The sequence below is a fragment of the Sebastes fasciatus genome, chromosome 24 (assembly GCF_043250625.1).
Source record: "Sebastes fasciatus isolate fSebFas1 chromosome 24, fSebFas1.pri, whole genome shotgun sequence".
NCBI classification, from domain to species: domain Eukaryota; kingdom Metazoa; phylum Chordata; class Actinopteri; order Perciformes; family Sebastidae; genus Sebastes; species Sebastes fasciatus.
The window spans coordinates 10,530,972-10,591,919 of NC_133818.1; the positions used below are offsets into that span (position 1 = coordinate 10,530,972).

General features: G+C 43.9%; 1 long non-coding RNA gene across 1 annotated transcript; it reads right to left on the minus strand.

Annotated features, from left to right (window-relative positions):
- Nucleotides 1–48,003: 48,003 nt before the first annotated feature.
- Nucleotides 48,004–49,681, minus strand: LOC141763153 (uncharacterized). The gene is made up of 3 exons (XR_012593033.1): nucleotides 49,542–49,681; nucleotides 48,622–48,712; nucleotides 48,004–48,367 (listed from the first exon to the last, which is right to left on the minus strand). It is a non-coding gene; the product is annotated as an uncharacterized LOC141763153 (long non-coding RNA).
- Between the last annotated feature and the right edge of the window lie 11,267 nt (nucleotides 49,682–60,948).

Below are 60,948 nucleotides of genomic sequence, written 5' to 3' on the forward strand. Positions count from 1 at the left end.
AACAGGAAGAGAGGAAGTTGTTTATCAAACACAAATAAAAGCCCTTACACTTAAGAGGGCTAGTTTGACATTCGGGAAATACGCTTATTCTCTTTCTTGTTTCCGCTGTTTGTATCCCGTGTAAAACCTGAAGTCAACGTTGATTTGTTGGTAACTTCCGCACTTCAGTAACGGCACTTCTGTAGTTATTTTAACCCCAAACCACGATCTTTTCCTAAACCTAACCAAGTAGTTTTGTTGCCTAAACCTAACCAAGTTGTTTCCTGTGAAGACGGAACTTTATTTTGGAAAAGACTGTATGCATGTATCAAGCGGAAATTGACAAGTGTTGCTGGACATTCGTAGTAAAATACATACTTTTTGTAAGATATCATACGAGCCGTCGTATGAGGATACGTTTAGCGGGATGGTCTTTGTAGGATTGACTCAAAATAGATTACAGTCTGTGTGTTCATGGCAATGAAGGAACATGTAACTCAGTGCAAGGCGTGGTTCAATGATGTGTTTTTTGGAGCTCTGGACAGACAATAGCCAGCAGTCTGAAAAACTGCATTTTATTCAGCGACTGAAGTATTGTAAAGCTCTCTTGAACTACTTTAGCAGGAACAGCAATAATGTCTATAGCATCCAAGGTCATTCTCCTAAAACTGTAACTAGTAAAACAGACTCAGGGTTATTGGATAAACTTCCTGAGAGGTTGTGTCATCAATCTAATAAGTCACCATTTCCGACATTTACAGTTTACTGCGGTTATAGAGCACTAACATAGGTTTTTTTTTTTCTCTGGTTCTCTCAAGAGTGTACAAGTGACGGAGCTGCTTAGGTAATGAATGACACCATCTGTAAATAAAAGAAAGCAGAAGAAATAAGTTAATAAATCCAATGTTCTATAGTAACGAAGCAACAGCATGATGATGTCATTTCACAGAGGCCAAATGTCATGATGATGTGGCCAACGGGCAATCCATCTGGGTTACCTCTGGGTAAACACAAGGGTTAATGGTTTAGTGGCCACACATTCTTGTACACACACTCCTTTGGTCAATGGGGCACCACATCTCAAACTGTGATGATAAGACAACCACTGCTGCCCAATGGTCCATTTATCTAACCGTATCATTGCTTTGTGGCACCAGAGACGGTTCAAAGAAAGAGTTTAGAAGATCTAAAGTGGGTTACATCAGATAAGCTTGTTAATGAGGCCTGTCTGAAGTAGAATCCAGCAAAACAGCCACCAAGACTACAAGTGGGAGAAGAGTTTAAGAAAGTAACCCCTCAGATTTGAATAACCTGCTCTTCATGTAAAACTAAAATTACAGGACATAGACAGCAGAAACAATGGTAGCCATCAACCTACACACAGTCCATGACCAAACCTCTCCCATTCACCTCACTTCCCAGAAGTCTTGTAAAATGTAAACAGATGAGTGATGAGTCACTCCGTTGTCGTAGCAACTTGCCAACGTGACAGCAGCTACTCATAAAGATAGCCAAGAAGCAATGAAGGGACGATTAGTTAGTTAATACATTTATTCCACATACATTGATTTGTCTGCATTAATTACTGTTTAGTTTGTAATATAATGACATTAAATTAGTTTATTTAAACACTAAATGTACCTCTGGAAACTGCTTTAATGGTGCTCATGCTGTATACTTTTTGAACATTTGTTCAGGGAAAGTTGGCTGAACACTTGACAGATTGACACTGTGATCAAATATTTGCTTAGAGTTGGAAGAATTAGCCAAGTCATTGCCTGAATTACACGGATAATAAAAGATTATATGCATTTAAAACGGCTCCATACCGTAGGTGTATCCCACTCTGGGTGGCCTATAGCTTCAGTATCACTCTCCATTAGACACTCTGGTACTGCGAGCGCTCTGCTAGGCTAACATCAAAGCCTTCCATAAGTCAGCTGGTGTTTGGCTCGGCCGCTCATCACGCTGGCACGGGCCGAGCTTGAACTTCAGAAGCTCTGGCCTCGCTTTCACAAAGAAAGCAATGATGTCAAGATTTCTGGACGCGCTGCAACATCACACCACTCCGAGGCTCGAGAGGAGCTAAAAGCTCTGCTGAAATTTGGAGACGGAGGTGTGATCATAAATCAGAATTCCCTCACACTCCCTCACTCCTCCTCGCTTTACTCCTTGCCTTCTCTTGCCTCTCTCGGCCAGAGACGGCACATTTTAAACCCATTAGCGATCGGCCTGCCAGCTGTACATCAGCAGAAAACCATAAATTGTTTTATTGGATGAAGTTTCTGCAAAGTGATGAGCTCAGCGTTACCGATTCCCGGTATACCACCAGCTCATTGTGTGTGTGAAAGCGTGCCTCTTGTCAAATATTTGAGAAAAAAGAATTTCCAGGGCTTTTTCTGGCGTTTGCATAATACCCCTTGTGCATTTGTCGCGCCTTTCCCCAGATCTGTGTCAGTAGGCTAGGAGCTTTTAAATTGAATTTTCTATACAAATATTTGACTTCTTACTTATGTGCTTGCTATAGTCCATCCATTATTTCTCCAGGCATGTAAGCATGAATATCAGCAGAGTTTTCAGTAAATGTTTGTCGATACACTTAAGCTACCTTCTGTGCAAAAAATTGCTGATTTATGGCATCTCTCCGCCGCTGCAGTCTTCTCCTGCGACCGGTCGAAGAAGGAGCAGCTTGTGTGAAAGCTGTTGACATTAGTACCCATCTCCCACCCCAGCCCCTCCAAGTCACACAGCTGTGTGCAGTGCAAACACCCCCGGGCCCCCTCGGACCGCGTTGCCCAGAGCAACCGAGACCACAACCAGGTATACCCACCGTTCCTCCTGCTGCCCCGTTAGCCCCTCTTCGGTGAGTCAGGCGCTCCGTAAACGATGCCTCCTGGAGGTCACCATATGAACATGTGTTATCATCGACGAGGCTTTACAAAGCGATGTTCAGGGGAGGATGTGCGAGGTCACGGGTTAGGGGGATTTTAGGGGGTTTTGTTTGGTAGCGCATAGCATGTGTTAGTGTTTTCCCTCGTTGCCTTGGAAACGTGATTCCTCAAAGATGGGAAAGCCCCAGACCCATGCCCACCACCTCCCCCACCCCCCAATATACACACGCGTCCACTCCATGGAATAACATTTTGGAGCGTCAGCAGGATTGCGGGCTCCAGAGAGGAATGTTGTCTCGGAGGACAGGTGCGTCACACCTGCATGGCCTGCAGTGTGTACGGGAAATATTCATTCCATTTCCAGTGGCCGCTTTCCGTTACTAGAGGCCCTATATGATGAGGGTAGTGGGTGTGAACTGGAATATAAAATGAATGTTGCCATTAGAGGACTGTGTACTCCATTCATGCCTGTGGAAGAATACACACACAGACAGATGGAAATGCTTACAATTACTTACGCTCAATATAGCAGAACTAATATGTCAATGATCAAATTCAGTGCAGTACATATAATGGCAGTTTAAAGCGAGACTATGAAAGAGGAAATAACTTTCTCTTACAAAATAAAAAGTTCAATTTATAAGCAATAAAACGCACCATTGCTCAATTGAACACTCCGAGGGCTTTTGCAGCTACAGCCTTATTTGGTCTGGTATGACAAGTAGCTTATGGTGGCTAATAAGCAAAATATTGCTGACTCTATTACTCCACTTGTTCTCCTGTTATGCTGTTACATCAGCATTTTAAGATGATCCTGTAATTGTTTCTTGGGGCCACAGTTGTAGCTCAAATTAACGAATTCACTCACAAGTCTCCGTTGCTACCGCTTTTACGATGATTTACACTCATGAATTTTGAAGACCGAGTCCGAATTTGAACTGCATAGCACATACAATCCTTCATCTTTACATGGACTTTCACTTACGTCCAATTAAGGCTTTACATCTGGACCTACAGCTGCCTGTCTCCTGGAGTGTCTCCACGTAGCCGATTTGCATCATTTAAAATAACTAGGTGGGCGAAAGGTGAAGGTGTGTGTTGGGGGGTGGATTTCTGGGCCTGTTCTACCACTTTACCCGACCAGAACCTCGTCCAAGAAACACAAACTAAGCTGCACTTAAGAGACTCCATGAAACACATTACTCTCATCCCGGGATGACGTCTATTTCAAGGCAAATTCATGAAATATGAATACTATTGGGGGCTTTAAATCTGCACCTAAATGGCTGCTTAGGAATTTCTCTTTTAGTGTTATTGCTGAAGCGTGGACTATAAATCAGCTTTCCTTCTTATTTCACTACTTTAACACTTTAATCATTTAATTCAATAACCTGACCTCGTGAAAGAAAAGTGATACATCAAAGTAGATTCTTTTACAAGAGTACGGTATTCCTTTTGGATGCTTAAAAAGGCAGTGTTTCCCGGGTTCAGCGTGAGGTGAACCCGTCCTTTTAGGGCATGCAGACGTAGAGATGCTCCTTAAAAATCAAAACATGTTTGTGTGCCGCTGGGATGGACGCATACAGAGAGAGAGAGAGAGAGAGAGTAGGGGGTAGTGAATCAGCTGAGGTTTATGAGGAGCAAACGTACAGTCTGGAGCAGTTTGTGATTTAAGGAGGCAGAAAAGAGAATAACTTGTTCATCATCAATAAATGTTTACATCTTTTCCCACTCCACAAACAGCACATGTAGCCCCCTAAGCATTTCATAATCTTCCCCCACACACATGAATGTTTAGCCGGAGGACAGCGGAGGGGGCTGCGGGATGCCTGGAAGTGATAACTGCAAACCAGAACAAGATCAAGCTGTACTTGTACTCACAATGGAATAAAGCAGAGAGGGAAAAAAGAGGGCTAAATAAAGAGTAAAAGCGATAAAAGAGGGAGCTGTTTAGAGAGGAGGAGGGGGGATAACAAGGATGAAAAGGAGGGTAGAGCTTTGGGAAAAGAAGGCAGACGTAGAAGGAGACGCAGGCCATGTGGTGTTGAGCAAAAACTGACTGACGTACATTACATGTCCGAGAATACGGGGAACTCACCCGAGACATAACAACCACCGGACGTCAAAATTCTGCAGCGTCAAAACACACTGACACATGAACACAACCACATGTTGAAATCAAACGGGGGTTGGGGTGGTAGTGGGGGGGAAACGACGTGCCGCTGCCCACGAGATGGGATCAGGTAACCAGCAGATCAACCGCAGCTTTCAAGTCCGATTTGTCTCACGGTTAGTCATAATCCCACACGCATGTAAATGATTGCGGCGACATTAGGTGACGTCGGAGGCGTAATTTGGTGACGTGGACGTGCGAGGCTGCAGTCAGTCACTCAACGCTTGATGGCAAACGTCTGGGAAAAGTTAGATGGAGTTATGATGGTGTTTTCTTTTCCCCCCCGAGCTATTGAGGGCGGACTAATTAAAACAAGAAGTTTCCTGTTTTTGAGTGGAAGAATTAATTTGTAGACATTTTTTTTATTGTCATGTTGTTGTTGCTGATTGTGCAAGTCAGAGCGGCCTCGGAGGAATAATGTGATGCCTTCCGGTTTAAATGGATGACAGGAAAACAACCACAGGAGGACACCACGCGGGAGAACAAATGAGTAACAAAACGACTAGGACACAGTGCTCGTTTTTTGCACAAAAATGTGCCAATTACCTCTCAGACAGTGCGCCGAGGGCACACACTTAAACCCATAAACCACAGGACCGTGTGCCAGCGAAGGCCTCATCCCAACAGCGACGGCACACTCTGTTTTCCTGCCTGTTAGTGTTTTTTAAAGGGGCTCAGTGCCGCCGACTGTCAATGGTGCGTTAAACAAGAACAGTTATCGGGGTTAAATCTGAAAGTTGAAATGGAGTGGAAAAGAGTCCCTGCGATCCAAGAGAGTATAAACGACAGGGGAGAGAGGAGGAAATGGCGTTCCAAAATTTTCAACAGAGACGGCCACATTTTTGTCTTTTTACTGTCCTCATGCTTCTGATTATTAAATATGATTCGGGTTACTGGAAGGTAATGTGAGAGGTTGGCGCAGAGGGCATAAATTTGTCTTGTTTGTCACAGAATCTTGAATGTCACGGATATTGCTGAGTATGAATGACTGTCTGCAACATACTAAATAATTACCATGTGTAGAGCTAGTTTTGATTCATGGAAAATGGTAATGATAGTAATAATAAAATCACGCCCTTAAGTTGATTAGTCAGTTTTTAATGCTTTTTTCATGCTGAATGACTTATTTCCTCACATTTTCAGCACATCTCTGGTAAACACCAGATTTAAAGTGCTGCTTTTGCATGATTCTTGCCAAGAAAATGCAGGTTTATGCAAAAATACATGAAAAAAACAATAAATAAACATTAAAAACTAGAGCCACAGATTCATCAAAGTGTGGAAGTGAGAAAACACTAAACTTAAAAGGTCATTTTAAATAGATCTGAGGGATTGGTTGCAGTAAATGGGTAGAGTTCCAGTTCTCATTTTTATATAATAACTGATAAAGAGTTATGTAATATGTTTATCCTGTACTGTACGTTTACAGTATTCATTTAAAGTGCTATAGGTCGATTAACCTACAAATAAATAATCAACAGTCTCATGGATTTGAGAAAGCTCTGTAACATTTTCATTGTTGATTTACCCCCTGTCATACCCCGCTGCATTTATTTATAGTGGAGTGTGCCTAATCTAGCATGAAGACTTAATCCAGATGTAGGATTATGGGGGGGAAATGTGTCGTAATTCCCACAATCTCCACTTCCATCTCAAGGCAAACATTAGCTCCGAGCATACATTTTCCTCTTAGATCAGGTTCTGTGCTCCGTAAAGCTGCTGAGAAACGGACCGGTCTCGGGTCAGCGATCAGGTAACACGGCAGCAAATTTACACCGTAGCTGAAGGACAAATACCTGCAGTTCAAGTCTCACACCATGTGCGCGGATGTGAGATGCATGTTAGTTGTTAAAACGTCTTAACACTAGAGATTCGCTCGTGATTGAAGTGAATTCTGAATGTGATTCTGATTAGCAGAGGGCTTATTAACTAATTAGAAATACGAGACAGTTTGTCCCAGCTCCTAATCTCTGTGATGTAACTCTAATATACTGCAAAATGAATGCACATTTGGCGTGTTCTCAAAGGAAGCTGGATATGCCACCGGGCATATATTTCCCCCATTCTGCATAGCTATTAGAGTTATTATATCGGAGCCTATACACACAAAAAGAACCCAGTCAGACTTGCTGTATAATTAAACTGTGGGGTTCACACTTTAATCACTTACCTCCTCCGAGCGATTCATGTCAGCGCTGCACAGCAGAATCCAACCTACAGCTTGAGGACACCACCATGGCCCTCTTTCACCCCATGAAGCAGAGCCTTGATAATAATTCAACAAGTTCTTACTGGAAGCCGTAGTACAATAACAATCAAATCCCAGTGTTTGTCTCTTTTGGGCTCTCACACTCACCATTAAGCCTTTTTTAGAACACAACAAGTTTGATTTTAGTTTGAAGTCTTTGCCTATTTACAAATTCATCAAATCTCACTTCTTCATTCAGCCCGTTCACATCCTGCGTAATCTACAGAACATTATCTGAAATACATGGAATGCTTACGTCGTAAATGACCGGCTGGTAATTTACTGATCGGTGTTCTTAGGGAAATAGAGAGCCAAGGCACGCACAAGATCACACACATTTACAGTAATCATTATAAGAGCCGAGATGCTTAATGCCAAAATAAACTAATCACACCTCCCACTACAGCCGACGATGGGGTAGACTTAAAGGAAATGAAGGGGGCACAGTCACCCAAGATGAATGACTCATGTTCATTACGACACCGAGTCCTCCCAGTGACGTGGATTTGATGTAATTTGAGCTGTTGTTGATAGAAAAACTGACAGGATTTATGTCATCAAGATGTGGACCCCCAACTATATTCTGAGAAGTCTCGGCTATTAGACTAAATTACTTGATCAGATGATAGTATTTTCCTAGTGAACAACTTTTTTTCATTCAAATCCACATTTTGCAAGTCCAAAATGACTCATGCTCACCACCCACAGACCTATACACATTTTTAAACAGACAAAAGGCAGCATTGATTATAACACTATGTATTCTTTTACATTTTTCATCACCTGTGAAATCCAGATATATCTTGAAAATCCAGATGCCAGCAGTTTCTCTCTCTCTCTCTCTCTCTCTCCCGTCCTCTCTCTCCTGTCCTCTTTGATTTGCTGAGGGGTATTTGACAGCAGGTCGACAGGGTTGGCTTCAGACGCGGTCGGGGTGGCTCAGAGGGTCGTGATGATGTCCGTATAGACTTCCCAGCACTCGAGGAGGCCGCGTGGCGCCGCGTTCAAAGTGCTCGCTTGTTGGTGTGGAATGTTTGGCGGGTCGAGGTGCGTCCGTTTGAAGTGTGTGTGTGTGTGTGTGTGTGTGTGTGTGTTTCGCCTGAGTAAAAATAGCCGTTGCAGTCCAAGTGGGCGTGTCCGTTTGCCACCACAGTGGCCTGGGTTATGTGCACACTGGCCAGACATGCCAACCTTGCAGCCAGGTGCACCAGCCAGCTCGCAGGGGGGTTTCATGGGAAACCGTTTAGATACAGATGGCACATCCAGGGCAAAGCAACCTGCTGGAGACGCGTATCATTCTCACATCTGCTAATATCACGTTCATGTTGCAGCTGATAACGCCGTTCACTTATGTGTTTGCACAGTTCATGCATACAGTCTAAGACACTATAAGGTATGTGTATAATGTACTGTATATAGTTTTTGAATTTCAATTCCTTAATACTTCATTTAAAACCTCCTCTCTCTGTTTCTCACCTCGTTTGACTCTCTTGTCCTGCTGCGACATGTGAATTTCTCCTCGGTAAAGTTAAGATCGATATCTTTATGAGCTTATCTCTAGAGTTAGGAAATGACCAAAATAGCCTGCGCTCAGGTATGTAAGGTTGCACACAGGTACGATAAACTTAGCCTAACCAGAGGGGAGCAGTGATGGGAGAGGAGCAGCAGTGTTAGACAAACAGTAGCCTGGTATCCAGGTAACGCCAGAGGAAAGGGGTCGACGGGGACTGTGAGGCTCAGGATCATTTCAAGTGGAACCCCTTGTTCGGGAAGAACAGTTACCATGGGTTCACTCCTCACTTATACCACACATTACATCCCCACATACTGTGTTCATACACGTCCACATAAACATGCATGAACATGCGTGTTCATACAAAACGCACGTGCGAGCTCTGCTGACACAAATATGCTCGAAAGCCACAAAACACCCCGAGTCATATCTAGGTGCCTCGTTGAATATAAACACTCCGGGGCCGCTCAATTGGCAGATTGAAAATTTACCTTGGACGGCAGCCGTTCGAGCGGCGCCAACTTTAGCACTTTGTCATGAGAATCGTCAACATGGCTCAAAAAGAATACAAGAAGCAGCATTCTCTATCTGCCTCTTTCTTGTGTATGTGTCTGAACGCTGGTGTGTACGTGTGAACGGTCGGCAGGGCCGCCGCTTGATACACAGCAGTTTCTGGGAAGGGGTGGACCTGGAGTGTAGGCTCTGTATGTTTAGTGCATATAGCCACACAGGTACAGGCTAACTCACAGATACACGTCTTGTTAATCGGATAAATACATTGTTAGTTTTGCCCTCTTCATTGTATTGTTTTTGATAATAAGATAAGCCTCATCTTTTTAAGTTGCACATGAAAAAGTGGATCTGATAAAGTGTGTAGTTTAAACAAGACTATGAGTCTATAGCCATGCTGGTGGCTCTGTGAGGTTATGGCACAGTGGTGCTTTGAGCTAACGTCAGCAACATGCTCACAAGGACTTAAAGCGACACTATAGCCGTGTTTCCACCGCATGGTACGGCTCTGCTCTGCTCGACTTGACTCAATTTTTGTACCAGGTCCTTTTCTCTAGCCGGGTTTCCACTGCAGATAGTACCCCCTCAGTGTAGGTGGGATTCTCAGCTGATCGCTGTAGCAATGAGGCATGAAACTGCTGTGACATAATTTTCAACGGGACACTCGTTGAATCATTTCAACGGCAATCAAACAGAGGATCTGCACTTCGTCAATTGTACGGCTTAGTGTAGGTATAGTTTGTCTGTTGTTGTGTATGATGTAGTTTTGCAAGCTGCAATTTTTTTTTATATTTGTCCACTCCCATTTTAATAAGAGTATTAAATACTTGACAAATTTCCCTTTAAGGTACATTTTGAACAGATAAAAAAATGTGCAATTAATCGCGATTACATATTTTAATCAAGTGACAGCCCTACTAATATGTACTCCCATTGTTGTGCAGTATATATTCTGATTCCACTCACTACTAATGCTTGTGCTACCACCCCTCTTGTCCAGTCTGACTGCTCTAGATGATGCTATCACTTCTCATTTTTATACCAGTAAAGCACCATTTAGATTTTAAATACATATTCAGAGTGAAGCTTTCTAAACTGTAAATCAGCTTTGTAATCCCCGCAGAGAGCATTTGTGTGAGCCAGCGTTAACTGGGAACACTAAATCAGGTGCCACAGTTTGAGCTTATCTTTATTGTATAAACGTGTAGAAGCGCATCACTTGCTCGGCTGAACTCTTGGACAGATTTACTCTTTGACTTCAGATAGCGCGGAGCTCCGTGCTATTAATCCCAATGCCCAATTATGCTGTCTGAGTGAGACAGCACTATAGGAAGCTTATCACCATCTGCTAAGTAACTCTTACACTTCACAGAGCTTCACCTGGTGCGATGACATCACAGCCGCGCTCTGTGTCCGTCTGTGTATACAACCCCTCTGGGGTCAAAAGGTCAAACGGGACTTCCTTGCAATGCTGCTAAGTACCATGTGGCCCAGTCGCCAAAAGACAGGTTTCACTTTGTTTTGGTCAAGGGTTAAAGGTCAAACATCTTGATTACATCATCTCGGACATCTTCTTTCACCCACCAAAACACACGCACACACACACACACACAAAACATTTAGCAGTCACCATGGTGACGGTGCACACACCGCACAATCGCACATACTTTCCAAGTACCTTGTTAAAGCAGCAGTGCTACCCTATTCCAGCGATGCCACCGCCGCCCGCTCCGAAAACAATGAGGATGGGAAGGGGCCCGTCTCCACGGCGACGCCAGCACTCGTCCGCCAAGCACACCAAAACATTCTGCCGAGATTCCTGCCACATTCCTCCTGTCAGTCACAGAGGGCGAGAGATGGGGAGATGACAGAGGATGAAATATCTCCACTGGTTCATGTTCGACGTGCTCGGGCTTATTGGTGGAAAACGCCGCAGTTTCACAGATTTTACGGATTTATTTAGAAATTTATTATTCATCCTGTAAAATTTTTTGTTTATATATCTGGCCAGCAGGGTCACGGGTGAAGGTTAGATGAGTTTTAAACGTGCACGCTTTAAAATAAAACAAATGGTGTAAAAATAACACACAAAAATGAATGCGCAGGGAGAGGAAAAAAGTTATTTATTGCCTCTACCTAAATAATATAAAACTATATTCACACTGTCAAGGATATGCATCACATGCTCTACTCGTTTTTATCTTAAACAAAGTCACCTGCACCACCAAAAACTAAATCCAGTGTGTATCTCCTAATCTACGCCTCAATCCAAACACCTAAATCCAAGATCTTCCTCCTCCTCCTCATCTCCTGAGCACCTCTCTGAATCCCCTCCTACCTGAAGGTCATTCGTCAGTCTGCGATGAAAGCATGTCCCGTCAGAGGTGAGGTGAAAGGTCAGGGTGTTGCAGCCCGAGGGTCAGGAGCTGCCGGGAAATGGGGAAGCTGTAGGACATCTCGGTGTTACGACTCCACGCACATTCCTCACGTGCCACTTCCTGTCCATCACGGTACACGTCGGGAATGTGGAGAAGGGGAGGCGGCGCCGCGGTCTTCATGGCAACCGGGGTAAGCTGGCGTCAAAACACTGAAGCGTTTCAACTGGGGGCATTGTGTGAACTTCACATAAGCGGGACATTGTTTCAGCGTGACGGTGTTTTCTTTTTAAAGTTGGCCTTTTGCTTTATGATGGCTCAGCACTTTTGTGACACTGTCCAATCAGTGTCTCTATAGCAGCAGGAAAATGTGATTTATCACCTTGATACATCCTAGCTTTTCCATCTCCATTCTGCCACTCCCTGGTCGCTGCCCAGAGCCATCCGTGCTATAAATGTGCAATTTTTTTTTTTACATGGAAACCTCCTGTCAATGAGGGACTATAGGAGCTCAGAAAGACGAGGAGGAAGAGGGCTCCTTTTGAGCGGAGGAGATGAAAGAAGGGAGCGAGGAAGAAAAAGAGGGGCCACGCGTTCTTCAGCCTCAGCCTCCGTGATCACAGGGCCGCCGCGGCAAAGCCACCGAACAATGGCCCTCCTGTGTGCGCGCGTACGTGTGTGTGTGTGTGTGTGTGTGTGTGTGCATCATCTCCGATAAGGGCGTCCTTACTCTCCGCTTCTCCTCGTCTCCTCTCTCCTCTCATGCCCCCTTGTTGCTGCTCCTTCCTCCTCTGCTGTCTTTGTCTCCGGCCTCTCCCGAGATGAAAGGGAGGGGAGATAAGGTGCAGGTAGGAGAGTGCAGGAAGGGAAAAAACAGCAGAGAGGAAAGTGATAAGAGGGGGGGAACAATGAGGGCTTTGATAGCATGTGAGCTACCGTGTGTGCATGTGTGTATTTGGGCATGTATGGCCATGCGGAGATGTGTATAATCTTATTTTGTACACTTTGAGAGGAAAACTTCCTGTTGACCCCTCATTTGACCCCTATTAGCCTTTTTTTTATTAGCGCTCACTCATCCTTTAAAGCCTCTTCTCGCCAGTCATTACCTCGCACAAGAAGAATCCCGCTAACGCACGCACACACTCACCTGTTTCTCCCATTTGCAGCTGGCCGCGGCCTTCCCTCTCTCCTGTCCCCTTCTGGGTGTGGTTTTCCAATCTGTCCTGCTTTAGTCATTACAGCCTCACCCACCCAACGTCAGGCCCAAACATCCACCTGCCACCGCTCTGTGCAGTGTGTGCGAATATGCCCCGACTTTCCCAGAAGGGTCAATAAAATTTTATCTCATTCGAATACGAGTGAGAAAAGGGGCGAGCGTGGGCGTTTGCATGTACGAGAGGGAAGAATGCATGGGATTCGCGAAGCCGCAGCCGCTCGCCAAAAAGCTTGGAGGAAAAAAAAATCTGGAATTGAGCAAAACAAAACCGGAGGAGGCTTGTCACAAAAAGCATTTCCTTGACCAGTCCACGTGAAGATGTGTACATCCCAAAGTCTGGCTCGTATGAGAAAGACAATGGCATCTCTATTACATTAGTGTGTGTGTCACAGGTGGGATACACACTGCTAGACATTCCTGAGGATATGGAAGGGAGAGAGGCCTCGGGGTTGGAGCTGACTCTGGGAGATGTGTGCAGATATAGAATAAAGTGCTGATGTGGAGATATATATAACATCATAAAGAGTTTTTTCTTTAAAAACTTTGACTCCCTCTGGCTTTCTTTGTTATGCTAAACTTTGACTTCAGTGATAGAGGAATAAGAGGAGAGAAACACAGCAAAGTAAAGCAAGGCCTCTGGACAAAATTCTCAGTATTGGCTGGCCTACTTTCAGGCGGCGAGCTCCTTTTCGCCTCCTGGCGTTCGCTCGCCTGCACAGCAGCGTCGGTTCCCCTCAGATGCAGCCGGTCGCTGCGGTTCCTCTGTTGACCTGCAGGAGGCAGCCGGAGCAAAGAGACGCTGCCTGTTGCTGATGGTTGGAGTTTAGTGGCTGTTCAGCAGGTGGAGCTGTCTGCATGGAGGTGGATGTGGTAGTTTGTCTGCAGTGGGACTGGAGGAAGGAAATATATAGGAGGTGTTTTTATTTTATTCTGTGTCTACTATGCATATTTCTATGGCATTCATTTGTTCATCACCCCCTCAAATACCAGCTTTACTGCAATAAATATACATTAAACTTCCAATTTAACTTGATTACCTTTAAGTTTCCCTATAAGTTGTTTAAGTACCAATTCCCCCTGCTGTCTCTATGAAAAAGACTCTCTCCTAGTGCTTGAAGTGGAAAAAATTGAGTGCCAGTACTCTCTTATTCACATGTTGGCGTGCGTATCAGCCAATATCAGCAATCTCTTGCTACTTATTCCTATTTATTCATTATTTCTTTAAGCATGTTATACTGTGTCAGTCATAACCAGCTGTGGTTTTATTGCCGTTATGGGTTATGCATCTTGTGGTGGTGTGTTTAGTGTTAATAGTTACTGTGTTATTTGTAGCCTATAGTAGGGTATCATTCATTCACTCATTCATTCATTCATTCAGGAGCAGTGTCCCAGAAAACTTTTAAATAATGTTTCATTACACAGAGAAAAAAGTTAGGTTATGTTATAAATACGGGCCCACTTCGAGCTCTGCACTCTCCGTTTGTACACTTCCTATTCTTTTCCTGTCATTCCTATCACATCTATCATTCCTGGTCATTCTCAGTCTTCCTTCCATCCTCCCAAAGCCAGAGAGACTTGCTGTGTGGACTCTTATCGGCGCCTCTTCCTCTCTTCTTATCTTCTGAGATGTCTGCTTTTGCTCTGAACTTGACTTTCTGGAAGCTCTAAAGAGTTTTCTGTTCTGTAATTGAATTTCAATTAAGATTTTTGGCTTCCAACGATAATGAAAACAAGATAATCGTCAAAACAGTTACCGTGCCACGTTCTGTTTCGCAATGACGCTCTCGTTTGGTCTTGTGTTATAAATCTGGCGCATCCCTTTCCTTTCCCGCTCGGCGGGTTAGGAACGGCCGGCTCGGTGTGGGAGGATACCATCGTTGGAACACGCTAGGCCCCGACTCTTTTTGGCTTGGAAAAGGCCCACGGTGAAGGTGGCGCTTTACAGCACCCCTCGCCCCGGACCTCGCTGCTTAGCGCTCGCTGTGCACACTCTCTCGGCAGGGAGGGACGGGGGTCCCTGCTCCCGGCGTGACTGTCAACCGAGTAGGACTGTCCTCAGTCCAAACCAGCCCTTGAAACACAGACCCCACGTGTCGTTTGCCACGCTTTCTGGGTGTGACTTTTTTCGCTGTGTCATCACCATTCATACAACCAATGTGTTTATGATTAACTTGTTTACTAGAGCACAAGTTACTCATCGCCTTATAGGCTTTAATTTTGCTCTCAAAGTGCCCCAGATTGATGCATTTAACTGCAAAACTGTTAAAATGTATGATGGTTCCAAAGTCAATGACATAGTAGTCTTTCCGGCAAGTCACAATTAGACTACATAACAAATAACCTCACCAAATTCTAAAGCATCTGTTTGTTTCTGTCCTGCTGTGACCTGCCGTTTGAGTCACAATTTGGCAGCAGAATCCCATTTCCAGCCCAGTTTCTCATGTTTCTTCTTACAGACATCAAAATTCTCATTCGGCATTACTGTGTTCAGCAGTCTCTCACTGACTGCTCACATCGCGCACACACCCATCCTTGCATTGTTTCACTTTGTCAAGTGGGTTAAACTTTAAAAAATGAATCCTCCATGTGCAATGGGACGCATGCTGCAACTGTAGTCTGGTTTACGCAAACGTTAAGCAATGAAAGCAGCAATATTGTGCACTTATTTCACTGTCTGTCACTTCAGAATCTCTAAGGAGGACAAACTGATGGCAAAACGTGGTAAGCTACGTCTTTATGCGTCTTGTTTATTTCATTTTATGCAATTTTCTTACATGAAAGCGTGGCCCCCTCGTAGACGCGCGCCACATGAAGTACTGTGCAAATATGGTTAAGCGGGTGACTAAGCGCTGCTGATGAGCCAGGCCAACAACTCCCCGCAAAAATAGATCCTCCAGGATCTGCTGACAGCTGCAGTATGTGAAGGGTGCGCTGTTTGTAAGAGACACGCAGGCTCTTTTAGTGTGATTTATTTGAAGAATGAATGAGTTCATTGAGTGCTTTTGCATTAACAAAACTGTTGTCTCGGACTCGTCGGGGGGGGACAGAGGAGGAGAAGAAAGGAAGAAGAGAGAAGAAATTAGTTTGGGGCACAAACAGGGATTTTCTTAATCTCTTTGCGGAGCAAACAGAAGAGAAAGAGGAGCTTAATCTCACTTGTGACTGAACCCGTTGGACTTCCTGTGACTGTTGCCTCACTGGCCTACTGACAGACTTCCACTCCGCAGACCGTGCTGTGCATTTTCCACTGGTTCGCGTGCCAGTAAGCGCACACCAGCTGGAATAAAGCAGGATACAATTAGCGTGCATCAGAGGAACATTACTGCCTGCTGATTCCAAATATTTCTCTTCACCTGACACTATCACACCATCATTTTTGTGGTATGTCTGCAGTCTTAGAGGAGAGTGACAGCAACAACATATTTTTCCCCCCTGGCATGCTTAACTGATGGTTCTGCTTATCTGTTGTGGGACAGCACTGTTCAGATATGGCTTGTACGTTGCTAACTGACAGATGTTTACCACATTATCTCAGAAAAAAAGGCTGTTTTTCCATGTTAGGCCTATAGGGGGAGCTCTTAACATATACACATATAGAAACAATAATAGAGGTGTGAGGAAGACAGGAGGACAGAAAAGGATGTTACATACTTCCTTTGGTCCCTCACTCATCATCCACAAAACATCATCACAGCAGCCCATAGAGAAAGTCACATAGTGCCACGTTTTGTTTCTCGCCTACAATGGCCCAAAGAGTCATGAAAGCGCATCATTGTGCATGGTGACGACCGTCAGAAGACGCCACTCCGCTGAGCGCACCACTCAGGCCTCCGGCATAATGCTGGTCTCATAACCCGTCTCGCATTTCATCCCAGTGACGCAGCCTCGCAGCCTCGCAGCATCGGAGCGTTCCATGGCAGTAATGTAAGGAGCCAAACCATTCCTCACTGTCACCGTCTCACCGTGTGACAGCCGGCTCTGGGTGTCCATTATCTGTTGGGGGGGAACCGGGTGACGGCAGCGTCTCTCCCCTCCCCCCCAGGGGATCGGTGACATAATGGGAATCCCCCCGTCATGCCAGGACAGGATGACCCAAAAGCTGACATCAGACAGCAGGGAGGGAGCAGAGGAGGATGATTCCCTCTCGGTTATCATGGCGCTTGCAGCATATCGTGCAGTTTAGAAGACGTTTTCACTGCTTTGTCCCATCCTGAGTGTTAAAAAGTTTGGTAAAAGCTGTTATCTTTGACAAAAGAAGGGGAAACTGCCCAGTAAGATGCGTAATGTATGCGTTTTTAGCCCCATTACAGATTATTACTAGTAAAATCATAACATGCTAAACTGCAGCCCAACAGGCAACAACAGCTGTCAGTGTGTCAGTGTGCTGACTTGACTATGACTTGCCCCCAAACTGCATGTGATTATCATAAAGTGGGCATGTCTGTAAAGGGGAGACTCGTTGGTACCCATAGAACCCATTTTCGTTCACATATCTTGAGGTCAGAGGTCAAGGGACCCCTTTGAAAAAGGCTATGATCGTTTTTCCTCACGAAAATTTTGCGTACGTTTGGAGCGTTATTTAACCTCCTTCACAACAAGCCAGTATGACATGGTTGGTACCAATGGATTTCTTAGGTTTTCTAGTTTCATATCAAGAAAGATCGTTTGCGGTAAAGGTTTTAGCAAAGATGCATGTGTTTGGGAAGTAGTGAGCATACGACTGGATAGGCAAGACTTGGATTATACTGCACGAGTTGTGTGAGAGTTTGTAAACGGATATTTTGATATAGACTTGCTGCGGTTAAACGCGGCCCCCGTTTCCTTCAATTCATCAAGACTTTAATCCGCTTTTTGTATTCTCCGTTCACCGTGGAGGGGATGTGAGAAAGACAATGTTTTCTTCAAGAATTCAAGGTAACATGGGGGGAATAATTGATATACATTTTCAGGGTGAAGTATTCTTTCAAAGGTCATAGTTTGGTGTTGTGTTGGACTCTGCTGTTGTAAGCTGTAATTTCATCCATTCCTTTTAATATTTTGCAACATACTTCAAAGAAAGAGGAAGCGGATGAGATGTGGGGTTATGGAAGAGGAGCACCGCAGCCCCACTCACTTCTGCTTTTCGTGACGGAGATCACAACCTCGCCGTGAACCGCATCTTATTTCGAAGGGCATGTGAAGTCCTTCTGTTGCAGTGCCAACAAACACCTATCCATGCGACATGACCCTCAGACATAAACATTCCCCCCCCACACAGACACACACACACACACACACACACACACACACACACTGAGGCGGAAGAGAGCAGCAGTGTGAGGAGCGGGCTGCGTTGGCACCGAGAGCCGCAGCTGTGAAAACAGGCAGCAAGTGATGTCAGAGCAGCAAGGGACTCTGGGAGGCAAGGCCACTTTGAAGTGTTGTGTGGTTTTATGGCAGCCCTGAGAGAGGGCGGCGGATTTGAAGTTAGTGTGTGTGAGTGTGAGAGACACACACACACACAAAATGCCAACATGAAGAGTGAAGTGAGCCTAATCTCTCCAGAGAGACAGAGAGAGAAATATGGGAGGTGAAGAGAGCTATGTCCAGGTAAATTCCCCGCATTGCGATCGACGGTTTGGCCTCGAGACAGTTCCCAAGTTCTGCAGGTGCAAAGTTACAACCCTCCCTTCCTTTTCTCAATCCCTCCATCCCTTCATCCCTCCTCACCTCGCGCAGGGAAAACACAGCGGAGGCAGCAGGGGCACAATGCCAGATGTGCCAAGTCATACCAGCACACAGGCTCTGGATCAAAGAGCATGGGGTCCAGGAAGGGAAGTGAGTGTGTGTGCTACATAACAGCAGGTGGGAGGTTCGGAGGAAAGTCCCGAGCTGTTACGTTTCTTACTTTCTTTTTCTCAGCTAAAACTTCTCAACATTTCCCAAATTTACAATTAAAGGAGCCTCGAAGAGCCATTCTGGCTCACCGCGTCGTATTTTCCATTCCATTAGTCGATGTTAATGAATATCGGATTATTCCAGACTGAAGCTTGATCCCCGACTCCGACTGCTGACTGTGCATAGTTCAGAGGCTGGGCATTGCCCTAGTTGGCTGATACACCGGTGTGGAGTCAGTCTGCATGCTGGTGAGGTTTTGTATGGAGCCACGTCTGGACTCCTCCTCATCATGGAAAATAGACTTTGTTAAAGTTTGTAAAGGAAGGACAATGATAAATATGTCGCCAGAAACCCTAAGAAGAAGATTTAAGCGTGTTTTGTATAACTGATTTTATTTAAAGGAAACCTTAACTCAGACTTTAAGGACAATCTTAACTTGAGGTGCTTTGTGCAACCTGCCCCAGGGCCTTTAACTTGATCTTGACATTAACATTACACATGTTAAAATCACCTTCCCAAAGCATCTGTCTCACCCTTGTACCTGACATTGTCTGTTTTCCCATCACTGATCCCTGCTACCATTTTAGACTTCAATCCGAAATCTCCCCTAAGTCCTCTTGCTGTGGAATCTCCATCCTCAAAAACTGATAAGATGCCTGAGATTTCTGCATCCAGACTGAAACAGAGCCCTATAACAGCCCTTCACGAGCGCCCGTGCAGTTGACCCTGACCTTTACTAGAAGGTGGGCGGACGTTTTCCAGCAGTTTGACAGAAATACAACCCTGAAGTCACCTCGTTCCCACCCCCGCCGGCTATCAATAAACGTCAAAACAAATCACCCCACTTTCACTCTGCGTGACAGTCGAAAAATATGTCCGCTGCCGAATTGCTCGAGGTCTTTCAGCTTGAAATTTAAGAGCCTGCTGTAACTTGATGAAGACACTAAATGAGTAAAATGCTCTCCGAGGTATTTGCTTTATGTTCCTCGTTGAAGATATGGCAAACATGTGGTTTGACAGATCTGCCTCAGGCTGCAGGGTTTGTTTAGGTTTAGTTTCACACACTGATACATGCACTTATTTACAACACAGCTGACGGCGCTGAGGCATTCTTTATGAGGCAGATTAAGTGTGAAACAGGGAGCCAAAAAACGTCACTGAAGAATGTGCTATATGTACTTCGATGATACGGTGGATTATGTGTGTAAATTTTATAATGTAACAAGCAAAAGTACAACTAATAACACTCTGGTCATGGCTTTTAAAATGTAAACCAAAACATTTTAAAGGGTAAATAACATGTATAGTATAAAGTATAAGGGCCACTGTTTACAAAAAATGGGAGATTTGGGGTTTAATGTTGAAATGTTATGATAAAAAATAAGTCATAATTTCACCAAAAAGTCAAAATATTATGAGAAAGAAGTCGTAATAAAGTTGTAATGTTTAAAGAGTTGTAATTGTATGAGAAAAAAGTCGAGAAAAAAGTTTACATTTCAGAATAAAGTTTAATATTTTTAACAAGTCGTAATATAATGGAGAAACTAGAATTGTTTTATATCCATGTCTGTCCAAAATGTCATCACGTCATCATTTTATCCTGTTAGACATTTGTGTGAAATTGTCATAATTAGCATATGAATTCTTGAGTTATGGCCAAAAATGTGTTTTGTGAGGTCACAGTGACCATTGACAACCAAATTCTTCTCAGTTCATCCTTGAATCCAAGTGGATGTTTGTGCCAAATTTGAAGAAATTCACCCAAGCCGTTCCAGAGATATCACGAGAATGGGACGGACGTGAGGTCACTGTGACCTTGACCTTTGACACCAAAATCTAATCAGTTCATCCTTTGAGTTCAAGTGGATGTTTGTGCTAAATCATTTCTCAGTTTAGCAGTGGATGAAACAAAGCAGGTGAAGATCCGTTACTGTCAAATAGGAGTTGAGACCACACACCTGACTGAGAGCTTTGTCTTGGACATCCTGCGAGATTCAATGTTTTGCTGTCATTCACATTCCTTTTCTCTCACTTTGCCATCACCTTTTATTTCATCAACCGTATATCCGTCACTGCGCCGCTCCACTTTCCTCCCAAACTCATCTTTCAGGACTTCATTCCTACACATCCTTTCTCTCCCTATAGCTTCATATTATGCCCCATCTTCTACAAATCTTTCACCGCCGCACTGTTCTCCATTCTGAAAACCTCATGTGCTCCTATAGGAAGAGAGCAGCGTAGGTGTGTTTTCCTGGCCCCCGGCTTGTTAGAGAGCGAAAGAGAGCGAAAGAGAGCGAGCGCTCGTTGCTGTTTTTCTGTGTTTCCAGCTGCATGCTAAGAGGCCGTCTGGCACGTCAATCTGTCAGCACAGTACCCTCAAGACCTGATGGGAGCAGTTAGTCGTTTGGGGGATGGGACTTCACTCAATGACCCTAGATTATCCATTCCAGGCCTCCATTTTTAGCATTTCTACAGGCTGCTACTCAACTCTGGTACTGCAACATATCCTCATACAACAGTTCGTTCATGTGATATCTTCCGAAAAGTTATTCCTCATTTTTTTGTGTTTTCCTACGAATGTCCAGCAACACGTGTCAATTTACGCTCGTCGCATGCATGCAAACAACTTCGTTAGGTTTTGGCAGCAAAACTACTCAGTTAGGTTTAGGAAAAGATAGTGGTTTGAGTTAAAATAGCTACAAAAGAGGCATTACTAAAGTACAGAAGTTACATGACAAATAAGTCAACGCTGGGGTTAAAATAACTACTGAAGTGGTGTTACTTAAGAATGAAAGTTACGCAACAATTGAGTCAACATTTGGGTTAAAATAAGCACGGAAGTGAAGTTACTAAATCACGGAAGTTACGTAACAAACAAATCAACATTGACTTCTGGTTTCACACGGGAAAGGAACAGCAGTCTCCTGGGCGGGTTGTCCGATGTTTTTTGGCCCACCCATCCACCTCAGCCTCCTCCCTACACATCGTTTGTCACTCTTTATACTTCCAGTTTCACGATTACATTGATTACAATTGATTTAGTGGGATATACAGTATATATACGAATTACAGTGCATTACTTTTTCATAGCTACGAATGGTGTATGAGAACAGCCTGGATACTGTACAGTAGTCTTGGACTGGATTGAGAATGTGATAAATAAAAGGCAGAACCCATCAGTTAGTGCACTTTATACAGCAAACAATCATCATTTTTAAATCGTTTTTTAAGGAAAAACAGGACATTTTCAGTTGCTGGAAACCCAAAATGAGTGTTTGCAGATGCAGCTACTCTACATTATTATGCTGTCAATTTGACAACAACTATTTAAGTGGGACTATGGCATTACTCAAAGTCCCTAATTTGTGTCACACTGCGTTTGCTCCTGTAGGTGAGCCCTACGCGTTATCAGGCAGGAGAGGAAGGAAGGTGAGGGCGAGGTCAAGCATAATCCCTCTTCATCTCGGAGACAGACAGACAGAAGTAAAGTACGCTAGCTGTCTCTGCTGACAAAGCACGGGTTTGGAGAAAAGTCTCTGAACTGTACGGCTGACGGCTCAAATGACAGTAATGTCAATAATTACAGCTTTTAGCTTAGTTGGAGGTCACAAAGTGCGTCGACGATTGTGTCAGAGCAGGGAGAGTCCCCGGTGGCAACTCTGCATTATGTACACATTGGTGTGTGTGAGTGGGTGGCTTACTTCTGTATTGTTTCTGACTTCATGTCTGGTCTGTGGAGAAAAAGTGCATTATAATATTTAAGATGTGGCACTATGCCGCCAAAAACTGCCCATGCATTTTGTCACACAGGGTTGGTGTCGTACGTGTGTGAGACCAACGTGATCTTTCTCTCACACGCTTCCTTCGTCACACTTCTCAGGCCATCGTTTCACATTTTCAACTATCTCAGGATCAGATTCTGTTTGCGTGCCAAGTAGGCCATAGCATCGGGAGGGGAAACTGTGGTTAAAGTACATTATGATGCATGGGGAATTTTAAACAAGACCAAAAACCATGCTTTTTCTTTTTTTGCCATTATCCATCTTTCTTGTCCAGAAGGTTGTGATTACCGCAGATGACAGGCCAGTCATGCCCAATCAGCCTCGTGCTTCCATTGCCCTCGTACTTGTTGGGGAATACTGCTGCGAAAGCAAAAAAAAACGAGATTGATGTGGTCAGAAATGTTTCTGTGGAGAGTCATTTATCAAGACGCACGCAGGAACCACAATTCGTGCCCTCCGTCCAGATTTTTTGTTTAGATTTGCGCTCCGGCGTATCAATTTGTCAAGGCGAAGCTGGACGGAGTCCAAGCGCTGCAGCTGTGACGGACGGAGACGTAAGGACTTTATAATCGTAGAAAGTTTTCGTGTGAACGCTCAGGGGACGGAGGAGGAAATTTCACTTCTCTGGACTATGTAGTTTGACTCTCGCAGGCCTCTGTAGTGTTTGGATTCAAGCTTATTCTCATGTGCTCTGGATAAGAGCGTCATCTAAATGCTTCACCAGGTGATTCAGCTGACAGTCAGGATTACGAACCAAGTAACTATTCTGAGAAACTGCCCCCTCTGAGCTCATGCAGACTCACTCGTACACAAAAACATATCCACAAGTACACACCCAGACAGGCATCGTCTGGCTGCTCACGGGTCAGAGCCGGGCCAAAGCCTGTTTTGATGCGAAGCTTTCTGGGAATTTCTTTCCTCTAATTGCCTTGTTTACTTTTCCAGGTTGACTTGGAGTGGTTTTTGTGACTAAAAGCTTTCCCGCGATGATGACTGATGTATTGGACAGGACATGAGTGGGATTACTAGACACTTTGGCCACCGCAGAAAGGATGAATAAATTCCTGTAAAGATTTGTAAAGAGAAAAACATGACTGTCTTCCCATGAAGTCTCTTAGATCACCGAAAAAGTGGACATAAAGTGTCAGAATCCTGTTGTTCCAACATGACTAAAAATAATCCACAGGATTATGTTTTCATCTGGATTACAGTTTGTGTTTGTGTAGAGAACCAGGTGGGTAATGACATACACGAATGGGTTGGTATGAAAAAAACAACACACCTTTGAGCTGGTTTATGTCATCGGAAAAAATATGGAAAGTATGCTGAGGGGAAAATATGACTGCTAGGTGGTGTTTATGTGTGTGTGTGTGTGGACTCACTAGGTGTTTGCATGTGTATGCATATACATAAATCTGCGTGCTTGTGTGTGTTTTCTCGCTATTTACGCCAAAGGGTGAAATATGTCTCTTTCAAGACCAAGGCAGCAGGTAGTTTGTCTTAGTTCTTACAGAACACGTAAACACACATAAATCCAAAACCTAAAGATGATGTGTATGTGTGTGTGTGTGTGTGTTTTCACCGCATTTATGCGTCCTCTCTCGTCACTCCGGTCTTTTCCCACTCCGTTGAAGGACTTGTTTCCAGAGGACACTACTATTGGTTTTGGAACGATCCCCAGCTCTTCTCAACGGCTGTTAATGAGAAGCCGTAAAACAAATGGAAAGAAAGTGCAGCAGAGTGAGAATGTGAATGTTTTTCTTTACTGAAAAGGTTGTCACTTTTTCTCTGTTGCCGTGCAGAAGTTTTCGTTAGCGTCAGTTATTGCAGGCCGAGGCAGGGTTTCTCAATTTTACTAGTGCTTGTAAGAAATAAATTAATAAGTGTTTTCTACTGATACTTCCAAGTTCAGTATGTACTGGTGCGTAGTGTTTCCAGGAAATAGCCACAGCCTGACCTTCTCTTACTCTGCTTTTATATAATACTATTAGTAATAGCTGTCAGCAATTGAAATGGAAGCATCACAAACTTTCAGCAAGGATCCTGGAGGGGGCCTGGGAGTATGCCCATCCAGTCTACATGTGTTTTGTGGACTTGGAGAAGGCATATGACCGGGTCCCCCGGGAGATACTGTGGGGGGTGCTGCGGGAGTATGGGGTGAGGGGGGCACTTCTCAGGGCCATCCAATCCCTGTACGCCCAAAGCGAGAGCTGTGTTCGGATCCTCGGCAATAAGTCGGACTCGTTTCCGGTGGGGGTTGGCCTCCGCCAGGGCTGCGCTTTGTCACCAATCCTGTTCGTGATATTCATGGACAGGATATCGAGGCGTAGTCGGGTGGAGGAGGGTTTGCAGATCGGTGTGCTGAGGATCTCATCGCTGCTTTTTGCAGATGATGTGGTCCTGTTGGCATCATCGGTCTGCGACCTCCAGCACTCACTGGATCGGTTCGCAGCCGAGTGTGACGCAGTCGGGATGAGAATCAGCACCTCTAAATCTGAGGCCATGGTTCTCAGCAGGAAACCGGTGGTTTGCCTACTCCGGGTAGGGAATGAGTCCTTACCCCAAGTGAAGGAGTTTAAGTATCTCGGGGTCTTGTTCGCGAGTGAGGGGACGATGGAACGTGAGATTGGTCGGAGAATCGGAGCAGCAGGGGCGGTATTGCATTCGCTTTACCGCACCGTTGTGACGAAAAGAGAGCTGAGCCGGAAGGCAAAGCTCTCGATCTACCGTTCAATCTTCGTTCCTACTCTCACCTATGGTCATGAGGGTTGGGTCATGACCGAAAGAACGAGGTCGCGGGTGCAAGCGGCCGAAATGGGTTTCCTCAGGAGGGTGGCTGGCGTCTCCCTTGGAGATAGGGTAAGAAGCTCAGTCATCCGTGAGGGACTCGGAGTAGAGTCCTTGCTCCTTTGCGTCGAAAGGAGCCAGTTGAGGTGGTTCGGGCATCTAGCACGGATGCCTCCTGGGCGCCTCCCTTGGGAGGTGTTCCAGGCACGACCAGCTGGGAGGAGACCACGGGGAAGACCCAGGACTAGATGGAGAGATTATATCTCTACTCTGGCCTGGGAACGCCTCGGGATCCCCCAGTCAGAGCTGGTTAATGTGGCCCGGGAAAGGGAAGTTTGGGGTCCCCTGCTGGAGCTGTTGCCCCCGCGACCCGATCCCGGATAAGCGGTTGAAGATGGATGGATGGATGGCATCACAAACTTTGACAGTAAGCCATTACAAAGTACTCGTTTGACCAAGTGAAGCTTACTTAAAGCTGCACTAATAAATATTTCTTAGTACCAATGTCTCAAATGATGATGTGTAATGTAAAAAGGGGTGGCCTTAGTGTCCTTCAGCTCACTTTTTTGGTTCTATGGGCCGCAACTTTACTGTTTTGGTCAACCTGATCTCATGGGAAGGCATATAAATAGCAAGACATTACAAGGACATTTCGCGTGTCATTTGTTCGCTGCTTTTTGCGTGTCATTTGTATGTTATGCAACAAAACTACGGTAACATCTGTGGTTAGGTTTAGGCAACAAAACCACTTAGTTAGGTTTAGGAAAAACATCATTGTTGGGCTTGAAATAAGATTGTAAACTAAGTAAGATATGTACAGAAACAACGTAACAGTAGTACCGAATACACGTCTCAAACGTCACTAAGAAACGTCACACTAACGTAGCTTATAAAACAAAACACTGGCCTCCTGGTTGAAAGTCCTGAGTTTGTTGGACCCGCCCGCCTTAAGCAGTCTTTCTCTCTTTTTATCCTACGTCAGCTCTGAGAGTAGAATATTTCACCGAATGCATTTGTATTGCAGTCTGTCCAGACTAGATGGTGTATAAATGAAACGCCAAAACCAAGAATGGTGTTTTTATTGCACGCTTATGTCTTGCGCAGTTTCTTGTCAATCGTATGTCTTTTATGGCGAACGGTGCTGGCTTTGTTTCAGTCTCACGGCTCTCATCAAACCCATTTCCAGCAAAAAAAAGCCCTGATAAACCAAATGTTCGCTACCTACCCAGCACCAAATGTCAGACAGGCAAAGTTAAATAACTAGCCAGTGAACATAGTGGAGCATTTAGCTGCTAAAAAGGCAGATATTTTCCCCAGGATTTGGTGGAGAACAAAACAGAGCTAAAAAGGAGAGTGAAAATTGGACTTTTGTTAGGTACACAACTCCAAATGAATACTAACGTTGCTCTGTTGCTAACTTTAAAGGTGATATATATGGTGTGTTTACAGCTGGTTAGTATTGCTTTAGTTAAAGAAGCATAAATAGATTTTCTTCCACTCAATGCCAGCACTTCCTGTTAGCATGCCCTGCACTCTTTTGGACTAAAAGGCGCTCAAAGCCTTAGACTCAAAAGCTAAAAAAAAAAACTTGAAAGTTTAGACCCAGTATGTAAGCAATGTAAGACTTCCCGGATTCCCCCTTGAAATAAATACTTTCAAGAGGCACTAGGTGAATTTGCATGCTTGCGGTTTTTTTTGACAGCGGTGCCAGTAAACCATTGGAAAACCGTTTGAACTTCAATACCGATAAATCACAATAACGTGATGTTAGGGAGCTGCTCATGTTTATCCACTCCCGCCAGCCTGCGATCACTTTATACCAAAAGGATACCAGAGAGATGAGGGAAGATCTAATGTTCCCCAATCCAGCTGTTGTCCGTCCAGAGTGTTTGTATTTGTATCAGATCATCGTCACTTTGGGTGGAGAAGTTTTAAACAAAAACGCTGACATGTCAGTCGAAGGGGAACGGGACACGGAACTTGAGGCGGTCCCTGTTTCTGATTTGTGCTCATAAAACAGGCGTACTTGAAAGATTTAAATAAAAAAACTTCTCCTGTTCATACATTAACTTATATTATTATATCTCCTCGCTTATGTTTCCCAACCGCAACAGCTAGCGAGTGTAACAGAGCCGGGGTCTCCAGAAATCACGGACAGCCTGTGGACTCCCGTAGCCTGACAGCTCCATCGCACATATGCTACCTGGGGCACCAAATAATCACAAAAACACATGTGGGGCAGAGCAGTAGGAAGAGGCAGTGTATGCGAGTAAATGAGAAACAGACTGAAGAGTCTGAAGCCTTTCTACTTAACCCATGTGCTTTAATCCCTATGTCTGCACTCTGTCCACTAAATGGCATTTGTTTTGGTCTGCGTGCGAGTAAATATGCCATGCCTATATTGTTAGACATCTTTCAGCAGCCTGACCTGGTTCACACAATGCTCTGCTGACAAACACACATGGGAGTTTAAGGGGGGGGATGAAGAAAAGGCAGGAATGCCTTCACGTGCATATATATCTCAGCTGATGAAAAACAGCTGTAGATTTAGATGGATGCATTTTGTTTTAAATAATAACTTTGCCATACTGCATGGAAGTACGGAAGTGGCTTGATTTGATTAAAATAACGCCACAAGAAGAATGTTTTCAAGCTGGATTACTTACTTGTGAAATACGGCCAAGAAAAGAAATAGAAGTGATGCAATGTGTTGCATGTGTCTTTTAGGTTCCCCAGGCTGCGGTTGAACCTGGTCCTGCAGTGGCCGAGTCTGGCCTGTGTCTTTCACCGTGGTCTCGCAACTTGGAGCCGGGTCTGCTGTGCTACGCCGTCACATTCCCCCAGACTGCAGAGTGGGTCAGTAGGACAATGCTGTGTGTGTGTGTGTGTGTGTGTTTGTCTGGGTTTATTTTGATCCATAACTCCACTGGGGATCTGATATCCAGAATGGATGATTGCACAGTTGGCAATGGTTTTAATGGGGATTTTCCATGGTAGGAAGTAGAGAAAGTATTCAACATGCATCCATAAAAACATACCTGTATACTGACTTAAACCCCCAAGACCACTATATATCATATCCAGCTGCTTTAATCTGCATTTTATGGCGTGTTGTCTCAAAAGCCTCTCAGGTACATTCCACATTTAACCACGCAGTATCACATATATCTTGAAACAGAGTTTGCTCTTTGACATTTGAGGCTCCAGCGGCGAATCGGCAGGTAAACCGACACTGATGTGCCGATTTGGCAGCCGTCCAGCGGCGTATTAATTTACAGCGAAACTTTCCATGAGGTACGCGGAATGAGATGCCATTCGGACACGGTTGAGGCGGCGCGGCAGTCATAGATTGAAGAAGACAATGGATGAAATAGCTCGAGATGAGGGCTGTGGGTCGACTCCATTGCCCTGTGGTCACTGACTAAATGCCACATGTCTGGGGGAAAATATATGTGGGAGGAAATGTGACTGCCCTGAATCATCATCTTCCATAAAGAAATCCTCCACCATGCAATCTCCTCTTTCTCTTTAGAAAAATTAGATTCTCCTTAAGAAATAGAATATCTTATTTTGCATTTATAATGTTTTCTTTTTGGAGTCCTCTGTCAGGAACGTCCTCTTTTAAGAACACAGTGTCTCCTTTTGAGAAAATAACTCTTTGAAAAATAATCCTGTCTTACTCGGAAACAAAGGGAAGCTGACACTTGAAAGGATATAAATCACTGCAGCTGTGCCAAAAAGAACGTTTAAACAACACAGCCGTAAGATGCTGACAAAGAGCTTGAAAAATGCCTGGTGGGTACGTACACCATTTCTGTTTGTGTTTCCGCGTGCGTCAGAACTGACCTCTGTTTCCTTTTCTACAAATTCAAATGTCTTTATCAGTAATCAGAATTGAGCTACTTCCATTGCTTGTATTCATCTCGGTTGATTTTATCAAAATCTGCTGTGCCTCAAAGCTATGAAAGAGCACTGGATGGACGTCCATATGCAACCATTTGGAGTGTGTGTGTGATGCATGTGGTTTTATTTACACAAAGCTGCTCATATTCAGTTTATCTTCAACATTATACGGTACATGAAATGATCCATGGAGCAATGAGATCAGCTTCAGACTGAAACATAAGGAAGTGGTCATGTCAAGGAAACATTCCAGTTATGAGGCAGATTGTAGACATTTAGTAAAGCGAGGGGAGAGGATTGATTCGTTTAGCTTTTCTTTGCAATTTCCAAAACATTTGTTTATTTGGTTTCACTGGTTCAGTTTGGGGGCTGGCTGCCTTCCAAGCTGCTTTGGCAGCAACAAAAGCTGTCATACTGGTGCACTTAAAGCAAGACTGTATAACTTCTGAAAGAATAATTACACATTCTTCCTCTTTCAAAAGAAAAGTTTATTTAATAAGAGATACAAATTCACCCTTACTCAATTCAACATACTCAGGAGTTTTGCTGCTACAGCCTTAGTTGGTCTGGTATGACCAATACCTGCTTCTTGACTCTTTACTTGTTACCATAAAAACAAGTATATATAAAGTGGACGTAGTCACCGTGACTTCACCCATTGATTTGCCGTTTTGAAGCCTCCAGGTCGGCGTTTTGGCCGTCACCATTTTGGTTTTTGGCCGTCACCATCTTGGTTTTTGGCTGTTGCCATCTTGGTTTTTGTCTGTCGCCATCTTGGTTTTTGGCCGTCGCATTCTTGGTTTTTGTCTGTTGCCATCTTGGTTTTTGTCTGTCACCATCTTGGTTTTTGGCCGTCACCATCTTGGTTTTTGTCTGTCGCCATCTTGGTTTTTGTCTGTCGCCATCTTGGTTTTTGTCTGTCGCCATCTTGGTTTTTGGCCGTCGCCATCTTGGTTTTTGTCTGTCGCCATCTTGGTTTTTGTCTGTCGCCATCTTGGTTTTTGGCCGTCACGTTCTTGGTTTTTGGCCGTCACCATCTTGGTTTTTGTCTGTTGCCATCTTGGTTTTTGTCTGTCGCCATCTTGGTTTTTGGCCGTCACCATCTTGGTTTTTGGCCGTCACCATCTTGGTTTTTGTCTGTTGCCATCTTGGTTTTAATAGCTAGTATATTTAAATATGTATAGAAGATAAATCCATAAAAGCTTTATTCGATCACAAAATGATTTCTTCATGTTAAATCTGCCCCCCAGCTTCAGTGTGTAATTCACCATGGGGCCGGATACATGCTCATCAACGCACGCAAATACTTCTAGGCGGTAGAGTACATGTGCCAGCATATGTATTTATCCTGCAGTCAGTGGGCTGTGAAACCTGAATGAAGTTCCCGCTGTGTGTGTTAGCTGTTTCCGGATCGTAGTCTGACATGCAAGGCTGTGCATACAGTAGAGGGCGAGTCAGTCTAAACCCTTATGGAATACACTTCCTATGTGTGTTTGGTAAATCCACATAGTTTAAGTTGGAGATACAGAGAGAGATTTCCATCCACTTTTTAATGCACAAAGGTAAATCGCCTTTCTCTGTATCAGGAAAGTACATTTGAGAAGGTTCCAAAAAGGATATTTTGGATATTGGCTGGATAGTTTTCACCTGAGGGAGAGGATTGGAAGGGGTGGCAGAAATAAGAAGAGTCTGAGGAAAACAAGAGCTACAGAGTTTCTTTTTCAGACTCGCGCCTGCTTTCTTTTTGTTCTGTTTCTCTGCACTCAACCACCTCTGTCTCCTCTCTCTAAATAAGATGCCAAAACCACAAACAAACAGTTCAGGCAGCTGCTCAAAGTGAAATAAACCAATCTGGCTTGAAGATCTTTGTTGTTACTTCAACACACAGCCTGAGCCAATGACATTTTTCTGCATATGACACAAGACGATGTGGCAACTCGTGGAGCCTTCTCTGAGGCAATGGAAATAATGGCTCGTGCCTCCTTGACACTTTTATGTTCAAGACTGATTGACCGAGCCATAAAAAACACGACCCAGTTCAATATCTTACAGATTGTCACAAGAGAGGTGTGTAAATGTGTTTGCGAGAGTGTAGAGCCCTCCAGATGTGCTGAACAGAAATGGCTGATCCTCAAACAAACTTTCCGTCACGTGATGCTCTTTACTGGGGTGCGACTTGGCTGCACAGCCATGGGTCGCATTCCAACTTTTACTGGACACTTGACAGCAGACCTCGTCAAAATATGTTATTATTATCCGGTAGAGATGTTATGTATCTCCCGTTGGCTTTATTTTTATACACGCAATATCATATTCCCGTAAAGGTCCCGCTCAGGACAGGCTGCTTATGTTCACCTTAAAATACTCTGCTGTCCAAAATCATAATTTTGTATTTATGCTTAAGAAGTATTTCTGCTTGTCTTCTCCTTCAATAGTGGGGCCTGTGAGTGTTGTTTAAGTCGGACTTGTGTATCTATCTGTCAGCAAGGTGGATGTCTGACTTTGATGCAGAGAGTCAGGCTTTCATCCTCAACCATAACCAAGTGTTTTTGTTGCCTAAACTTAAAGGTGCACTCCTGTGATTTACTTTTTCACTTCGGGAAAGTTGGGGAACTCACGACACAGATTTTAAAGAGAAAGGTCATAATCAAAAAGCAACAGAGGTGGAGATACACTTACTTTAGTTCCTAGCATACCAAAAACACTATACACTACATTTCCCATGATGCAACGCAATAGCGCCCTCCCAGCCTAGAAAGAGTAACCTGACGTAATCTGACTAACCAGATGGTTTGTAACCCAGAACCATCTGAGAAGCCGTCATTGGAAACTGTTTGGAAAATGGCAAGCACTTTCAAAAAAATACCTGGCAGGTGATTGGATGATCTATCTGTCAATCAAACTCGGCCAGTCGGACTCAGGAGAAGAGCGGAAAACACCTCTTCCATCGAGGAAAGCCTTCAGTGCCGTTCTTTGCTGCTCTTCTTTCAATGAAGACTTTCCAGTTCTGATATAACTGATGTTATTGCAGCATCTACGCTAACCTCATCATTGTTGTTTAGAACACACACACCTGAGCCTCGCTGTAGTTGCCAGTAGCTCATCACAGGACGCCGATTGGTCCGTGCTCTGGCTTGTCGGACCACACACGCATTACTTGAAGCCTGACAACACGCCATGCCCCAGTCTGTAGCGTAGGCATTTAGAGTGCCCCTTTGAATATATTTTAAACACTGTAATTGCTTTGGATACTGTAGAAGGAAAAACAATTCAAATGTTCTAATTGAACATTGAATAGGGTTAGGGTTGCACTGACGCAGTAAATAAATAGGTAATGGCCATGTGGCCAATACAAATTCAGTGACTGGAAGGACACTTTAGCATGTAAGCCACTGGTTAAAGTCTATATACGCACCACAATTCCCTCCAACCCCAGTTTCCAAAAACTTTTCGGATGCTGTTTTTGCAAGACACTTGGCAAAAACCCACCCATCATTCCCCCGCTGAGCCCCACCCAAGCAGGGTAAATGTGGGGCTAGGCCTCCCTGGAGCGCCTCACCACCAGCTCTGGTCACCAGCAGGTCAGCTCGCCCAGGTCAAGGGCTTTAATGGGTCCATCCAAGCCTGGAAAAAACAGCCTGAGAGCTGGAGAGCGAGCCTGGGAATCTGGCCTGTACCTGCTGCGGAGTGAATGGAAAGACTGATGGAAAAAGAGAGACGCATTGAACCTGGCATCTTAACAAGTCCCATAATCTAATATTTAGTGTTTGGAACTTCTTATTAAAGCATGTGAAACACTGGGAATGGGGTGAGATAGTTGTTCTTAGTTCCAATACAAATCTTGTTTCAAGAATTTGTTTCAAGCCAGTGTTTTTCTTTCTATGATCTACCTAATTGGGTTTGATGAAATTTCGGTTTTGGCTTTGTTTTCGGTAATTTCATTACTGAAGCATGAAAAGATGTTTTGTTTATGTCTTTAAAGAAGAATGTGTTTTTAGAATAACTTGAGACGGGAATTGTTTGGCAATGCAGAAATGCAGTTAAATTAAACTAATTACATGTGTGTGCATGAGTGGGCCCATATGGATGTGTGCAGTCAGACTGGGTTGGGCAGGTTTGTCGCTGCCACCCATCTGCCCTCTGCGTTTCATCCCACTTTGAATGCGTTCGCCCATTCCAGGAATGCAGGAGAAGCTTGCGATGAATTTTGCATCACACGGAAGCTTTTTTCCCGCTCTGGTTTTGTCAATCAGTGCCATGTGGTTTTTGGCAGGCGTTGGCAGAGGTCAAAGATGTAAAGGCTCGTTAGTGGGTGGAGTGCTCGTTGGAAGTTATGGAGTAATCTTGTCCCGTCTCCATGTGTCATCCAGTAGAACAGTGGTTCCCAACCTAGGGTCTGGGCCACCCTTAAGGGGGCGCCAAAGATCACAACTAAAATCTAGGGCTGTCAAAGTTAACACGATGGTTAACGCATTAACGCAAATTTGTTTTAACGCCACTAATTTCTTTAAATGGCCATTTTCAAAGGGGTCCGTTGACCTCTGACCTCAAGATATGTGAATGGAAATGGGTTCTACGGGCACCCACGAGTCTCCCCTTTACAGACATGCACACTTCATGATAATCACATGCAGTTTGCATTTGTTCATTGATTTACAATAACGAATATATTACATGAACAGACGAAAAATGTGCGATTATTTTGTGATTAATCACGATTAATCATCGACAATCATGCGATTAATCGCAATGAAATATCTATATCGATTGACAGCGCCGGTAAAATCCTAATCGTTGTAAAGTCCAAAAGTGAAAATGTTTTGAAAAAAGATAGCAGTCATTTGAAAAATTCACAAATTGTTTTAATCTAATGAAATATTCTGCTTCAATGCATATTTGTTGGCGTTTAGCCTTTCAAAAACAAAAATTTTCACGTTTGTTTGCTCACCCACTGATGAGTTATGTTCATTTAAGAAAGTTGATTTATTAAAAAAAGACGAACTCATTTAAAACACTGAATCACTATATTCAAATCGAGGATTTTGTTTGAGGATTTGTAATTTCTTTTAGGGTGGTGACGTCAGAAAATACTGGGCTGGGGGGTGTTTAACTCTGAGCATCTCTTGTTTCATTTTCCCCTTAATTATCTGCTGTATCTCAGCTACACGATAGAAGTCTTTAAATGCCCAAACTTTTGGACCTGATCCAAAACAGACCTCAGGAAAACCTACCCAAAACCCCAAAGTACCATAAGGGGTTTGATGCTATCCTGGCAGCTAAAAGAGATATAACCAGACCAGCTACTATTTTATGGAGCACTTCAAAACCTTCTTGGGAACAACATAAAACTCATTTTTTCATATGCACTCTCTCCATCAGGCTCTGTGTTCTTATCTCGACCGTTCCTGATGGAAACAAGGCTCGAGGTTAATCCCAGTGAGTTCATGTTTTTATCGAAAGTTCAATCCTCAGTTGAAAAGCTTCCAAGTAGAGGTTTTGGCCTTTTGGCTGAAAGAAATTTGGCTTTGATATCAGCGCTTTTCTCTCAAAGGCATCCACTTTGTCAACATTCCTGGTTAATTAGGGGTTAAATAAGGGGTTATATTAAGAAAATGACAATGGTTTTCCATAAGAAGTGCTTATCAGGTCTACTTTTCTTCCATTTTGCATTCAAAGAAACAAAAACAAAGCATAATTCACTGTATATATTCCAGAGAAAACGGCATTCCAGTACGCGGGAATGTTTTATTTGGTTAAAACTGTGCAGCTTTCCGTATATCCGCAGATAGAACAAAATGTAATTTATGTTGAGACGGCGTGTAATGGCTAAAAGATGGCCAGCTTATTCACAGAAAACATACCTTAGAGACAAATGGGACTAGCACTCACACACACACCCATGCCTGTACTCAAGGTCATACCTACAAAACACACCCTCAAATTACTGTTTGGCTTAGCGCGCAGGAAGTAGGTAAAGCCCACTCAATCTGACCGTTGTCGGGGCAACGACCAATGGGAGCGGGGGGTTAATGAGGGAGTCAGTAGCCTGTCTAGCCAAGTGGGTTTGTCAGTCATTCTCTGGTGGGCATGAATTCAAAGAATGTGGGTAAAACAGGAGGACAGTCTTGAGACAACTAAATAAAGAAAAAGGAGAAGAAGGAGGATGGGAGGAGGAAGTAGAGAAGAAGCTGGAAAGCACCTGAAGTGTGAGTCAGGGGAGGAAGAGGAGGAGGAGGGCAGCTCGCAGCTGCAACAACACCGTCTGGCAGTCCGAGGGGGAACTGCTAGACTTACAGCGCACTTTGTACGCACATATACACTTAATGTACATGCTCGTCCATACGCTCTAAAAACATGTTCTCATCTGCCATATTGTGTCACACTGCACCTTTAGAAAACACATTAATCAGCAGCTGCCTCCTCTCTCTCAACACAATACAAGAAAACTGTCATTATAGGTATATACACGCACAGGCCCGGGTCAGCTAGTGCAGCCAGCCACAGGCATGACCACGGCCGCCGATCCACACCCCCACATCTGGCAGCCTGGGATCTGGCCTTGGCCTCGGTTCACAGCCCTGCGGTGGTCCGCTCCGGGTCTGGGTTTCCCGAAAAGCTTCTTCGCGTCTCGGCCTGGGGGCGAAACATAGCTGGACTCCGGCGTGTTAAGACGGGGGAAAGCGGCGGAGAGCGTTACCCCCAAGAGGCCGAGGCCCGCCGGTCCGCAGCCTGGGAGCTCACAGAGGACACAGTGTGCTGTTTACTTTGGTTATGGCGGCACTTCAACAAAAAATAAACACGGAGCATGAATCTTGAGTGTGGTCGTAATTTGAGGTCACGGCGGTAGCGAACGCGGCATAGATGTACACGCGGGAGGATAGGAAGGTCACGGTTCAGAGAAACTATTCAATATGTGGTGGAGACACACAAAGACGGTTCTGGGAGTTAGCAGCTACGGTACGTTTTGTTAAAGCTTCGGTTTACTGTAAATAGTCCCTCTTCTGTACAGCTGCAAGTTGAATGTGACATGTTTTCACTCTGGCGAGGAAATGACATCATCTAACCCTCCTCTCTTTACTCTCCTTGTGAGTTCACTCACATTTTACACTTTACTACTCTGGAGAATCAACCTCCTTCTGCAGCGGAGCTCGGCATAGAAAGTAATGTTGATTTTGAAACAGTAAAGCAAATAACTGTCATGGGAGCCAAAGTTACATTAAGTTGTTCTGATTCAGGTTCATGAATTGGTTCATTGAGAAACAAGTAGTAGCCAGTTAACCCTCTGGTTTCGCTCTAACTTATGAATACGCCTCATGGTGAATTAATAAAAGCAGCAGTTCGGTTTGAACTGAATTTAACCCGAGTTTCATTTCCCTATTCCAAAAATGGTGTTTCCAGCTGGAAATAGGACACAGACCACAACAGTTTATAATAAATGTAATATGTTTGCAACAACTACAGCATGTTCCAGTTACACGGTAGACCGTGAAGAAATCTGCCCAGGCATTTTGATACCACAATATTTTGATAAATAAGCTGCTTTCCCTGTTTTGATGCGTACAGCCAGCCAAACCTGGCTCCCAGATATTATACACAACTAATTTGCAACAGCCTGATTATGTTTTCTATTAAAGAGCAGGCCCATTATTTTTGTTTTTTTGGACATTTTTATATCATTCTGTAGCTTCCCAGTTCCTTTTGATTTCAAATCTGAATATTCAAATAAAAAGTACGTATGTTTTAGCATCAAAATGCTATTTTCCCCAAGCCCTTCAAATAAACGTTTTCCCACGTGACCTGACGTAGGTTTCTGCATGATGACGCTGCTACATGTACAGTATATATACATCTTTATAGTCAGTGTATTAACATCTAATACAGTAAGTCACACAATAACACAAACAAACTAACGGATCGATGCAGCAGTAGACCAGCAACTCCTGTGTTCTGCGAGGTAAAATTACTGTTTTTGTGAATGTAGTCTGGTGGCTTTGAAGACAGTGACAATACGGCTTCCCATCGGAAAATGCTGTCTGATGGCAAGGTAAAGCTGTGAAAATATCTTAAATTCAAACTTAGCATAGTCAACTTTGACTCAGCTAGTGCTAGCGTTCACGTGATTCATAATCTTATTGATAAGCTTCATTATTAGCTGACTTTGGTGACCTACGTCACTGCTTTTTGCTGTTTGAGTTGACGGTTGAGTGGGCGTTTCCATTTGAAAAACAGAAATGAACGCAGATGGACTCGCCCTTTAACATAATGAGGAAATGTTTTTAGCTAACACATCTGGAAAGTAGTCCTGAATGTGTCAGTAAAATGTCCTCTGACACTCATTCGTTTTCCGCCTAAATCTCTGACTTTGTAAATCAACATCTGCTTGCTGTGATTACAGCATTATGAAACTTTTTCCAGCACTGGTAGCACTTGGTTTAGGTCAAGGAAAGATTGTGTTAATAGTTTTAAATGGCCAATGGCTCTGAAAGGTGTCCCACAAGGAATAATATTAGGTCCCCTGCTATTTATTTAAATAAATATATAGTATATAAACAATATTTATTTCCACACTTGTTATTTTAAAGAGGATCTATTGTGCTTTTTTTCAGATTCATAACTCTATATTGGGTTTCTACTAGAACATGTTTTAGATGCTTTAATGTTCAAAAAACCTGCCAGACTAGCCACTCGGCAGGTGTTATGCAAATGTGTTACTTGGTGACATCACCACTTTACGGAAGAAAGCGGGACTTCAAGCGTGTGTTTCTGTGGGGGAGAGAAACTCCCTTTGGCTTGGACTTTGACTTTTGTAACTTTGCAGACCTTTTACATGCACAAAAAACTATATAACACGCTAAAGGACAGGGAAAAAGCATAATAGGTCCTCTTTAAGATTCAAAGTACTGATAATTTCTTAGAGTCACAAGCAAACATTTCATTGAAAGCAAGATGCTTCTAACACCTGTACTTCCATCTTCATGAACATTTAAGACAAAGTTAAGCAACAAATATCTCCCAGCTTTATGCTTGTAATCCTCTGAGGGTGATTAATATGTGCCGCCCCGGAGTTGAGCAGAGAAAGAGGGGTAAAAAAAGAGAAGAAAGCAGATCAAACGAAGATGAAAGCGGTACCAGGCGCAGGAGGGAAAACACTTTGGGGAGGTATGTTTATGAACGCAGCTTAAGATCATAATCGAGAAAACACAAGCCCGCGGTAAAGGCCTGAGTCGGCTGAAAGCTCCGGGTGCGGCGAGGGGGGAAAGCTTCCTCCTGCTGTAACACTGAACTCTGCTCCCGCTGCTGCGTTTCTGCGCGCTCAGCAGATGTCTCCCACTGATGACAGACACAGATCTGAGCATCAGCTCCCGTTAACTGGCCTCAGATCAGTGTTTGGCTTTGTGAGGGACAGAAGAGAAAAAACAAGACCGCGTTTGAACGTGGTTCATGTGATGCTTTATGTGTTTAAATGTTTCATGCAACACATGCTGCATACAGGTGGTTTCTAATAGAGTGGTTCAGTGCATGTACAAACACATTTTTGACAGGTCTCGTCAAATTTCGAAGTCCTACAATCGCTGATCACTGTTGTTGTCCTTGGCTTTCCTCTATGCCAGTTTCACGTGTTTCATTGTTCGTTGACATCGCAGCCAGGACCGGTTGTAGCTGTTCTCCACCATTTGTTCAGCCGTCGCTTCATAAATGGCTCGGTTGCGATATGAATTGCCGAGTTTCGCTTGTCTACTTTCGTCGGAACCAAATTGAAAGCAGACACTTGGTACTCGTCTTGACTCCATCCACGAGTGTCTTGATATCCATTTCGACAAGCTTTCTTGCTAGTGGCGTAGCTCTCTAATTGCTGCTTCCTTGCTGGTTTGGAACAGTCACACGCACTTGTGTCCAATGTGGTCACAATGCGTCCCTGACCACCTCTGGAAGTGGTTTGGCTGATCGGATCACAATCCGCCCTCAATGCATTTTTTGGTGCATTTACACCTTTACCTTCAGGTGTACAAGCACTATTCAATTGCAATCCGGTCACCCAAAATTAATTTTAAAGCCAGTTGTAAAGAGGGCAAGTGTTCATTGTCGTGTTTTTCAACCATGGCCATCTTGCCCCTTGACCTTAACATTCACATCTGACGCCAAAGACGTTCCTTGAACTGAAACAGGGCTTACATACGACCATTTATTATCAGCTCTATCACCAAAGTCTAAACTTGGTGACTTAGCCTTAGCCATAGCCAGCTCCTTTCGCTGTGTGGAGATGGCAGTTGAGAGCTCTTAAAGCTAGTAGTGGCATTTGAACTTAGACTAAGTTGTTAAATGTATCGTTCCCAAGGTCAAGAATGAACTTTCATGCTCAAAAGCCATATGGGTCACTTTTGGAAGGGAACTACAAACAACCTATTTAGGCATGAGGACTTGTTGGTAGATGCTGTTGTTGCCTTTATCGTTCAATAATCAAACAATTACATGATTACGTCTTCGAAAGTGTTACATTTATATGGTTTTTATACTTTTATTGAGAGTTTGGTCTCATTGTGGAGAACACTATGTTCTCACGAAGGCACTCCTCCCCTTGCCGGTATCTGTGATTAACAGAGTAGTCATTTATTCCTGGAAGTATTATCACCATCGGTAAAAACTTTCCACCCATACCTCATTTATCCAGTTCCGTTACTAATTGGATCCCAGCATGCATTGAGCAATAGGCAGGGAAACACCTCGGTACAGGTTTGCAAGTGTATTTGCAGGCCTGAAAACTTTGCCAGGATAGAAATACCCTCGACCCAACAGACAACAATGCTGTCCATGTTGGCTAGCTTGTTAATGATGCTGCAGTTTACAAGCAGACTGTTTTCTCACCGTGGAAAGGTTTTGCAGCCGCTCCGAGGCCAACCTGGACCCTGTAAACAGGCTACTTATTCCCATTATTTACAGGGGGGCATTAAATCATAAGAGAGCTCTTCCTGTCTCTCTCTCTCCTGTTCTCTGCTGGTGTCCCTCCAGTCCTCTGAGAGTCTGCTCCCATGAAACGTTCTACGATAATAACGTGGCGACTGGAAATTCAGTTCCTCTCATAAAAGGCTAATTGCTCCTCCTGGTACTTCCGTGCGACCCCTCCCACCCCCCCGTCAAACAATCACACACATATTAAATTGTCACACCAGAGGGCCAAATGGAAACACCTCAAAGATACGTTTATCGTAGCTGCTGGCGCGGACGCCGGAATCTTTGGATTTTTTACGCAGCACTTTTACGCAGCTCATTCACACGGGTGGGTCACGTCCACAGAGTATTAAACACGGAGAATCACACCTTCGTTAAACTTACAAGACCACAAATACCAATAATGAACTTCATAGATCTCAAGGTGCAGAAACTTCACCGCAGTGATTCGGCTATAAAATATGCAAACAGCGTGTTTACACTCTGCTTTTGGCCCTCGTGAAGGAAAGTCATTTGCTAAAAAAAGCCTTTGCAGTTACGGTTGACATGTCAGCATGAAAAGAGATGTTTATTCCAGAGTCCTCTGGGGTTAAACGTGTCACCAGTGCCATAGTGCAGTGGCTTAAAAACAACCCTGACTTACAGAGCCACCTTTATGCTACAGAAACCCAACGAAGGACTGTACTACTGAAGTAAAAAAGCTGCAAAGATGAGTTATCTGTTATCTTAAAACTTGCATTCAAAGCTCTTGACTAGAACTTAAATGTACGTATGTGTGATGCCTCTGAGGTGGCAGGAGGTGAGACCTACAAATAGGTTAACAAGCCTTGTTTCCTGGACTGAAAATGGGGGGGAAAAAACACAGAATGAGAGTAAACACGCTCACACGGCCTCTGCCCCAAGTTCAAACAGCCTGCTTGCTTTCGGTCATTCTTTCTGTCTTCAACAGCTCGCATGATGAAAATTTGAAAAAGAATGAAATCTCCCAAGCAACACATTTAAAGCTGCAAAATTCACACGCAGACGATACGCTCATTTACATTTATACGCTCGAGTCTACAGCCCTGCTAACGCCTTTTGTGAGGCTGTAGTTGGGCACAGTGATGCTTGGGCAGCGACGTACATGAAACCTGCCTTGGTGGAGGTCTTCACTCTCTGAGTGCACTTCTAGTTATAATTAGATCTGTAATCAAGGGGACATAAATACCTAGTAGGATAGAGTTTGTACAATCTTGAAACATTACGATAGGAAAATTAGATTTGCTTAATTAAGCAACGATGATCTACTTAATGTCTCTGAGCCCTAGACTGGTAACATCAGCACCTCTGACATTACTCTGGTGCATTCATTCGTTAGCAGCGGTAGATTGCGGGTAATTTTTACGTATCAAATTCTGTCAAGTAAGTTCCAACATGGCTGTTCTCACAGAACATGAGAGGGGGCTGACGTCATTAATTGCAGTAATTACACTTAAAAATAGTTTTTCTTTCACAACTTGCATCGTCATTCAGGGAATATTGCTCATCAGTGGTAATAATCGCGGTTAAAAGTCACTGTTAGATGAAAAATCACAGGGAACCCGCCGCATTCCTCTAGGAAACATGAGAGCAAAGGGGTTAGAAAAGTTAACAAATAACGCCACAGCCCACGCCTGACAGGAGGAGCTGAAACGTCGGACCACACAGTTTGCGCCCCCGAGAAACTGGGCTACAAGATCTATTAACACAACAAACCGCTGGGTGTAATTTCCCCACAGATGAGCCAGCTTCTCTCTGCCAGGGAATGTCCAGTGGATGTCAGAAATAAACCTCAGAAATGCTCTGAGACTGTGCTGCAGGTGAGGGTCTCTCGGCGTCAGTTTATGTGTAATGGAGCTAAGAGAGGAGCTGGGGAGAAAGATACTCACTTTGAATTGGTGAGGTTCTTTTGGATAAGACTTCCTGAACTGTCCTGAAACCAAGACTTGAAAATACGCTTCAGCCAGATGTAGGTTCTGCTTCAACATTTTTGGTTATCCTGCACCTACAAATGGATAAAAACATTTTTTTGGTAGACAATGCCTTGGGAAATCTGTAAGAAATTCAAAATTAAGGCATTCAATGCAAAGAGAATGAAAGAACACTTTACAGTATACTGTACATTCCTGTTTCGAGCCCCAATGCAAAACATCTGTCTATCTCTTACACATGATCATACTCAAGGGTATTGTAGTGTTATGGCATATGGACTACAAAAATGAAGGATTATGGACACAATTTATGACACAAAGATGGAAGGAAAATCATTTAACCAAGACTAGCGGCTCTGACAGCCTGTACTGAACTAAATGACAATGCTCACATGCTGATGTTTAGTGAGTTGCCATGTTAGCCGCCTTAGTTTTGTGTGTTCGCATGCTTACATTTGCTAACTACAGGATAATGAAGATCTTTTCGCCTCATGTGTTTGGTTTCAGGGGCTGGTGGTGTGTTATATGGTGTCTTGTGGACTGTGTGTGTTGGTGGATACGGATTACTAACACATCTTGAATTTGATGGTGCCAAGCCCTTTAAAAGTCCCTACAGTGACTGTTTATTTCTTCAGCAGTTTATTACCAGTGAGACCTACAGGACAGTATTTTGGTGTGAGGAAAATAAACCCTGTTCTCCTGTCTTGTGGTCGTTAGGTGGCTCATTCAGTGCAGATAACAACCGTTTAGCTTGAATAGTATCGCTGATTAATTGACTGTAGAGCCAGTCTGTCTTTTATTAAGCTGTACAGTGACCTTCGACCTCATGTGGACCAAGCTATGTACCGCACATGGTTTGTGTTTTGCTTCCTCTGCTATCATTCATACATCATATGTAGTTGAAGGGGGGTTGGTGGAGTATTCTTTACGCAGAAGCCCCCTGGGAAAGATTTAGGTTTTCATTAGAAATATGTGGATCTGTTTTCAGCAAGTTGGGACGTTGAGTAATGGCTCTATTTTTGTTATACATCACGGGCTATCAGCACTCCTCCAGTTTGGCAGATGCCCAGAAGGTATTGTCCCATAGTTCCTAGAAAGGAAAATGTAGACGGAAAAACACGAGCGAATCTCTCAAAACACAGCCTTCCACTTTGAGAGTACTTAGAAAGTGCAATAAAACAGGAAAGAAGAGAAACATGTTTTTTTCTAAGTGATATTTTGTTCGTCTGTGGTATGCAGCAAAGATAAATTCTGAGACTTCTATCACAATCGATTGTACATCAAGCAGAACCAGCATAGAATTGAGTTTGATTTGGGTTATTACTAACTCCATGCCTCATAAACAGTTATAGAAGCCCAGAAAAAGAAAAGAAGAATGGATGAAAGGTTAGGAAAGATGAAAACTGCATGTGAGTCCATGCTAACTTTTACATTTCACAACAACCTGAAGTTAATCCTGAATGAAGCTCTTTCTGTTGACATTTCAGTTCGTGCCCATTTAATTGGTGTCAGGACATAAAGTGAAACCTTAAAGGCCCTGACACCTTGGGGTTTTCCACATCACCTTGGGATTTAAGCGCCGGCTTTTAAGCTGGGTGTTTCAAAGCCGTGCACCGGGAGTGAGATCATCCTGCAGTTAGTGCTCTTACAGCGGCGGCGGGACAAACTTCATACACATGTGTGGGCCACAAGATTAATGCTGCGTCCACAGCGTGTGGGCGTCCCGGGAGATATGCAAAAGCAAGGTCGATATTCTTCACCCACTAGATGTCTGATTCACATACAACTCATGCATACAATTCACACACACTCTATTATTATGTTAATGTGCTGAAGTTAATTTATTACGTGGACACAATGTGCATCAGATTTTGATGAACTGTCCCTTTAAAGAGGCCTCGCTGAGGTATTTCTTTATGACGGGAGACAGCAGACCGTGTCCAATCGCTCTGCTTTGTTCCTATCGGCTTCCCGCCGTTAATGACACCCATCCCCGTCAACAAACGACTTTGAAAAAGCAACTCACGTCACGCGACCAGGATGCCACCCGGTCCGGCTCCAGCCCGACAGTAAAGATCAAAGGTCAAATGTCAATGTCGGGGTTAATGTCAAGCTCAGACACCATGCGGCGTGAAGGCTGGGGTTAAGTCAACATTTTCCTTGGCTTAAGCTGAGCTCGACCTCAGTTTTATCGAGTGTTGAAGTGTGTATTTAGCCCAGATGTTGAAACCAACCAACAATCAGTTTCTCCCTTTAACAGTATAAAAAAGAAGATCAAGAAGTAAAGTGAAATCTTTTGCATCTAGTGGCAGAAAAAAAAGCACTTGGAAAGCTCAGAGGGAACAATGAAGTAGTGTAACAAGATCTTCCTACTTTTTTTTTTATCATTAATTGCTTCCTCTGTGCATTCAGAGTCGCTCAGCCGTCAGGGTCTAACGGGATAAACATTTCTGTTTTACGCACCTGCTGGTTTTGGCTTTGTCCTGTGGGAGGCTGTCCATTAGACCAGATTAGATTACACACACTCATACACGCACACATGCGCTCACACTTGTGAACTTCAATCATTACTTTGCTGTAGTATAATTTTTCTCAGAGTGGTTCTGGATACTTCCGGGCCCAGCAAGGGAAAGTGGAAAAAAATTTTGGGACAAAACAGAAGCCCCTGTTTTAATCTGAGAACTGGTGACAGTTGCAGAACTGTTTAAAGACAGTACGAATATATGACATGTTAGCATATGGATGAACAATGGAGAGGTGGATTACGCTGCAGGAGAGCTTACAATTGAATTCCATTGCAACCGCCACGAATCCAACTGGACCATCAAAAAGAGAACGAGCACTATGAGACTGCCAAAGCTAAATAAATAGGTGGTTTTTGTCCGACGCTATGTTGGTTTTTGGATTTTGCCATCTTGGTTTTTGGACGTTGCCATCTTATTTTATGCAACCAGAAGTGAATACGAGAGGGTGGAGCTAAGTACAACTGAACGCTGAATAAGACATTTTTAGGCGATCAAAGCGTCAGTTCATGTTAAAGTTGTAAGGCGAAAACATGGACAACTCGTCGCCGTGGTAGCGACCTGTCAATCACAAGGTAGCCACGCCTTACAGCACCCCCTGCTTTATGGTCTATTTGACTCTAAATGGGACCATAATTTACTAAATGAACATCATGCTGTATTGAAGAAGACTTGAAACTAGCGATTGAGACCATAAACTCATGTTTACAATGTTTACTGAGGTAATAAATCAAGTGAGAAGTAGACTCATTTTCTCATAGACTTCTATACAATCAGACTTCTTTTTGCAACCAGAGGAGTCGCCCCCTGCTGGCTGTTAGAAAGAATGCATGTTTACGCCACTTCCGCATTGGCTTCACTTTTCAGACCCCAGAGTTGCCCACTGGAGACAATTTTTGGAGAATATGTAAATCCCAGGAATATTATACGGGCAAGTACAATGCTATAAAACTGTGCTGGATCCCTTTGAGTTGATATATCTACATTTATTAACAACTGCACGACGTGTTAAAGATCTATAGCCTACTGTCTTCAGACTGAACGCAAAGCTAATTTCAGACGAGTGCATGCAAAGTCAATGGAAACGCGGGGCTGCAGAATCCAGGAAGGAATCCAGGAATCTTTTAAGCTTCACAGTTTAGGGGCAATCATTGACATTTAAGTTGTTTTGATCTATTCTGCTCACGAAACAAATGGGACAAGAAAACAGTAGAAAAGCACACGGATGCATCGTTCCAGTATGCATTCCCATTGATTCCAACGCACACATTCCTGTGAGTAATGCACAACGCGCACCTCGCACACTAACACCCTTTGTGCAAATTGCCTCGTTTTCACCCGCCTCTTCCTCCAACCTCCGACCGCGCCGCTCTCTGTTAACAGGGAACAATCAATCAGGGTCATTTCCTGTCAGAGAGTGGACGTCCTGTCTCACAGGATGTGGCTTAAGAGGGTCATGGGCACCAGAGACTCAGTGGGCAGAGGCTGCAAACTCCCCCCAGCCCTTAAATGTCAGGAAATCTCTACATGCCTACTAAATACTACACTGCATGGAAGTGTGTAATGTACACGCAGGCACCTGAGTGCAATAAGGAAATATCTAGAGATTAGTTCAACAATGTATGAAGTTACTAAAGTGCATGTTTAATGGGATTTCTTGCCACAACGTGTAGTGCCTACCTTGCTACTTTCGAGGTCCTGCTTCCCCGCTAACTCCCAGTAATACCAGGGTGAGAGAATGGAAACAGCACATTAGCGTGTGTGGGTGCCGGTGGCGCCTTCAGCATATGTGTGACAGAGAGCAGTGTAAAGGTTGTGTAATGCAAGTGTCGACCACATTTTTAACACACACATGCAAATACAGCGGTTGCTAACTGTCAAATATGGAAGCTGCTGGCTTTTTCCGGAGGATCTTTTTGTTCTTCAGCAGCCGGAGGATTCAGAAAATCCTCATCAGATGAGGCAGCACTGCGAGCCAAATTTCAGTTGAGCTCTTCATGTTGGTGGTCTGCAGCAAATTGCCGCCATGTATACTTTGCTGATGATTCAAGGATTCTGTCTCGCCAGTAAAGAAAGGAGGCCGGAGCTTTCACACCTCAGTAGGATGTCTGCCTTGTATATAGGAGAAACGAGTGAGGCTTTTAAAATAAAAGTAAACACTGGTGTCTATAAAAAGCCCATTGAAAACCGACTACAAATGAAGATCAAAGAATGAGATACTTTCATTCATTTTGACTCCTTTTTTTTTAAGGACATCTGCTCAAACAAATAGTTTAGGGCAGGCCGTGGAAAGTTAGGCAATCATGAGTGAATTTACACCCTTTTGGAAATATTTCCCAACGTTTCAGGGAGGGCAAAGGACGAGCTGGTTTCTGGGAGGAAAAAGTGAAAATGGTTAACAGTGGGGCGATTCACGTAAAGCCAATTTTTTTTTTAATGTGGAGATTTGTGTAGTTTAGAATGAGGTCTGGCACAGTTTGAAGATGCCATCTGTGTCCCAGGTTACGTTTATTAGTGTCAGTGGAATTGAAACGGAATTATCCTGATGAACTTCAACCATCGTTTTCCTGCGGACTTGCACATTAAATAAAATCCCCCGGGGTAGAGCTTTTCACAGGATTGACATTTTGGATATCTACACTGCAAAATGTAAATATGCTATAATCATAAATAGTTGATCCTGCTAGGGGGCCCCAGGGCAGAAATAAATTGTGGGCCCCAGGTGAGCCCTCAGAGTCCGCTTGATCATCATCTACCAGCACACCTGTCTCTCATCCCCCTAACCAGTCTGCTTTTTGCGTTTCAAATCGAGTTTATATCGATATACGTCCGTAAAGGACAACTTGCTGACTACCTATCGATGTAGTAGATGAATCGTTACACCCCTACTCGGCATACTGTACGTACAAATTCCTTCTCCTCCAGTTTATCTCGAATGACTTTATAAACCATTTTTGTAGACTTTATTTAGCATGTTGTGTATGTTTTCTTCGGCCCAGATGTCAAGCAAAGTCAGTCCTACCTGTGTCCGTCTGAACAGACGCCTGCGTAGGCAGCCCATAATCCTCTGCGTTGGGATTCACTTCCTGCATTTGGGTCGGATAATGTTCTCATGGCAGTCGTCCCGCATTAGGGTTATCTTTGGAAACAGTCCGAGGACCGGTTATTTCGGTCCTCACCAGAGTACGATTACTGCGTTCACAACTGCCCAAAGGAACCGCTCCAGAGTTTGATTAAAACAGACGAAATGTTGGCACCCTAAAAGTAATAAAGTGATGCTTGAAACACAGTTCCTCCAACTTTATTTAGACATTTTTTTCCATACGGCGCCACTTCCAACCATTGACAAGAATAGCGTAACAGCAACAGCAATGTATGTCACTTCCAAACCAATCTAAAACATTAGTCTGCCAGGAAACTCCATGTGCACATCAAGTTTGAGTTACTTACTCAAACAAGTGCAGGTTGCATTTTTTTTTTGGGGCTGTGTGGGTGCAGCTAATGAAGACACTGACAGTCAGTCCTACGCAGGCGAGTGACTCAGCCGCGTGCTGATTAAGGGATCCGCTAGCAGGGGAGCCATCAATCAGACTCAGGATCACTCCTACTCTCGCTCCACAGACCACGGCTGTTATGTGCTATTTATCCAGCTGCTGGCTCTCTGCCTCGGACACAGACCCCCGCTCCTGTCCTGGCTATCTTAACGGAGGTGCACAGAGAAATTCAATCCATGCACCGTTAACATTGCCAATTTGAGTTCAGTTTATAGTCATATGTTTAAAAGATTACAGCTAAAAAACCATGTCACAACTTCGACTCCATTCTAGACATACAAAATAAACAATGTGTGCGTATGTTGTATGTAGAACAATAAGCTTTTGGCTGCTGCCAGCAAAGGGAAAAAACCTACAGTTCAGTGAGCTCTGGGAAAGTTGGAATCTCAACTCACCCACATCGTTGGGGATTTGCAGCTCAGAACCCAACAGAATAGACATATGGCTTTGTGGTTTGGAGCCGAGATATGTCGGAAGCAATGGAGACTGAAATAAAGACAGGAAAAGAATGCGATGACAGAAAGAGAGAGAGACACAGAGAGAAATTAATTTGTATTTACTTGGCTTTTATTTGACAAGTTAGTGCTGCTGAGAGTAAAAACTTTTATAAAGTTACAGACAAATACGAAGGAGATACTGTACGAAGAGTTGTGGTTAAGTTAGCCAAAGAGCTGGGAGAAACCAGGACTTCTAGGTTTGCACGTCCACCGGGAGGCCGGTTAAGTAAGCGAGCAGCTGCAATAGGAAGGATATAAAGCCAGCTACTCCCATGGAATCCCCCAAACTCCTCCAACTAACACTGCAGTTAGCTCTGAGCTCACCTCCTGGCCTACAAGGAGTCCATCACGCTGGGCGAGGAACGTAAGAAGTTTAATTGAAGTCACTTAAAACTGTAGAATAATATCCTTCTGCTGATTAATACTGCGGCTGTCAATCAGACAATCAAGAGTTTCCAGACTAGAGAGACGCCAGAGGAAGCTGTGAGAGTAATCACATCCAACAATTAGGAACAAAATACAATGTGTACATAAAAACCCCTGTCCCCTTAAAGTCTCATTCATATACTACTAACCTGCATTAGCAAATATGTTTTATATGAAACATAACTCAGACAATTATGTTTTTAAAATCGATTTCTTAGCCTAAAGCTAACAATATGTGGGACGCAGGTCGTGAACCATGCACTCTGATGCACCACCAGCTATGTCTATGTTCAGATCATAGACTGTATAGAAGAAGTGAGCACCGGCAAGTCCCCCTTTTGTTTGTGGACTGCCGTTTGGAAGCTTCGAGATAAAGGCCGTCAGAGACACACCTACACACACTGGAGCAAAAGCACTGTCAGCGAGTACTCAGTCTGAACCTTTGCTGTGTCTTTAGACTCCCACGACTGTGAGAAGCCATTCCCTGCAGCCCGCCAGCAGACGTACCGATGAGAGCTATTCTCAAATCCCACACCACCCTGAACACACACACAGACAAGAAAACACACATTTTTTGTACTTGGCACACACACTTTTCCCAGCCTTTACTGGGAATACAGCAGTAGCCTGACATCACTCATGTTTCACATTCAGACAGACAGCTCGTCCCACAGGATTAGTCTGGTGTTTCCCCCAACACACACACACACACACACTGACATCATCTGGTGCCAGCCATGGCCACGGTATATAAACTTTATGTCTGTGTGTAGATGTGTCTGTAAACCTGTGAGGTACTTTTTTTGGTGCATATTCATGTTGGTTTTCTCATCAGGGAGAAGGTCAGCGAGGCCACCTGTAAGTGGAAAGGTTGCTGGTGCTGTGAGTCAGAGCAGCGTTGAGCACCTAAAATACCTGGTTGTGTGTCCAAATGGAAAAGTACTGATAACTAGACAAGACTGCAGCTGTTTGGATCCTTTTTATCTTCAGTTGCCATCATGTTGACCTACGTCTGGAACGTGATGACAACTGAGCTATCGCCACGACGACTAAGCAAATCCATCCACCGAGGAAGAACGTGAGATGCGGTTGAAAGCTCTGGAAAAAAAATAGTAAATGTTCCTTAAATGAATATTTTTTTCGTCATTAAAATTAATTAATTTCAAAGGCAAAGTGTGTAGCATTTAGTGGGATCTATTGGCAGAAATGGGATATAATATTAACTAGAATGGCACTCGGAGAGCGCAGACCTCCGCCAAGGTGCCCGAGTACGATTGCCCCCCCTCTCCGTTCAGCTTGCGCCATCATCCACATGTATTTGTGTTTATGTTGAGGTCAGCTGTACGCAACTGAATCTTTAATGCTACCGACGTGTGTTTTTAGAGCCAGAAAATATTGAATCTTCATTTTTCCGGCCCTCGGGCTTAGATTATGTATTTATGCTCTCCCATGATTCTCAGTAATGACACAATTTCTTTTCTGAATTGTAATCAATCCCTCCAGTCTACCTTTTCCTCTCTCCATCTGTCTGTTTTTGTCTTTTCCTTTGTCTATCTCTGATGTCTGCAGAACAGTTTAGAGGCCCGAGAGTAGGGCCAATGAAAAGAGGTCACACGTGTGCGTATCTTTTTCTCTTCCTGTCTTCCTCTCTTATTACTCTCCCCATATTTTCCATCACTCAACGCAAATGTCGGACCCACCTCACGTAGTGACTACCGCTTCGGGGAGATATACAGTTTCTGGCTGCAACCTTTCACACTGTGTGAACTGACCTCACTGACTGACTGTCTGGCTCAGCGTTTTTTGTTTTGGTTGCGACCGGCCGGACGGATCAGACTGAACGTAGGTCACGAGTGAATAAGCGGTAGAAACTGACATCATTTTAACCAGGATGTAGCCATGTTTCACGTTCACTTTGCGGCTTGTTTATCAGGAAAGATCCACTGAGTTTCATGTTTGTGTTGTATGTACTTCTAGGAATTTAAAATCTTAATCAAAGGTGCTGACAGAGGAGTTTCTGTCTGTGTGTGTGTGTGTGTAGGAGTCGTAAGTCGTAACCATTAATGGGGCTTTGCTGACAGACGGAGAGGAATCTCTGTCAGGGCCTGAATGGGAAGGAGGAGGAGGATAGAGACTAAAAACACCACATTAGAAAAACAAGAAGGACACAGATGGAGACCTTTTCTAAATATACACATGCATTAGACATGGTCATGACTGATATCTGTTATCTTTCATCATCTACTATTGAGGTGCAGGTGAGCAAGGCAGCTAAATTCCTGGTCTTATTTTCATAGTTTTTTTTTATCTATTGGCTGTAATAACAAGGTGCTCGCCAACTAAATTCTGAGAAACCTGATCTCAAGCGTTCATCAGTATAGAGCTAGAGCGCAACAGGACACAAGGTGATCATACAGATTGCAAATACACTTTGAGTTTAGCAAGATTATCTAAACCTTGTGACTTGTTAAAAAGGAACTCCGATATTTAAGATAAGATGAGATGAAACATTATTCATCCTGAGGGGGAATTGCTGTGCAGCCGTTGCAATGCAATATTGGAAGAGTGCAAATATAGAGGTAAAAGATTATCCAGTATTTCACAAGAAAAAAACTTAGGAGAAGCTTAGTGTTCGAAAAACTTTTGTTTTTCTCCAACCCCTTGGCAGACTCCTGTCCCAAAAGTTAGGAAACCTCGATCCAAACCTCTTATTTAGAGGGAAACCAAGAATTTTAAAATTCAAAATGTTGGTTTATAATGGCTCATTAGATAGAAATCCAGGGAATTGGGGTTGCAAAATTTAAAGGAGGTTTTTAGCCAACAAACTGGGTAACAATTTTAACACTGGCCTTTCTTTTCTCTTCCAAATATTGAATTTTGTTAACAAATTGGTGACTCACATTGTACCCAAACCTCAGCAATAAAAGATTAGTTGGCGAAAATAACGAAAATATGACCCAAACTGTAAAACGAGAAATCAACATAATGCTCCTTTAACTCCCATATGCCCCAGTAGCCAACTGTGGAGCAGGAGGACGTTGCTGGGAAATATAAATTGTGGTCTCTGCGCGTCTGTCCAGTGTAAACGCATCCACACCTCCTAAACACATTCAGTCTTGTGAAGTTTTACCAGCGCCAGCCTCGACTAACCTCTCAACCTCAACAATCTGTTAGGACACTCCCTGCTTGATTAGATTTCCTGCTGCACGGGGAAATTGACCGAAATATGATTTTGGAAAAGTGCAGGTCAGAAAAGGATGGAGGAGAAGGTATAGAGGGAGAGAGAGAGAGAGAGGGAAGGGGAAAGTAAGGAGGAGGAGAGTTTGGGAAAAGAGTGTGAGCGCACACAACGCAGGGCGTGGGCAGCTTTGCCCTCTTTGCTCGTCACATTCCAACCTTTGAACATTCGATCTCTGTGAAAGCGGAGGAGAGGAAAGTAAGAGCAAAAAGCATGAACTAAAGGGGGAGAGGAAGAGGAGAGAAAGATGGGCAGACAGGCAAAGATTAAGGAAGAAAAGGAGACGGTAAATCATTAAAAAGGGGATTTGGATCATGATTTTGAGCAATAGTTTACACTCTGGCAGATACTGTAATCCTTAGATAAACTCTACCTGACTCCCATGGAGAGTCAGGATCCTGAGCAGAAGTGATATGGACTCTTGCTGCTTTTAACTCCGGTTCACAGCCTATCGCTTCAGGGCATCCACACACCATGGATTTGACTCCCATGATGGATGACCGATTTCATAACATCTCTTTTTTTGTTTTTCCTCCTGGCATTTAAATAGTTTGGATTCAACAGCGTGTGGTGAATTCTCAGTTTTTCCACCAGCAGTGTGTGTGTGTGTGTGTGTGTGTGTGTGTGTGTTGTTGAACTTAACTGTACACCAGACACTCTAAACACATGCTGCTTTTTCAGCCTTCCTGGAAAAATATCCATACATAATACTGTATGTATGATTTATTTATATGTGAATGTATACATGTGACTTCATTCGCAAACCAGTGGTGTTTTTGTTTTGAGCTCATTCAGGTGCAAATATCTCATGTCCGTGTCCTCACATTCACTTGTAGAGTAGCATCCTAAAACACACTTTATAAAGCCTTCAGTGTAAATTATAGGTATATAGATCGTATCTCATCATTATGGGCCATTTTTGTTGATAAATTCCTTATTTTACTCATCAAAAACAACAGCCACATAATTTAATAATTCATTAATAGTAAGTAGTAATACCAATTACAGATGTTCTAGCGTCTTCCCTTTATTTTTTGCAGAATTTAACATGAAGTTCCTCTTGGTCGTAGAGTTGCAGTGCTGCTGCTATGCATCAAACTTTGTCACGGCTACATCCACAAATGCGTTCTGACAGAGTGTACGAGACCCTCAGCTGACGCATAACAGAGAGCTGATAAAGACATGTCTGCTTGACCTGCGCATGCACACACAGCCGGTGGCATTGTTGATGTTAAATGTCTTGCTGACATGAACCACGATGTTTGGTTTGTACTGTATGTAATGAGATAGTGATTACATGTCGGGGTACGCTTTTGTGCTCCCGCAGCTCCTTCTCTTTGACACAAAGCAGTGCCGTGCTTTCATCCGGAGATCAGTTACTCAGCACAACAAGGTCAAAGGACGACACTGAGTAAAGCTGAAAGTCATAACAGCTGACAGCAGATATTCAATAAACCCATTTGACTGAAGACAGGTGTGTTTTCACGCCGTTTCGATTAGAAGTGCCGCTACAGGCATATGGCTTTAGAATAATCAGAAGTGACACTTTATTTGAGTTAATTTCTGTATTTACTTTCCTGATGGGCCCCATAACGTGGGAGTTTGAGGCTGTTTTCAACACCGTTTTAAGCTGTAATCTCCCTTTAAACGCACCCATGTGTCCAGATTTATCAAATCGGATGCTTCAGGCTCTTCTGTTAATTGTGGCGCTATGTTGGCAAAGCTGGACACGGCCCCTGGGCACTGACCTACTTCTCCAAAAGCTCGCTGCTGCTGCACTTCTAGGCCGCTCACAATGATTTATCTGTGACCAGCGTGTTTGTGGGTTTTTCTGCGTGTGAGTGTGTCAGTGTGTCAGTGTGCCGGAGTGCACCGGGTGACACAGTTCGCCGACGTTGTTCCCCGACTTCCTGTCATCAATCTCCGTCAGACAACGCACTTAAGAGCGTGTTGATGGATGCAACAAAGAGAGCTCCCTTTGGTTCAAGCACTTGTTTGCAGCCTACTGTACTGTGACTGAAGCCAGACGGAACTCGACCTTTGACCCCGAGGTCATTGACCGTGAGACCCAGACACACAACAACAGGAAGTGCTCTTTTTTTTTTCTTCCTCTCCGCTAAAGAGGATCTGTAAAGAGGCTCAGGCCAACAGACGCTGATCTGGCACGCTCGTCTACACATGCAGCAGAGCCTGCGAGTGACCGCGGCGCGACATCAGCGCAGAGGCACACAACACTCACCGCAAGCTGGCCACAAACAACTTGGCCAGAAGGACCTATAGTCTTCGATGTATTATCAAGTTGCCCACATGTTTTTGTCTGTGTCATGTTTTAGCCCTTAAAATGCTTGAGTAAATACAACCCTCACAGAGCTCCGCCACATGGGACAAAATCAACTTTTTGACCTGCACGTCCAATAACAGTCTTTCAAGAGGAGTTCCCACTTAACAGAGTCAGAGTCAAGGGTTGACACTGTGATATTTTTTTCAAAAAATATATACCAAATTTCAAGGCTGATGTGGTGACACAAGGGAAAATCCAGCGTGTTTGGCGTGGCAGTCCGAGACGGCATCCAAACGGGTGTGTGTTTGGCTAATTCTGCCATTCGTCCGGGGGGTATTAGCGGGGTGGGAACACGATCCTGGAAGCTGGGGAGCATCAGAAGCCATTAAAGGGAGGTGAGGAAAAACAGAGCGCAGCCTCTGGACTGTATCACCAGGGTGGAGGAAGGGAAGGGAAGGGAGGGGAGGAAAGGAGAGGTTATGTTGGGATGTATCCTCCATGCTATGCTGCACACAGGAGAGGATATGGGATATTTAAGAGATGCATTGGCGGTTAAAATGGATTTTGTGAGAGGTATTCAGAGCAGAGCGCCATTTGGCTACTGCTGGAAGAGGAATTCAATAATATTTTGAAGTCAGTTGTGGAGGAATGGAACCACCCATCTGGCAGAGCGAGGCAAGCGCTCCAAGTCGTCGACACAATTTATATCCAAGCCATGCCATGCCAAGCCAAAGAAATGCATTCAAAAAGGCACCCTCTAGGAGAAGATAACCTAACACGGGACAACATTTCAGCAGATCTCTGAGGAGTGTTAAAACTGCAGAGTGCAAAGTTCATTCTTGAAGCGAGGCGGAACCAGCGGTGAAGTCATGGTTGCTTCCAGGATGAGGACATCCTGCGAACAGCTGCGGCCGCTGACCTCGTCCTCTGGACCTCGGCCGCCGCTGCAGCAGCGCTTACACAACCCCAACGATTTGGCACCCTCGGCTGACATTGCCACACGCTAATGCTATGAAGAATAATTCACATGTGTGTGATTAAGCAAGTGTGCTGTCGACTGGAAATTGCACATCAAAAAGGAGAGAAGCTGTTACGAGGGGGAAAAAAGCAGCGTAAATCACCTTTGACCACTAACTATCCAAGTCATCTAACCATCTTTCATCGCTCTCTTCAAACGCGACCAACCTGACTCATCGTACAACCGCTGAAGCTGGAGAGCTCTGTCGTTCCCTCGCCCGCTTTTCAACCCCCGGAAAACTCCACCGTCAGCATTTTTGAGAAACACACACACACACTCACACAAACACGCAGATCGTCTCCAGATGTCTAATTGGAGAGAGACATAAATAGGGTAACAATGGCGAAGGGGGGAGTCACGAAGTCAAGCTGAATCAGATGAGAGGCTCGTGGCTGTCTGTCTGCATGGATTAAAGATTACACACACGCGCTCACGCAAACGCACGCACACGCTCGCTGTGTAGTTTGAATTGCTGGAGTCCTACAATTTTGATGCAGTCGGTGGTGTCGGAGGTTTTCTAATCCTGGTCGATGCCTTTATTTGCAGCAACAAAACTACTGGGTTAGGTTTAGTAAAAATAAACATCACGGTTTTTGACATTGTCAAATGTCAAAGGTAGACCTACATGATGTCATGTTTATCCAACAGAGTCTCAGTGATGCAAAAACAGCACAAATAGAAATTTCTCTGGTGATAAAATCAACACATTTTCTAACTTTGGCAGGAATGTTTTTGTGCATTTACAACAAGATTGCTCGTAGTGAGAAGCTCATTGAGAAAATAGTTTTTTAGGACCTTTAAAACTGTAAGTAGATCCTCATCCACACTGTATCTGCAGTAACACAGTTAGTGTGTGGGAGATGTTGAAGATCACTTCGGGGTCAGTGTGAAGGGTTATCTCTCCAACCAGCCGGCTAACGTCGCAGGGAGGTTCTCACAGATCCTATCTCGATGGGAGACAATGAACTCTCCCAGTGCTCCCCATTAAAGAGCAACATGGCTGGACTTTCTCTGCCCATGTCAGACTCCCCCCCTCCCTATTAAATGTGATTACAAAATGGTTGCTGCTTTTAAAGGCCTCCTCCCAGAGACCTCATCACCCCATTCAAATTTCTATGAAAACAACCTGCCAGACAAAACCACACTGGCTGGAGTCTACCGATGCACAGCTGGGTCTTTTTTAATGGACAGGAAACATTTGGTACATTTTTCTGTAGAGCAAAATGATGGAATTTAAAGCAACTTTAGTACCATACCTTAGTGTAGATGTATAATCCAATGGTTTGCATCAGTAGTTATTTTAAATTTGCAATATATATAATTTTAAAGACCCCACCCTTAATTTTTTGGTCATATAAATTTGAGCTAAACTCACACAAATAATTGGATAAATTGGCTTCAAAACACCCAAACTATGCCTTTAAGTGAGCCTGAGCCAAAATTGTCTCTCACTTCAATCAGCAGATAGCAAGCAAGACACGGGAACTTTGCTATGTCTTGAGGAGTTGTAGTATTTATTCCCTAATCTTGTCGGTTAAAGGTTAATGATCGGTTAACGAGGGTCGGCTATCAGTCAGAAAAAGCATTCTAAATCAACTATTGTAACATGCTCCAGCTGTGTTTCCCTCTCAGCTCAATTCTGACTGACTTGTTTTCACGTAACGCTCAACAACATGCCATCCCATGCTTTTTAAATGTGGGTCAAGTCAGTGAAAAACAGACAGGAGATGTGTGACAGCGGGAAGAAATGATGGATGAATGAAACGAAAAAAGAGGCAACGTGAATAATGAGAGCAGTGTGTTTTCTGACAGGCAGACGGAAAGAAAGAAAGACACAAAAAAGTTGAGGACGGATAAAGATAGACCTCTTCCTTTGTTTCCTGACATGGCGAGACGAGTGAGAGAGATGAGAGGACAGACAAGCTGCCAGCTGAATGTCATCTGGAAAACGTTTTGTCCCTCCTCCACAGATGGGGTGTCTGGTTTGGGAAGAGGAGAAGAGAGAGGAGTAGATAGAAGGACAGGATATGGAGAAAGAAAGATGAGATAAAAAGAGGAGAGAACAGACCGCTATCAAATATCGCTGTATGTCTCACCATTATCCCTCCCTGGACGGGAATGAAAAGCATTCCAGTGACCACCATGGCCTCTTAAGTGAGAGTAGCTTTGGTGGCGTTCCAAAGCAGGAACCCCCTCTTAATCCTCCGTTTATTGATAACAGGTGCCGTGGTGGGAGAGGCTTATTAGTGGTACAGCTTTATAAATCCTGTTTGGATATGAACTCGCTCTACTCACATTTACACAGGACATGATATGTACTGTAAATATGATGGTATTCTGCCTGTTTCCTAAGAGTAGGCAATAGCAGAGCAGGAACTAGCAGAACTGCTGATTATTTTAAAGATTTTCTGTTTCAAAGTCATACCAATGTGCTACCTCCGGGTCTGAAAGTGAAGCCAATGTGGAAGTGACTTCAACTTGCATTCTTTCTAACTGCCAGCAGGGGGCGACTCCTCTGGTTGCAAAAAGAAGTCTGATTGTATAGAAGTCTATGAGAAAATGAGTCTACTTCTCACTTGATTTATTACCTCAGTAAACATTGTAAACATGAGTTTATGGTCTCAGTCGTCAGTTTCAAGTCTTTCATTCAATACAGCATGATGTTCATTTAGTAAATTATGGTCCCATTTAGAGGAAAATAGATCATAAAGCAGGAGATGATTCTGGGCATGGCTACCTTGTGATTGACAGGTCGCTACCACTTTTCAGTGTTCGGTTTTACTAACCCCCTCTCTCGTGTCACTTCTGGTTCCAAAAACCAAGATGGCAAATACCAAAAACCATGATGGCTAAAGACAAAAAACAAGATAGCAACTGCCAAAAACCAAGATGACAATGGCCAAATTACTGAACTCAAGGCTTCAAAACGGCAGTCCACAAACCAATGGGTGACGTCACGGTGACTACGTCGACTTCTCACATACAGTCTATAGGCCATACAGTACATGAAAGCGCCAGATACAGTCTTAAAGGAATAGTTTGGCATTTTGGGAAATATGCTTATTCGCAGTTTTTATGCTAAGCTAAACCAACCAGCTGCTGGCTGATCTCATCTAATTCTCAGCAAGAAAGCAAATACGAAGCGCATTTCCCCACCATGTTGAATATTCCTTTAAGAAATAAACAATTTTTACATCTGCATCTGTTTCTATATAACCAGTACAGTGTGTTGCGTGCTTGTCAGTATTGAAAACCAATCCTCTCCACCTTCACACCTGTTCCTAATCACATCGGTTACACCATCTTACATCTCCGCTCCAATGACCGAACTCCGTGACCAATCGCTAAACCGTGAAACCGTAACCATGAGTGACACCTCCCCGGTCGTCTTCGTCATCACTGGCATCCATCTGAAAGGCAGAGAGACATTCTTCTAGCATTCAAGACAGTCTGGACCAGTGAACATATTTTTCAGCGACTTCCCAGAAGGCAAAACCAGAACCACATGGTGGTATTTTTCTAAGAAACTACCCGGTGGAAGGTTTGGAATGATATTCCAAAAAAACACCTACATTTTGAACTGTCGAGCTCAAAACATGCCTTTAAATGTCATATAGGTGTAATGTGGCATTTATTGACACAGCATGTAATTAGGTAAAACGCCAGCTTGAGAGACGTTCTGGGTGGTTTTAACTGATGAATGGTCATTTTAAATGCCGTAACGTCCTCATGTCTCATGCATGAGCCCTGCTAATTCATTCAAAAACACTAACGTTGAATGGCATGGGAATCCTGTGACTAAAACATCGACTTCCCCAAGTTAACCCGATTTATTCGTGTTTTTGTTTGAATGTAAAAGTGAAATATAAGAAATTAGCTTGTAGCGCCGGAGTTAAGGGAGTCGTTCTTATGAGGTTTAATTAGGCGTGACGTCCAGCAGTGTTTTCTAACCAACTGAAAGATGGAGGATTTCAAAGCTCCCGTGAATACGGACCCGACGCAGATCAAACACAATGTGGGCGTATTGATATTGGCCCGGTGTGTGTGTGAAAGAGGAAGCTGCTCCTGTCACCGGGGGAGAGGAGCAATGTGCACAATATATTTCCATATGTGTGTGTGTGTGTGACCGCAGAAGGATCTCCCTGGCTGCAGCTAAAAGGCAGCGGGGGGACCCTCCCTTCCAAGCTTTCCGCTTCCTCGCCCCACACCCTCCAGACCTCAACCCAGGCCCTCGCTGCTTCTGTCGCCCAGGGACGGCCATCCGTTCCAGGGCAGAGCTCGCCGATCGCTCCCCTGTGTTATTCCGTCACGGTTCTTCCTCTGAGAGGAGGATGTATTGATGATGTGACCCTGCGTGCGCTTGCATGTGCAGCGTTTGAGGGTGTGTTGACTTCCATTAGCGCCCGCTGACGGGAAGAGGACGACGAGATGAACGTCACAATGTGTGCACACTCATTAACCCTTGGCCCCTTCCTATTGTTCACACTCGTCTACAGAAGATGTGTTTTCTTTACAGAAATCGGATACGGGCATGACTTCATAGTGTGTGTTTACTTGTTCTAAATTATTCAATACATTTTCAGCTGTTTTGTTCTCATTGTCAACTGTGAAATCTCCTTTTTCGTCCCTTATGCCACACTGAACTACTTTTAAAGCGGTTTCACTGTCGCACTGTGAGGCCTTCACCTCTGCTCCCTCACACCATATGTGCCACTTTAAGGATATTGTGCGTGTGTGGGAAAAGCAGCCGCTCAACATCCAACCTCTCACGCCCATGGAAACCAAGGACAAACTTTATATTCCCTCTGCTTAACGTACACCGCACAGATCGGACACTTACGTAAAGCCATGCGGAGCGAAACATTTATAATTTAAAAAGCTCGTTAAATGTATTAATTACGTTTTTGTTCCAGTATGCAGAAAAGAGCCCAGAAAAAAAAGTAATGTGTCATATCCAGAGGCAGTTTTCTCATTCCTAACTAGAAGCAGTATATTTGATCAATTATTTTTAATGTGTAAGTGCATCTGTGCTTCATTAAACTAGCAAAACAAGAAAACAGCCTCCCTCCATCCATCCATCCATCCATCCATCAGCCCTCCAACCCAACAGTCTGCTGAGTACTATCCACAAAGACAGACAGAGGTCAATGGTCAAGCGCACACACATCATCACACACCTGCACTCTTCATCCATAATAACACCAGGCGGAAAAACAGGGTGAATCCCCCCGGACTTTAAACAAAACTTCCCCATTGACCACC